Source organism: Vipera ursinii (assembly GCF_947247035.1).
Source record: "Vipera ursinii genome assembly, chromosome: Z".
In the NCBI taxonomy this organism is placed as follows: domain Eukaryota; kingdom Metazoa; phylum Chordata; class Lepidosauria; order Squamata; family Viperidae; genus Vipera; species Vipera ursinii.
The window spans coordinates 14,488,224-14,558,935 of record NC_139517.1 but is presented as its reverse complement, the minus strand read 5'-3'; the positions used below and the strand labels follow the sequence as shown (position 1 = coordinate 14,558,935).

The 70,712-nt window shown below is 43.9% G+C and overlaps 5 protein-coding genes across 8 annotated transcripts in view; 2 read left to right on the top strand and 3 right to left on the bottom strand.

Moving 5' to 3' along the window:
• U2AF2 (U2 small nuclear RNA auxiliary factor 2) overlaps positions 1-537 on the bottom strand; it is a 17,745-nt gene extending 17,208 nt beyond the window's left edge. For both annotated transcript variants that reach the window (XM_083376261.1, XM_083376262.1), the window contains exon 1: positions 316-537. In XM_083376261.1, the coding sequence (XP_083232387.1) occupies positions 316-364 (49 nt within the window). In that variant the 5' untranslated portion in view covers positions 365-537. The remainder of the gene's footprint in view (positions 1-315) is intronic.
• A 2,316-nt stretch (positions 538-2,853) lies between these two features.
• CCDC106 (coiled-coil domain containing 106) lies at positions 2,854-19,764 on the bottom strand. 2 transcript variants are annotated; one of them, XM_083376474.1, is made up of 7 exons: positions 19,718-19,745; positions 18,317-18,522; positions 11,673-11,778; positions 10,346-10,468; positions 8,716-8,892; positions 8,022-8,222; positions 2,854-4,623 (listed from the first exon to the last, which is right to left on the bottom strand). In XM_083376474.1, exons 2-7 carry the CDS (start codon positions 18,323-18,325, stop codon positions 4,211-4,213), a joined length of 1,029 nt encoding a protein of 342 aa, XP_083232600.1. In that variant the 5' UTR covers positions 18,326-18,522; positions 19,718-19,745; the 3' UTR covers positions 2,854-4,210. The 2 variants fall into 2 exon arrangements, with proteins under 2 accessions (XP_083232600.1, XP_083232601.1); XM_083376475.1 differs by lacking the exon at positions 18,317-18,522 and having other exon boundaries at positions 19,718-19,764.
• A 10,819-nt stretch (positions 19,765-30,583) lies between these two features.
• Positions 30,584-36,652, top strand: LOC310649874 (uncharacterized protein). The gene is made up of 2 exons (XM_083378703.1): positions 30,584-30,709; positions 32,754-36,652. The coding sequence occupies exons 1-2, from the start codon at positions 30,687-30,689 to the stop codon at positions 33,556-33,558; spliced, it is 828 nt and encodes a 275-aa protein (XP_083234829.1). The 5' UTR covers positions 30,584-30,686; the 3' UTR covers positions 33,559-36,652.
• Positions 36,653-42,279: 5,627 nt separating this feature from the next.
• On the top strand, positions 42,280-49,546 carry ZNF784 (zinc finger protein 784). Of its 2 annotated transcripts, none has more exons than XM_083378019.1 (2): positions 42,280-42,552; positions 46,062-49,546. In XM_083378019.1, the coding sequence occupies exon 2, from the start codon at positions 46,084-46,086 to the stop codon at positions 48,049-48,051; it is 1,968 nt and encodes a 655-aa protein (XP_083234145.1). In that variant the 5' UTR covers positions 42,280-42,552; positions 46,062-46,083; the 3' UTR covers positions 48,052-49,546. The 2 variants fall into 2 exon arrangements, with proteins under 2 accessions (XP_083234145.1, XP_083234144.1); XM_083378018.1 differs by having other exon boundaries at positions 42,280-42,558.
• A 6,858-nt stretch (positions 49,547-56,404) lies between these two features.
• Positions 56,405-67,815, bottom strand: ZNF865 (zinc finger protein 865). The gene is made up of 3 exons (XM_083376728.1): positions 67,570-67,815; positions 66,930-67,001; positions 56,405-59,709 (listed from the first exon to the last, which is right to left on the bottom strand). The coding sequence occupies exon 3, from the start codon at positions 59,684-59,686 to the stop codon at positions 56,729-56,731; it is 2,958 nt and encodes a 985-aa protein (XP_083232854.1). The 5' UTR covers positions 59,687-59,709; positions 66,930-67,001; positions 67,570-67,815; the 3' UTR covers positions 56,405-56,728.
• Between the last annotated feature and the right edge of the window lie 2,897 nt (positions 67,816-70,712).

Below are 70,712 nucleotides of genomic sequence, written 5' to 3'. Positions count from 1 at the left end.
CCCCCGAACCACTTCAGACTCGCGCCAAATTAGGCGGAGGGAGGGGGGACGGTAAAGAGGAGGAGGAAGAGGAGGAGGTGGCCGGGCGCGCGAGGGTCGCCCCCCCCCGTCTCTTCCACAACGGGGCCTTCCAAGGCAGCCGAATGGGCCGCCTCGAAAACCAGAGGAGGGTGAAGAACGGAAGGGTCAAAGGGAAGCACCCGCCGCCCTCGCCGCCTCGTACTTCACTTTTTTTTTCCCTCCCTCTGGCTCGGACCCGGCCGACTTACTTGCCGCCGCCGCCACCACCCCGCCGCCGCCGCCACGCTTGCTTACCCTGTTTGTTTTCATTTAGTTGCCGCTCGAACTCGTCGAAGTCCGACATGGTTGCGGTGGAGAGAGGAGGACGTCCCCTGGTCCGGCCTAGCTACGGTTGTAATGTGGTGGCGCCTGCTAGCCCCAGGTCCTCCTCACGCAGTAGGCCTCAACAGCGCCTTCTCTGGGAGTTCGGCAACTTCCGCTGACGGCTTCGGCTGTGAACGGAAACTCTCGGCTATCTCCGGAACGCCTTTCGAGACGCGGTTGGCCTTCCCTTTCCGCCCGCCCCTCCCCCCACTCCTACTTTCCCCTCCCCCGAATCGTTCGCAGAAGCTCTCGGGAAAGTCTGCCTCTCTAGGAAAGCTTCGGATTTCTTATGGAGACTCGGATACTCTTTTTGACGTCATTTCCTTCGTCTTAAAACCTTTCGGGAGCCTGACGCGTGCCTTTGTCTTCTTCCCGCTTAAAACACAAAACAAAACCCCCCGAAAAACAAAAACCGTGGCTTCTTAAAAATAAAAGATTCTTGAAGTATTTCCGCCGGATGTTGCTTGAGTGCTTCCTGTGGATGTTTTTTTTTAACAGAGGGCCTGTATGGTGGCTGGGCTTTCAATGTCAATGTACAAAACAGCGGAAGAATGAGAGCAGTCTTATTATTTTTTTTGTCTTAATTGTTTTTGTGAAATATACTAAACTTGAGTAATTTCACATGCTGGACACTGTGGCGCTAAAAAAGATGATGCTTAGCATGTTGCACGGATGTAGCTATATTTGCAGGGCATGTTAAATCACACACGAACACGCATCCTCATTCGATGTGTATCGAGTGTCACGCAAACCTAGAAAATAGGTTCATTTAATAAACCCTGAATAGCCTTCTTTGAACATAGCACAGACAAGCATGGGAAGTTGTTAAAATGTAGGCAATGCATACCTGGTAGACTTTTGTGTTCAGGTGGCCAGTTGGCACTGAATTTTTACTAAAATACTTCGAGGGATGTAATTCACAGACACTATTTTTTCCAGGGCAACTGTTCTAATATAAAGAGCGCTGCTATTTTCCCATTTTCACAAGGATCATGCTAATTAATGCTATAGAAAGATAATTGCTGGTTTTTATATTTTTGAAAGGGAACAGACATATTCCTAAAGCTTGTGCAATCTGTGCTACTTTATGGGGCATTTTCCTGCATATTTTCTTAAGGGGTTATACTTTCATCTTCCATGTTGAATTTTATCAGCATGAAAGTGTCTCCATTTCTTTATGAAAATTCAAAAGTACCTATTTCTTTTTTCTAATGCACCACTTATTTGCAGATTGTCTCTTGAAATTACTGTGCTCTCATTTTAAACACATTTTCTGCCTTTTAGGATACTTTGAAGTGATGTAGGTTCTATATACTATTATACACTTATAAATCCCATCTTTGTACAAATTTAACTGGGAAGCTAACCAGTGCGCCCGTCTTACCAAGGGAAAACCAACTGAACAAGTCCAAATGTAATCCAGGAACTCTCAGAGAATGAAGGTGTTGGAAGTAGCACCCACCCACCTTCCTAAAAAAAGGAAATACTTTGGAGAATATTAAGAAGGCAGAATATCATATTTCCCCAAAAAATCTTAAAAGCAGCCCCTGCCCCCAGCAGAAATTGAGCAGGCCAACTTTTAGAAATGCAGATTTGATAATCCTATTCAGAAAGACTGGGTCACCTATTCATAAGCAAAATGCCTTTAGCCACAGCCCCAGAGAAGGTTTGAGCTGATGGGATTAGAAAACAAAAGATTTCAAGGACAGGAACATGACCTTTAGGACATAATAGGATTAACCTACCACCATTAGAAGGGACATGGTGGCTCAGTGGGTTAGGACGCTGAGCTTGTCGATCAGAAGGTCGGCAGTTTGGCGGGTCGAATCCCGAGTGCCGCGTAACAGAGTGAGCGCCTGTTACTTGTCCCAGCTTCTGCCAACCTAGCAGTTCGAAAGCACGTAAAAATGCAAGTAGAAAAATAGGGACCACTACGGTGGGAAGGTAACAGCATTCCGTGCGCCTTTGGCGTCTAGTCATGCCGGCCACATGACCACGGAGACGTCCTTGGACAAGCGCTGGCTCTTCGGCTTTGAAACGGAGATGAGCACCTCCCCCTAGAGTCGGAAACGACTAGCACACATGTGTGGGGGAACCTTTACCACCATTAGAATACCAAAAGGGCACACTTAAGCTGAGGTCAAAGTATGTGGAACAGGAACAACCTCAAATACAAGGTCCAAAGAAGATATAAAAACACTCCCAATTCCATTTTGTCAGCCATCCCAGAAACATGCTGTGTCATTGAAGTTTCTGGTAACTAAATAAACAAAAACCTTCTTTCCCAAGCAGCCTCCATTTCCTTTCAACAAAGGAAACTGGACTTCTCCACTCTAATAATTCACACATTTGTTTTCCCAGGCTGTATATTTGCCCCATTTTGCAATGTGTTACACAAGGTTATGTAAAAAAAATACATAGTGCAGAATGTTATACCAAAATGTTCTCTTTAATTTAAATTCTGTTTTAATAAAATGTTTGATATTTTCTTTTTAATTTCTTTTTTAACACAGAAAACCGATTGGAGAGAAAAAAATTACAGGCACAGTGGGAAGAGTTTGCTAATTACACTGAATAAAAAGGAAGCCCCCTCAAGGAACACAATATATAATTCAAGTCCTTGCATTCAAACACACTTCCTCACAAACATACTGAGAGGGCGGGGGAGGGGCGGGGGGGGGGGGAAAGCAAAACTGCCAGCAGAAAAATTCAGTTGAGGGCTTGGAGTGGGACAATAGCTAGGGAAAAGTTTTAGGCAATACCTTCCAAATCTATGAGGCAAAAGATGTAGTAGGGGCTCAGGATGTGAGACCATCTTTGGGAGACAATAGGAAAGCAGAGGCAGCTCAATTCTGCAATTCTTCCAATCACAACAAGATTGTAATGAAAATGGAATGGTAACCACAACAGCAGCAAAAAAGAATTGAGAACAGTACCAGTGGCATCTGCTAACAGCTCAGAAAACACGGAAAAGGTTCTCAAGCAAGGAGAGGTAAAACTACAGAAGTGCATCATGCAACTTTATTTTCCCTCTTCCAGTTTAGAAAAGAATAAGCTCTGTTGGTTAAGAGTGATTTGGCTCTCACAGAGGCAACCCCTCTCCCTCAGGCTACTGTTATTTAACCTATTGTTAGATGGTGGCCCTTAAGGTAAGACCAAATCACCCTAACCAACAAAGTTGGGAACATAACTGCGGCTGACAGGGATATTTTTGCAAACTTTTACCATCTTCTTGTTATATCATTTATTTTGACATACCCCAAATGACAGGAGTTTTATTTTTTAAAAAAATGTGTGTATAGCATAATATATACTGTATAGCAAGGCTATAATTACCATCAATCAATAAACTAACATTGTTAGCTGTTTCAAGTTACCTGTGCAACAATTACAATCAATCTATCCATGATGTCATTTATTGTGGGATGGGACATATTAGGTCTGCCAACTCCACCTTCGCCATTATGTCTCCTCTGGCCAAACTCTCAAATGGAAGGAAGGAAAATGAAAGCAATCTGGTAGCTGTGGGGAAGGCTTTAAAGAGGGAAGCATAGATAGGCAGATCTATAGTCAAGTAATAATCCTAGGAAACCACTCCTAGGCCTCTTGTGTAATGATGAGCTGGCCCTTCCTGTGAAACAGCGGCTTCATTCAGTATTTAAACCTAGGCGAAGGTGGAAGGTTATTGTGCATCATGGTAGAAAACTCAACACAAACAGAGTTTGCTGAGTAATGGATGGGGGTTGGGGGGGGATGCAGGAGGTACAAAGAAAGAGAGGTCAAAGGGCTGGCAAAATAGTTTCCAGCAGTAGCTCCAGGAGAGAATTCATCGTGTGTAACATTCAGCGATCGGCAGATGTTGCTTGGGTGGCGTGGCAGGAGAAGGGACAGAGTTGCCAGCAGCGGAGCCAGGAGAGTCCGTTTTCCTCTTAAAGCGATAAGTGATGGGCAGTAGAAGCTTGCTTTTCTTGAGGGCCTGCACTTTCTTGAGCGTCTCATCATCTAGCGCCATGAAACATCGCCGGGAATATTCAAGCAGACGCTCCTTAGATGGGTCAAACTCACCCACTTCAGCCAATTTTTCGGGAGCAACGATAAGGAGCTCTGCTATGGGGGTGGTCAAGGCCACAGTGTTACGGTCCACCCGATGATGTTCAAAGGCCCGACTCATGCTTTGCAGCTTCTGAAAAGTGTACAGGATCTTCTTATACCGGCAGAGAACTCCATCCACATCCTTCACTGAATGGTGAATTTGGGTTCAGGTAGACAATACCATGGAGGATAGAGACAAACAGCAGTGTAATTGAACAGCAAAATGCAAAAAGAGAAGAACAGCACCTCATCAACACCAGATGCCATGAAAGCCAAGATGAAAGGAATGAAAAATTGCCATTTAAGGCAAGAAAGCAACAAGTTGGGATGGAGACGCAGATAAGGACATGATGTGGGAGGGTTATAATATGCCGTATAGGACAGGAAAGGCAAAAGGCAAAAAATAAATCAGGGATCAGGTTAAAAAAAACATACATTTATAGTTGAGAACATCGATAGACATGAAAGGATGAATACAGGGACAGAGAAGATAGGTTGCAAAAAGAAGGAAAGAAAAGTCAAGGAGGAGGCATATGCCATAATTGTCAAGATCAGAAATAGGAAATGATGGTGAGTAGTTTAAGGATGGATCAAAAAAAAAAAGAGGGAAGGGAAGGGCAAGGTGAGGAGGGGAGGGAGAGGAAAGGAGAACAGATCATTTCTTTTTACCAAGACTTGAGGCTTTAAGGTGAGATTGGGATAAACTAAATCAAAATTCCCTGTTTCCATACATCTTAACAAGATATCCCTTACAAACATTTTAATGAAAGCTCTAACCATATCTTACACTGCCCATATGGGTTGAGACTGTGAAGAATGTAAAATGTCTCAGATGCCCTGCTGCCTATCCTTGCAATACTGTAGAGATCTTGATTTTCAAACTCTAGATTCTCCTTCCTACTTCTCCCTTTCTTTCCTCAAAATAAAAAAAAAAGACTTACACTGCAATATCATAACTTCTCTGTTATAATATTGTAAGGGTTCTGTTGGATCAAATCAAAATGGTCTATTTCAGGATTTTGTTCCCATGGTAGCTAATGAGATGCTTCCCAAAAGCCAAAAATAGGAGAATGCTAAGCCTCACACCTAAACATCCACACCGGTATTACCTAGCAACCGATGGTCAAGCGCTGGGTTGCATTTCTCCTGTATGTGTTCTCTTTTCCGGTGTCTCAACGCCTTTGTACTAGAAAAGCATCTTCCAATGTAGGTATTAGCATTCAGAGACGATATTCAAGAGCAGTAAAAGATAAGGGGGCTGTAAGGGGACATTCAAGAACAATTCTATTTCATGTCAATGTGACAAATGTGTTCTTTTGTGGTTTCCAGTCTTTCTTTGCGATCATAAATAGGGATGAATTCAAGGTATAAATTAAAAAAAAAAAGATTAAAACTGTGCCAATTGTTGCGGGGAAAAGAAGAGGAAGGGATATTAGGCATGCTGAGTCATTTCCAGAATAATAAAAGTGGGATATAAATAAATAAGTTTGCAACATATCTAATATACTCGTAATTATTGCCTTTGTTAAACATAAAGGGAGAAGATGGGAATGAATATATGGTCATCTTTTATTTGTCTGCTGTTGGATGTTTGCAATAAAACAGTTTCTAATTCCATTTTTTAATTGTCTTTTCACTTAACTACATGGAGGTTTTAATTTTATATTTATTGTGAAATAAGACACTAGTTTACCCAAGTGAAGAGTTTTATCAGGGATTCATGCTCTGAGCTAAATATTTTTAAAGGTGGAGAAAGATAAAAAGTTTCACTGGAATGGGACACTGCTGCGGGGAAAAAAAGAGTTTGGGAACCCCTGTTTTACTGAAAAATGCCAAGTTTTAAGACTTTGGAAAAGAACATCAAATCTAAAATTTTAGAAAAATATCTACAGCTGTTCATCCATAGACCACAACAACAGATTCTTGTCTACTAGATCTATGGCTAAATGAAATCATGTTTGTTCTTAAATCTAGTAAGAAAAAAATGCTGGAAGAAACTTAAAAACACTTAAATTTAAAGAACTTCACTTTACTGTAGCAAAGAGATGGTAGTAGAAATACTGAGAAATTAGTTCCATTTAGTGTTTTAGAATTTAGAATTTTTAATTCAAACTGATTGCAAATACGGTTGCAGTACATTTAAATCTAATTTCAAATTTGTTTATTTTTCTTCTTTCCTCTTGCGGTCCCTTTTGTGCTAGATTATTTTAGATGATGATGGCAATAACTATTTTATCTTCTGCTGGCCTTATATAAACATCTTTGGATGCTCTGTTGACCATTTATTTCTTACTTAAATAAATAAAGACAATAATGAATGAAGACTATTAAGAAAGTAACTGTCTATTAGGAAAAAGACCCACTTTCGATGGATCTGAAAATGAAACTAATATTACCGTATTTTCCGGTGTATAAGACGACTGGGCGTATAAGATGACCCCCTACATTTCCTGTTAAATTATAGGGTTTGGGCTATACTCGCCGTATAAGACTAGCCCTCTTCCAACGCACACCAAATAAAAATTAGAAAACATCAGATTTGATTTTAATATGGTAATTTTAATTCAAATGCTTATGACATGCAGGTATTTAGTAGGAAAACTGTCACTTATAAACATAAGGCTGTTTGTCATCAAACGTAACCATAAAACAGTGCAAGTGGATTAAACTTTTCCTAATTCACTCTAAAGCTTTCCCTGCACAGACCAAATGGGAGATCCGCTCCAGGTTTTCCAGCCAGCCCTGTCCCTAAAGTTTCAGCACCAGGCGTATAAGACGACCCCTGACTTTTGGGAAGATTTTCATGGGTTAAAAAGTCATCTTATATGCCAGAAAATACGGTAAATATCCTCTTTTAAAAAACAGATTGGAGAGGGAGAATCCTAAGAGGTTATCAGTGGAGAAAATAATCTGTTTTGATCGTAAGATATGCTAAAAAAAAACCATATAAAAAAATCCACCCCAAGAGGACAAATGAAATGGTTGTCTTGCCCTTCTACTTTTAAGTCATTTTTTGAGATCTAATTGGAAATGCTGCATAGCTATGCAAATTATTATTTTATTATACAGGTAATCCTTGAGTTACAGCCACAATTGGGATTGTTAAGTGTGCCCCACCTGATTTTATGACCTTTGTCGCCAGGGTTGCTAAGTGAATCAGTCTGGTTGTTAACTAAATCACACAGTTGTTAAGCGAATCCAACTTCCCCCATTGATTTTGCTTGTCAGAAGCTGGCTGGGAAGGTTGAAAACAGCAGTCACCTGACACCCCCCCCCAGGTCACTGCCACTGGGGTAAATACATGCCAGTTGCCGGGCCTGAATTTTGATCATGTGACAATGCGGATGCTACATGCTATGACAGGTTGTTAAGTATGAGCACCGGTCATAAGTCGTCCCTTCAAACGGTCTCTAAATGAATGGTTGTAAATCGAAGACTATAGTATCTGGCTGAGGGATTCTGGATCTTAAAGGTGGTAAGGTTGAGAGATGCTGCTGTAAACCTTGAACCATGGCTCTCCAAACCTTTGAAGCCTTAGTACTTACCTCTCTGCCTCTCCCGGACTTTAGGCTTGGCAAAGCGTCGCCGGTTCAACCCTGCTTTGGGTTTCTTGTGTTCCACGGAACCACCTTCTTCAGGGCTGGTGGTCATCCAGGAGCCCAGGCTGTCATCGTCTGTCACCTCCCCATTTCGGCTCTCCAATACTTCAGATCTCCGGGGCAGTTGTTTGTTACAACAGTGATCATCTAGGTTGGAAGAGAGAAAGGCTAAGTGAATTGCATTTGGCGAGGGAGATGAGAAGCTTAAGAGCATCCACCTGGGTTACCAATTTCCTCCAAATCACGGCCATTACTGCATACTTTTATTTTAATAAGGATAATCAGCCTATGGTCCTTCATGGGCGGCTAAATTCAACATCTATCAACCTCAATCAGAATGGCTCTTGATTAGACTACAATGCACATTATCCCCATTATGTTTCTCAACTTTGGAGGCTTGAAGATAAGTGGACTTCAATGGCTAGAATTCCCCAGCCTGTCTCAAAATGCTGAATGGGCCCTCAAGCCAAAAGTGTCTACTACCATGGTCTATCCCTATCCTAAATAGTTCCCTCCTTTCTCTTAAGAGCCGAGTGTCTTGGCACCCATTCTCCTCCCTGCCCACCTTTATTTCTTCTTTCCAATAAAGTGCTTTCCACTAATCCAGCAAAACCACTCCCTTAGGCTCCAGAACGTTTACCAGCATCCAGGCGGGCTGAAGAGATGAATTTGTCTAGCTGGCAGCGCAAGAAATCTCGTTCTTCTTCCAGGTCCTCGATTCGCTTCTGCAGCCAAGAGTTCCTTTCCAATGCCATCTGTAACTGGGTCTTCATATTGGTCACCAGGGTCAGTGATGGAGCTGGCATCTCTGGAACCTCTAAGACACAACAAGAGGCACAACACGGGGCTCCATTCATGCACTGTGCTGAACTGAGTTTGTGCAAAGCTCTAGTTTAGGTTGAAACAGTTTGGCAGTTCCTAGTTCAGCGTATTGTGGGGATATCCAATCTTTCTCTTAGAATGCACTATGAATCAGGTCACCAGCTTTAGCCATGATGTGGCTGATTTGTCTGAGTATAGTACGGGCGTGCTTAAAGTTTGTGAACCAGGTTGAATGTTCAATATTTCTCTGATCTAAAATGTGATCTGTTCTCCACACTAGTCCTAAAACTAGATAAAGGGACCCCAATTATACAAATGAGTCAAAAACATGATACTTGTTCATCTATTTATTGAGGAAAATGATTCATAGCTACCTGTCTATGTTAGACTGAAATACAGAATTAACACAGGCATTCTGCAGAGGTCCCCTGACCATTCCTGTTAAGAAACGTCTTTGCAAAATGTCAGGCAAAGGCAGTGTTTGCCTGATACAATAAATCACAAAATAGCCAACCACATCGCAGCTTAGTCTGTTGTGCAAATTTCTGCCTAGAAAACATGTGCTCTGCTAGGAAGCTACAGTCTCTCAAGAGTTGTAAGGATTGTATATAGAACATCTCCCACGTTTATAGAAAAATCTATTAGGACTATTACTAGTCCTTGGTTAACAACCAACTTATCTAGTCTTTGATTAACAACCGTCACTAAGCAATGTGGTCATTAAGCAAAGCATCACATGACCATGACAGATTTACAATTTCACCTCTGCGGTGGACATTAAACAAGACACTGGAGGTTGTTAAGTAAGATATCATGTGACCACCACTTCTGATTTTACAACTGGTTTTTCCATTGACTCTTGCTTGTTGGAAGCTGGCTATGAAACATGCAAATGGCAATCACATGACCGCAGGAGGCTGAAAGGGGCATAAATGCCTGGCAGCTGCAAAGTGCCCAAATCTCAACCACGCGACTTGAAGCATTGCAACAGTCATAAGTGCGAGGACCAGTCCCAAAATTATTTTTCCAGCACTGTCATAACTTTGGACGGCCACTAAATAGAGCAGTTGTTAAAGGAGGACTATCTGTACTTGGGTTCAGTCTCCGAAAAGGACACCACTTTTTTACTGCGTTCTAAATAAGTGCCATCTTTGTGTGCTCTCACCTGCCTCACAGCACTTTCTGGAGACAGAATCCTCAGTGCTACACAGCTGTGGTCCCAAAATACCCCAGAGGTCCCTTTTCTATGGCGGTTTCCGTGATGGTGACTTTTTGGGGTGATTTTTCTTAGCACTTTTCCAGAGTTACCATAATCAAGGAAGAAACAGAAAAGCCCATTCCAATTCCCAGTGGCTGAAATGGATTGCCTTGGGGTCCTCTGCGTGGTCCAGGACACAGTTAAAGGATGTTTAGTTGCTGACACGGGGAAGGTGACAATTGTTTCTCACCATCAAAATTTTGCGGGATGCTCAGACCATAGTGTAACCGTTGACGAGTTTGCGTCTGGGACTCCATTTGGCATGGCTCATCCAAAGGTAAGGCTAGTTTGTAAGTTTCATTATTCTCTTTCACTGTAAACATAAATATGGTGGGGGGGGAGGAGAAGAAATGTAATAAATTTGGAATACACAAAGTTCAACATTATACTAAACCACGGTTTGTTCAATTTCAGTTTACTCCAATGGTTCTCAACTTTTCCTTCACAACAGACCCTCTTTAAATACCTTTTGTGGCCACGGACCACCAAGACGTAACTCAACCTCATGTGATAACATTACACCTCCCCAGAGGTCCGCAGATCACAGACTGAGAACCAGTGATCTACTCAATAAATCACATGGGACTTGGTTTACATATGTTAGGGAATAGTACACAAATCTCAGTAACAGGTTCACATCACCCCCAAGCCAAGCAAACAATATTATGGCTTATCAAAGTGGATGAACTAAAAGACGTAGAGCACAATTTTGTTTGAACACATCAATAGTTCATGAAGTCCTCAGCTGAGGCAAACAAAAATATTCTTGGTTAAAGACTTTCACTAACAGTTAAATAAAAGAGACAATTCCATTGGCAAGAAAATAAACACAACTATGTAATAATAATTCATGTTTATTGGAAATATAGAGTATACCGGTAATATGAGGAAACTGCATGGAAGTGGTAGTACTTTATCACTTCCTCTGTATCACATTTTTAGCTCTACAGTATGACAGTGATCTGACATTTTGGCACAAAAGTAAAGAATTGTCATTATACAGGTGCTATTTCTAAAATCTTTAAATTTAGAGGTTCCCCCGATCAGAAATCTATTCCCCTATGGATACTCATTTCTTAACAAAAACTTTGGGCTGGGTTCCTTCATTACACTAAGTCATAAAGGCTCATTTCCAAGCCAGAGGGGCTGATTCCTACATGTAGCTTGTAAATGATATGTTTGTGAGTTGAGGATGGGAACCCAGCCATCTGTAATTTGCCCTAATGATTATTAAACAAATCATGGCTCATCGTGATGAAGGAGTGCAGTCAATATTCTTACCAGGCGCTCCACGGGTATCTCTAATGAACATACTCAGAAGCCAGAAATGGGCTTATCTGGATTTGATTTAGTGCAGCATATGAACCCACTCAATAGGTTGGATTCAGATTTTCATCTTGATTTCAGTAAAATGCAAAGCTAGCTAACATGCGTCTTCCTGAAGCATTACTCCGTGATTACCAGGACTTTGCCTCAAGCCTGGGACAATCGACCTCATTGCCAGCCCATATACACACCTTGCTTTGTTCCAGCTCCACGGAGACCCCGACCTACATCTGCTTGCTCGTGGTGGTTGCTTTCATTCATCGTCCTCCCTCCCCGAGTGAGATGAATATTTCCAACCTAGAGGACAGGATGGAAGTTATAACTAAGGCTATGGATCACACATGCCTCCTTTCTCCATTCTCAGAAACCTCTGGCCTAGATTTTCCTCCCAAGTCAACTCCAGGTTAAGGAGTCTGAAGGTCTCCCTTCAACAAAATTCCTCAGCCACTAAGGAGCCTCTTTCAGGAAATGCTAAATGGCTACTTTTCACAATTGTTGGTCTAACATTTTTTTTAAGATCAGATACGGGAGGGGAAAAGCCTTGGTGGAGCAGTGGGCTAATGCCTCCTTAAGTAACACCAGCTGCCTGCAATTAGTGCAGGTTCGCATCCCACCAGGCTCAAGGTTGACTCAGCCTTCCATCCTTCCGAGGTAGGTAAAATGAGGACCCAGATTGTTGGGGGCAATTAAGCTGACTTTGTAATAATGCCGCTTGGGGTGTGTGTGAAAGCCCTAATAAGCAGGCATATACATAGAATGAAGGCTACTGCTAAGCTTGTAAGCTGCCCTGAGTCTTCGGAGAAGGGTGGGATATAAATGGAATTAAAATAAAAAATAAAAAATAAAAATCCATACGGTACAACAGGGCTTTTCAACCTTTTCACCCATTGTACCACTTTTAGGATATGGCAACATCCAAGTACCACCAGTCGCCTAGCAAGGTGTCAAAAACTTGACCAAAAAAAAAAGGAAAAAAGCGATGAAGTACAGATAGTCCTTGACTTACAACAGTTGCTTAGTTCACTTCAGATGCCAAGCATCTGAATGTAAATCACAAGACCCTGGAGATGCTGCCACATTCCAGCTGATCGATGCTTCTTCTGGGCTCAGAAGCGCCAGGATCAGCGCCGAGCTCCAGCTGGAGACTGGCGCTGATCCTGGCGCTTCTGCTGAGCCCTGACAGCCCTGCAGCTCCAGCCATCTCTCGCTCAGGCTTGTGCGGTGCTGCCACCGGTTCAGCTCATTTCCCCTCCCCCGCTACCACTTTTCTAGGATGGTCGCGTACCACCTGCCAGGTGCCAATGTACCAGAGGTGGTACCCGTACCACTGGTTGAAAAGCCCTGCGGTAGAAACAGAAATAGCAGCGGTAGAACTTTCATAGGAATAGCACAGAAATAGCAGCAACAGTAGAACTGAATCCAAGAGGCCTACGCTTCCTCCTGAACAGAGAAACTATTGAAATTCCCTAACGGGATGCGCGTTCCCCAATTCCTGCAACTAGTGGGGTTACTAAAATTCGGATTGGAAAATCTGAGGTTTTCCATTTGTCCTTACAGTCCCCATCAATCCTAACCAATTCGCATGCTGCTAAAGCCAACATCCTCTGCAGGGATTGAGTTGTCTGGGTGACCTGGAGACAGTTTGTTCTAGTCCTGCCTTAGCCATGAAAGCCAGCTGAGGAGTGACTTTGGGCCAGTCACTCTCCCTCAGCCGAAACCACCTCACAGGGTTGTTGTTATGGGAAAAATAAGAGCAAAAAAAAGGTGTGCTGGATATGTTTGCCACTTTGAATTATTTATAACTATAATAAAAGTGGGATACAAATAAATAAATAAAAATAAAAATTTGGTAAATAACACATAAACCAGGCCTCTCCCCTCCCCCCCCCAAGCAACCCTCTACAATATTTCTGCTTTGTTTTTTTATACCATTCCATTCATTGATCTCAAAGCAGCGAGCATGGTTCACACATACACAGTTTCCATTTTAATTTTTCCCCCACTGTGTGGGATAGTTTAGAGCAGACAGTGGCCGCCTTTGCACATCATGTTCTCATGGTGTGGCTTCATTCCGCTTTGAAGATGAAAGAGGAATCCAACTGCAAACTGGCTCAAATTATTCAACTTGGGAGTTTTATGCTGAGTGGATATCTCTTTTGGAACTTTCTCATTGTCCATGCACAGCTACTAATTGGCTCACTACACGAATAGAGTATAACAAAATCTCTGCCTGGGCCAGGGTAATAGCTGGGGACCCTTGCTTCCTGGGAACCCTTCAAACACCTGACTGAAGGCAAAAGAGAAATTTAGAAAGCTTGGCGAACAATTCCAGAAACTAGTACAGTCTATGACAGGTGGACGACAGCATCTTCCAAAATAACTATACAGGAGATTATTTTTTTTAGTAGAGTAGAACCCAAAGGTAGTATTTAAAAGATGGTGGTATCTGAATCAGTTCACTATTCTATGAATTATGACACTTTTTCTACAATGGCTTGTTCACATGTGGAATTTGTTTCCTGATTTTAAAGCCTTAAGTGAGGAAAACATATGAATATTTTGAAAACAAAACACAATCAAAGATCAGTTCAATGCCCTGTGAGGAGGGTTGGGCTGAGGCCCAGTGACTGGCCCAAAGTCATCCAGCTGGCTTTCATGGCTAAGGTGGGACTTGAACTCATGGTCTCTTCTGGCCCAGGAACAAAAAGGTCTGCAGAAAAGCAACCAAGCTCAGAGAACTCCAAAACCCCAAAAGAAATATCCATGTTATTTCTTTGGTAACAATGTAGAAATAGATTACTGACCAGGTTTTGTTTTTTGTTTTTTTAAAAAAGAAATGCCTAGAGAAGTTGGCATAAAGTTTTACAGAACAAGGTAATGCCATACAACTACCTACCCATTTCGCTATGTTTATATAGTCCTCTTAGGCCAATTAGGCCAATTTTGCATCGCTCACAGTAAACCTGTATATGTTGCTTAACGTTCTTCAAGACCAAAGTCCCTGGACCGGTGGGACTAGGGCAGGGGTGTCGAACTCAATTTCATTGAGGGCCGCGTCAGCATTGCAGTTGCCCTCAGGGGGCCGGGTGGATATGGCCAGGGTGGGCATGGCCTACTGGGTGGGTGTGGCTAGAGTGCTTATGGCCTACTGGGTGGGCATGGCCAGCTCTACATCGTTCTCATCAAGGGTGCCTATGGGGGTCAGGGCAGGAGTGGGACAGATCTGAAGGTCTCTGGCAGGAGGAGGGTCTCTGGGCCAGGGCCAAGGCAGTGGGGGCCGTTCCCTCACTGTTTCCAGGAGGGCTTCGCGGGCCACATGAAACCACTTCACGGGCCGGATCTGGCCCCCGGGCCTTGTGTTTGACATGTCTGGACTAGGGGGTTTAATTTAAAAGAAATCGGGGGCCCGGTGTACTTCCCCAACCGTTCGTCGAAGACATCCGCGAACTCCCTGCAGATGCCCTGCAGGGAGGTGTGGCTCTGCGTTTGGTGGATTCCGGTGATCCCAATGCCCAACGCCCTGAACCATCCTAGCCCCACAAGGCTGGTCCGTTGCCCTTCAACGACCAGCACGCTCAACTTCCCCTTAAACCCTTTGTAGTGGACCGTCACTGACGCCTCCCCCCTGACTTTAATCGGAGAGTTCTGGAAGTCTGAGAGGGTCAGTTTGGATGGCCTCAGGGGAACCCGCTGGCCGCTCCGCTTGCAGATCTCGCTGAAAGTCCGCGCGGAGATAATGGATATGGCTGACCCAGAGTCAAGTTCCATTACGCAGGGGACCCCTTGAATTTTAACCCTCAGTTTGATTTTTGGAATAAGGGGTGGGTGTCCCCCGGTTTCGCAAACAGCCGACCATCCCGCTGTGTGGCTAACCGTAAACCTCGGCGGCCGCTCCCCTGTACCTGTGGCCAGCTTACTTATCAGGGTTGAGCATCAATTCTTATTTAGCCCTTTAATCCAAACCAATCAATAACTGATCAACCGTCTTTCTTCTCACCAAATAACTTGTCACTCATCAGTATCTTACAACCACACCCATCCTCTTCTTTGCCAAAAATAAATGGAGAGGGGGTTGGGAATTGTGTCTATTGCAGAGATCTCACATATCTGGAACTGGCTCCCGGCCAAGGTCTTTCATGCAGAGAAACTCAAGGAGGGTGAAGCTGAATTTATTTTTAATTATTGCAATGCAGAGGCACCTTTTCTGATTCCATTCCAGGAACCAGAATCATCTCTAGGAAGCCGGTCCATCTGCCCACACCTAACAGCACTTACCACCCCAATACGGTATGTATTTATGAATTACAGTTATTTATATCCGATCTTTCTAGATACAAATTCTTCTCAGGTGACAGAAAATTAAAACACATTTTAGAATCTCCTCTCGAAGGACCAGTATCGACATTCAACAAGGCATCTCAATTATTCCAACAAAACAGCTGATGCCAGATGGACCTAAAGAGGTCAGAATAATCGAAACAGGCACAGGTAATCCCTGACTTAATTTGGCCCAAAATTTCTGTTGTTGAGCAAGGCAGTTGTTAAGTGAGTTGTGGCTTATTTCGCAATGGTTTTTTTTTTGCCACAGTTGTTAAGCAAATCACTGCCATTGTTAGGTGAATCACACAATTGTTAAGCAAAACTGGCTTCTCCCATTGACTTTGCTTGCCAGAAGCCAACTGTGAAGGTCAAAATGATGATTACATGATCCCAGGACGGTGTAATTGTTGTAAATACAGGCCAGTTGCCAAGCCTCTGAATTTTGCTCATGTTACCGTATTTTCTGGCGTATAAGACGACCCGGCGTATAAGACGACCCCCCAACTTTTGAGAAGATTTTCATGGGTTAAAAAGTCGTCTTATACGCCGGAAAATACGGTACCTCAGGAATGCTGTGATGGTTCTAAGTGTGAGAAGCAGTCATAAGGCCCCCTTTGTCCTGTGCCATTGTAACTTTGAGCAGTAACTAAAAGAATAGTTATAAAGTCAAGGGCCACCTATAGTTCTATTTGAGTTCTTGTCAGAGAGTTGTGTTGGTGACAGATGCCTTGTGATGGAATGCAAGAATCCAACCCTTAACGTCTCTTTCGCCCCCTTCTTTCCCTCTTTGCACAGAAAAATCAAACTTTATCATTACTTATTTCCCCACCACTGACAGGGTACCCATACAGTCCTAAACTATGCCATTATTGTTGGGCTCTTGAACAAACCACAATCACCAGACTTATTGAGTATCTTGCAATAAATCAAACCCAGACAGATCATATCACAGTTCAGCACAAGGTGAAACAACCCAGTAATGGATCCTATCAACAAAACTTAAGTATTACTCTGTATATAGCAGGATCAGGAGGTAAAATCCTAAATAACTATTAACCCAAGATCCTAATATTGTGGCAGTTCTATGATGTTTTTCTTTGCATGGTGGTTCTGCCATGTCCTAATCCAACCATCAGATTCTGTAATTGATAGCAGGCTTACAATTATACAAGTAGTCCTCATTTAGCAACCACATTAGGACTGGCAACTTGGTTGTTAAGTGAGGTGCTTACTAAGTGAAATTGCGACTGTTCTTATTGTAATATATTGGGCTTTGTTTTACTGAGTGTATCACGTGGGTTTGATTGCTGGAAGGTTGCTTAAGCAAGGAAGCTGGCTAGCGGCTCCCAGCTCCTCAGACAACCCATCTCCAGCGCCGCTATTGGCTGCCTCTAGGGCGGCAAAAGACTGCTTTAAACTTATTGGCCGCCACCTAGAGGCCAGGGTATAAATAGCTGCACTCGCAAATAAAGAATGTTCCTGACTGAACTCACTCACCTCGTCTCTTCTCTCAAGCAACGAACCAAGTACACAACACTTGTGATCTTACTTCAGCTTTCCTTTCCTTTGTTTCACAGAAGGGTTGGTCATTAAGTTAATTTTTCATCACCACTGTAACGGTGAACAGTAGCTAAATGAATCAGTCACTAAACAAGGAGCACTCATACTTTCATTCTTATATCTTCTTCCTGTCCTTCTCTCACCTCACCTAACCTAATCTAAAACTGGTTTGGATTTATTTTAGTCAGTCTCCGCATTATATTTCAGCCTTCCCCAGTCTGATGCCTTTAAGATGTGCTGGATATGTGCCTATTATGTCTAATCAGGGAGTTGTCTTTGAGATCCAGAGGGCACCAGGTTGGGGAAGGCTGCTGCATCCAGATTTCCCATTATTTAAATCATCTGTAAATTAAATGTGACCCATTCCCACACTTCCTTTAATAACTTGCAACATATTTGGTTAGCTATAGTTGGTAGTTAATAACGGGCTATTTTATTGGGGAGGGTTGTAAAATGGAGTTATACATGTATAAGACTGATCTGAACATAAAGAAAAGTATATTACTATATGCAAACCTTTATAGCACCATAACATCTCAAAAATGTATTTCTGCATGAACCTGCTATTCCCAATCTATTGGCAATCAGCCATTTGCTTGGGATGCATTTCCTCTGATTACAATACTCAAAGCAGCAAAAAGGAACCCAGGTCCTAGTTAGCAGAAGTGGGTCTTTCTTTAAAACTGGATTCTTGATTTGTTATCAACTTTCCACAAGTGAAAGGCTATATTCACACTTTATGCTTGGTCCCAGCTTGATAAGTTTTCACTTAGTAATATGCAATTATTTGCTATGCACTGTGTTGGCAATGTCTTCACAGTTTAAATCACCGTTCACCAATGGATACAGATTTAGTTGCCATTTCAAATAGTCCTTGATTACAACCATTCATTTAGTGACCATTTGAAGTTACAACAGCACAAAAAAATGACATGTAACCAATCCTCACACTTACAACTGTCATAGCGCTCCCACAGTCAAATGATCACAGTTCAGGCACTTGGCAACCAGTATGCATTTGTGATGATTTGCCACGTCCAGGGGTGAATGATCACTACTTGCAATCTTTCCAGCTGGCTTCTGACAAGCAAAGCCAATGAGGGCAGCCAAATTTGCTCACCAACCGCATGATTCATTTAACAACAGGAGCGATCTGCTTAACTGTGGCAAAAAAAATAAGGTCGTAGAATTGGGTGTGAGTCACTTCACAACCACCTTGCTTAGCCATGGAAATTATGGTCCCAAACGTGGTCTTGAGTTAGCTTACTTAGTAACTTTCCAATTAATCAAAATACATCACTCGTTTTTCTATAAGCCTTGTGATATCCCTTTATATACATGAAAATAGGGGGGGAAACCTCTGAATAAACCAAATTAGGGGCTTTTATCTTAACTGACACACACACCCTTTCCCAAGCTACCTCTTCCCCACTGCACATACATGATTAGAGCAGTGTTTCCCAACCTTAGGAACTTGAAGATGCGTGGACTTCAACTCCCAGAATTCCCCAGCCAGCATAGCTGGCTGGGGAATTCTGGGAGTTGAAGTCCACGCATCTTCAAGTTCCTAAGGTTGGGAAACACTGGATTAGAGGACGTCATTCTAAAAGTCCAAAGCCAGCAATGTCAGGAGGGGAGGCAGTTTTACAGGTGCTAAGTGAAACAGACCGGAGTCAGAAAAGTTATTTTTCAGCAGCATCTGAGACCTACCAAGGGGACTTGAAGCACACCGGTGAGGAGTCTCTAAGGTGCACCCCAATGCTTAGGGGCAGGACACGCTTCAACCCACCCTTCCCTACAGCCCCCTCCTCCCACACTCTGCATCCTTCCCAGATGCCACCCCAGATGCCAGCAAACCGCCGGTACGCCACAACGATGCCACACAAACACCCTGGGCGGGCGAATCCATAGCAACCCTCCTCTTCCCCGTCTCCATTAAATCAGGCCTTTGGCAAAGAAAATCCAGAGTCCATTAACCACTACTCCAAAATGGCCTCGGCTGTTGTCCTGCTATGAAGAAAACCCTCCCTTCTTCTTCTTTTTTTTTTCCAACCCTCCCCTCCCCTCCCCTCCCCCAAATTTCCAAATCTTGCGGCTGACGCGCAGATCAGGACTTTGGAGACGCCGAAAGGACCTCCGCGCGCCTCCGCCGGGGCGCTTTAGGGCGCTCGGAGCGCGACAAGTTGGGATGTTTTGGCTAGCTAACTGATCTGGAGGGAAGCCAGCCCAGCGCCGCTTCTTCCGAGACGGAGAGGATGAGGAAAGCGCCGAGGGAAACCGACCTGGCGACCGGGGGTCGACCTGCAAGCCTCGCTCCTGCCAGGACCCCCCCCCCCTTCCCGCCTTAACTTTTTACCTTCCTCGCCCGGGTGGCCCCAACCACCGCGGAGCGTCCCGAGTCGGAGCTTTGGGAAGGCGAGCGGCGCCGGGGAGCTCCTGTAAAGTGCGGCGTGAAGAGGCGGGGCTGAGGAGGAGCAAAACGGCCTTAAGCTGGGAAAGAGGGCTGGAGGGAGGGTGGAGGGGAAAACCTAAGCGAGAAAGCCAGGCATCCCTACGGCGGTGGCCGCATCCCAGCGCCCGCTTCACGCACCTTCCGACCAGTGATTCCTGGCAGACGTGGGAATGAGCCATTAAGAAAGTAGATCAGGGGTCTTCAAACTTGGCCCTTTTATGACTTGTGGACTTCAACTCCCAGAATTCCTCAGCCAGCTTTGCTGGCTGAGGAATTCTGGGAGTTGAAGTCCACAAGTCATAAAAGGGCCAAGTTTGAAGACCCCTGATGTAGATCGTCACACCTCAGCAGTGTATTTTCCACAAAAGCTGCTTAAACATCCAGCTGGCTGCAGCTGCCAAAAAAGCCAACACAGTGCTAGGCTGCATTAACAGAGGGATAGAATCAAGATCACGTGAAGTACTAATACCACTTTACAATGCTTTGGTAAGGCCACACCTGGAATACTGCATCCAGTTTTGGTCACCACGATGTAAAAAAAGATGTCGAGACTCTAGAAAGGGTACAGAGGAGAGCAACCAAGGTGATTAGGGGGCTGGAGGCTAAAACATATAGGGAACGGTTGCTGGAATTGGGTATGTGTAGTTTAATGAAGAGAAGGGTTCTACATTTAGGCAAGAAAAATCAAATGCACAGGTATAGTATAGGAAGTACCTTGCTCAATAGTAGTAACTGTGAGAGGGATCTCGGAGTCCTAGTGGACAATCACTTAAATATGAGCCAGCAGGGTGCTGCAGTTGCCAAAAAAGCCAACACAGTGCTAGGTTGCATTAACAGAGGGAGAGAATCAAGATCATGTGAAGTGTTAATACCACTTTACAATGCCTTGGTAAGGCCACATTTGGAATACTGCATCCAGTTTTGGTCACCACGATGTCAAAAAGATGTCGAGACTCTAGAAAGGGTACAGAGGAGAGCAACCAAGGTGATTAGGGGGCTGGAGGCTAAAACATATAGGGAACGGTTGCTGGAATTGGGTATGTGTAGTTTAACGAAGAGAAGGGTGAGGGGGACATGATAGCAGCGTTCCAATATCTCAGGGGCTGCCACAAAGAAGAGGGAGTCAAGCTATTCTCCAAAGCACCTGAAAGCAGGACAAGAAGCAACGGATGGAAACTAGTCAAGGAGAGAAGCAACCTAGAACTAAGGAGAAACTTCCTGACAGTTAGAACAATTAACCAGTGGAACAACCTGCCTCTAGAGGTGGTGAATGCTCCAACACTGGAGGCTTTTAAGAAGAGACTGGACAGCCATTTGCCTGAAATGGTATAGGGTTTCCTGCCTGAGCAGGGGGTTGGACTAGATGACCTCCAAGGTCCCTTCCAACTTTATATTATTATTATTATTATTATTATTATTATTATTATTATTATTATTATTATTATTATTGTCAGAAATCAAGACCGGCAGGGTAGGCCAGAAGGCTGGTTAAGTATGAAGACTTAACCAGTGTGAAGACGCCTATTTCCTCACCGGATCAAGGAAAGGCAAAACTTCTATTTCTATACAGAAGCAGAAGTCTAAGCTTCTGGATTACCCACCCAAGGAGTCCACCAGAAATCAGCCCTAGTTATTTTTATACAATTTACCACAGAAAACAAGAGAGAATTGCTGATTGGGTTACAAAGTTACATGACAGTCATATGTTAATTTTTTTTAAAAAAAATCCCATTTATATCCCGCCCTTCTCCGAAGACTCAGGGCGGCTTACAATTTTAAGCACAAACCAATGTGCAAATTTAAATTGACAAAGAATTAAAGGGAGACTAGTATAGCTCTTTTGAGCTGTTTTGAGCTATACTTGTCTCCCTTTAATTCTTTGTCGGTAAATTTAAATTTAACACACAAATAGTCTATCACAGAATGCCACTGCCTGTGAAAGCTCCTAGACTGTGACAGTCATATATTCCCACAAAGCAAAGCCATCACATGAAACCCATAATTATTAGTAAATCCTACTTCATCATCATATAAATTGACTACCCTGGTATGATTTTTACTATGCTAATGCTAAACTGTGTTCCCCTTTGGGTGTCCAGATGCCTCTAACCACTGCTTAAACTAACCACATCACCTTCCTTGATTTCAGTAATAGATTCATTTGCAAGATGTCTTACCTAAGTATCAAGGGTCCAATCTGTTTGTCTATACAGTTAGTCCTTAATTTACAACCATTCATTTAGTGACTTCAAAGTTACACCACCACTGAAAGTATCTTATGACCATTTTTCATACTTATAACTGTTGCAGCACCCCATGGTCACATGAACAAAATTGGGATGCTTGGCAACTGGCATGTATTTTTGAAGGTTGCAGTGTCTCGGGGCCTCGTGATCACCGTTTGTGACTTTCTGAAAGCAAAGTCAAGGGGAAGCCAGATTTACTTAACATCTGGGTTATTAACTGCAGTGGTTCTCTTAAGAAGTGTAGGAAAAAAGGTTCCTGCTTAGCCATGAAAGTCAGCTGGGTGACTTTTGGCCAGTAACCCTCTCTCAGCCCAAGCCACCTCACAGGGTTGTTGTTTTGGGCAAAATAGGAAGGTGTGTTAGAAGTTTGCCACCTTGAGTTATTTGTAAAATAAAGGCAGGATACAATAAATGAAAATAAATATGGTGAATAAAAGGACAATGCCTAGTAAGATGGAACTGAACCCAATGGGTGGGATTCAAAGTGAATAGTAAGGATTTTAAAAAGTGCCAGAACTTTTTTTTATGCAAATCATATCACATTTCTTTCTATTGCCTCATTGCCTAACCATGACTATGTGCCATCAGCTTGTTGACTGTTACTGACCACATAGATTTGGTCCAGGATAGTCTATTCCTAATCTGATCTTTCAAGTTTTCCAATGGTGCAACCATCAGCATTATAACCGAGTCCACCCACCTTGTTGCCAATTGTCCTCTTCTTCTCTTTTCTTCCACCTTTCGTAATGTTGGGGCCTTCTCCAGTGTCACAGGTTTTTTTGTCAGCATTCAAAGTCAGCTGGCTCTCAAAACCCAGAGGCCGACACAAGCACCCTTGGTCTTTAGGAAATCTGCACACAAGCACAATACTCACAGCTTCTTCTCACAGATTTACTACCCCTTCTAATACTACAATTTGTGAGCCACGCTGCTAAAGAATAGTATTTCTGTCTCTTGGCCCTAGGACAGGGGTAGGCAAACTCGGCTCTTTTAGGACTCATGGACTTCAATTCCCATTCAGCATAGCTGACTCAGGAATTCTGGGAGTCGAAGTCCATAAGTCCTAAAAGAGCTGAGGTTGCCTACCCCTGCCATATACCATTCTGGACAAATGGCTATCCAACCTCGTCTTTAAAACCTCTGGTGATGGAGCATTTCTGGTGGCAAGCTGTTCCACTGATTAATTGTTCTTACCCTTAGGACATTTCTCCTTAATTCTAGGTTGGATCTCTTTTTGTTAAGTTTCCATCTTTTTATCTTTCCCTCAGGTGCTTTGGAGAATAAGGTGACCCCCTCCTCCCTGTGATAGCCTTTCAAATATTGGAAAGCTGCTATCTGGCATGGGTCTGGACTACCTACGGGAGCACCTGCTGCCGGCATCAACTTCCCTTCGTCCTGTGCGCTCCCACAGAGAGGGCCTCCTCAAGGTTTCCGTCGGTCAGGGATTGCCGGCTGGCGGCCCTTTGGAATCAATTGCCTGTTGAGCTCCGGACGGCTCCCGACCTTCACTCTTTCCGCCGTGACCTGAAGACTTGGTTGTTTGAACAAGCCGGCCTGGACTAAGGGTTTGAGTTTATTTTAACTATTTATTGTTAGGGCTAATTAATTTAATTTTTTTTTTAACTTTTGTATGTTGCATTTTATTGTCCTGTACACCGCCCTGAGTCCTTTGGGAGAAGGGCGGTATAGAAATTTAATAAAATAAATAAATAAATAAATCTCCTCACCCCTGGCCCTTCTCTTGATTAAACCAGACATTTCCAGTTCTTACAACCATTCATTGTAGGGTTTACCCTCCAGTCTCACAACAGTCGGGTTTAGTGGCTAAGGCAGTGTTTCTCAACCTTAGCAACTTCTCTAAGACATGTGGACTTCAGCTCCCAGAATTCCCCCACCAGCATTTTAGAGTTGCTAAGGTTGAGAGACATTAGTTGTGAGTTCTATCTTGCCTTAGGCATGAAGCCAGCTGGGGGATTTGGGGACCATTACTTCTTCTCAGCCCTAGGTACCATTTTCAAAAATCTTGCCAAGAAAGCTACGGTATATAATTATACATTTAAGTGCCCGGAGCCCACTAACTGACTGACTGACTTGTTAGCTTCTTACAGAGAAGAGAAATACACATACTTCTAAAAATGGATACAAACAGTTTAACCTCCCTGCCCATTCAGATTCAGTCATCTATGATAAATTTCCTTTACTTATTTGCTTTAATGGCTTTTGCTTCCACCCAAACTATTTCCAAGCTAAATGGTTTGTTCCACCCTGATTCAGTGGCTTTTCGGGGTGATCTGATGCCTCAGCCTATGTAACGTTCTTCTACCCATGAAGTGATTTCAGAATATGGTGGCTATGACCTTGCTAACCATAAGATAACGTATTTATCTGTGGCTTAGCATATTATGTAAACACTGTGGGAAACTAGCAATTGTGGCTCTGTCAGTAAACCATGGTGAAATAAAATACATTGAGCATGTCTTGACACAGTGCAAACAGAACATGGGGGAAGGGGAGGGGATTTCAGCTTGTTTGGGAACCTCTATTACCCAACTTATCTTTGGAATCAAAGCAGGCTAGAGCTTGATAACTGCTTGGAGCAAAAATGATGGTGATTATATTATCCATTCAGTTTGGTCCAATTCTTGGTGACTCTATGGGTCAGGTCTCTCCACGTTTTCCAATCTTGCACTACTTCTTTGAGTTGTTCTATGGTCGGGCTAGTGTCATTTTGATGGTGGTTTACAGGGCAAAGTTAAAAAACAATATAAGTTAAAATAGAGTTAAAATAAAATTAAATAACAATTAATAGCCCAAAAAGTTAAAAATTTAAAAATTTAAAACCCCTCAGTCCAGTCCAGATAAATCAAATAACCAGGTTTTTAGGTCCCGGCGAAACGAACGAAGGTCGGGGGCGGTCTGGAGATCCACAGGCAGATCATTCCATAGGACAGGCGCACCCACAGAGAACACCCTTCCCCTGGGGATCACCCGCCGGCACTCACTGACCGGCGGCACCCTAAGGAGGCCCTCCCTGTGGGAGCGCACAGGACGATGGGAAATTGATGCTGGCAGCAGGTGCTCCCTAAGATAATCCGGACCCATGCCATTTAGGGCTTTATAGGTCATCACCAGCACCTTGAATCTCACCCAGAGGGCAACCAGTCAGAAGCCAATGCAGCTCGCGGAGGAGAGGTGTTACATGGGAGTATCGGGAGACTCCCATCACAACTCGCGCAGCTGCATTCTGCACCAGCTGAAGCCTCTGAGTGGTCCTCAAGGGCAGCCCCATGTAGAGAGCATTGCAGTAGTCTAACTGGGAGGTCACGAGCGCATGAGTGACTGTGCATAGGGCATCTCAGTCCAGATAGGGCCGCAACTGGTGCACCAGGCAGACCTGGGCAAAAGCCCCCCTGGTCACGGCTCCTATATGATCTTTTACTGCTAACTCTTCCAAACATAACTGCAAAATTCATTAGGAAGCACTAAACTGTATTATATTTGTGTGCAATATCATGATGCAAGAACAGGTAGTCCTCAACTTACAATCATAATTAGGATCAGAACCACTAAGCAAAGCAGTAATTGAGTTATACCTGACTTTATGACCTGTTTTGCTGTGGTCATTAAGCAAATCACCATGGTCGTTAAGTGAATATGGCTTCCCCCAGTGATTTTGCTTGTTGGAAGCTGGCTGGGATGGTCACAAATGGCAACCCTGTGTCCCTTAGGATGCTGCAATGATCATAAATACATGCTGTTGCCAAGCACCGAAATTTTGATCATGTGACCATGAAAAGACTGTAATGGTCATAAATGTGAGAACTGGTCATAAGTCACTTTTTTCAGTGCTGTTGTAATGTTAAACAGTCACTAAATTAATGGTGAAAAGTTGAGGACTAGCTATATGAAAGGATAGAGCAGGGGTGTCAAACTCGCAACATCACGTGACGTGTTGCGACGTATCACAACTTTTTCCCCATTGCCAGCAATGGGGTGGGCGAAGTTTCGGCATGATGCATCCGGCCCATGGGCTGGCAATTTGGTAGAGTTTACATGGGGATAGAGTTTACACTGTGACATAAAATTGCATAGTTAATCCTTCGTTACTACAGTTAGGATTAGAAATCCTGTGTATTTTGTGCCAGGAAAACTGCCTGAATGTATTCTTATAGATAGAGGACAAGCTCATCTTAAATGTGTCTCTTGCTTTTTAACCAGCAATATCTCAACCTGAATCTCAAATTGTATTTCTTTAAAAACTACAATGCCTCTCTTTATTTTTGCTTTTTTAACCCCTAATAGGGAATATACAGAGGTCAGAACCAAGTTTGAAATAGACTTTATTTTCTCCAAACTAGACAAATCAGTGACCAAAGGTGTCCATAGAAAACATCATTGATGCTACTTATAAGTATAGTATTTGTTTTATTTGGCCTATTTTATTTTTATTTTAAGAAATGGTTAGGTGATTGCCACACATTCCAGGTATAACAGTTCATCACGTAAGGAGTTATAAACAGATTTGGAGAAAAGCATCTATGGCAGTCGCTTGTTTCTGCTCATCTCTGATCAATGGAAGAATGAGAGATGATCGGGGTGCAACCTTTCATTTTCATAGAGGTCATAACCTCAACTCACTAGGTTAATAATCAGGTACCCCTGGCTTATTTTTAATTTTAGTTATGGATTTTGGGTGGTAAAATCATGCCTAATTCTGTTTTGGCATTCTTTTGAATTCCTTCACATTCTCCCACAACCGTTTCTTTCCCCAGTTATGACAGGATTCCACTTGGATTTTATTTGCCTCATTCTGCACTGAGGTAAGTCACCTGAGAGTCTCTACTGTAAATGGAAAATAGTTCCAATTAATATGTACTTAACCCTATTAGTCAGCTTTCGGAACCCCCAGACTTGTCACAGATGAAGACAGGATGTTGTATCCTAAATAGTTTCCTCTTTGCAGGACAGAGAATAATTACAGTATAGATACATTCTGTCTTATGTATGTGTTTTCTAAGTTAACATCGTCCCATGCGCTCCCACAGGGAGGGCCTTCTTAGGGTACCGCCGGTCAAGGAATGCCGGTGGGTTATCCCCAGGGGAAGGGCGTTCTCTGTGGGCGCGCCGGCCCTTTGGAACCATCTTCCCACAGAGCTTAGGACTGCCCCCGACCTTCGCTCATATCGCAGGGATTTGAAAACTTGGCTTTTTGAGCTGTCTGGCCCAGACTGAGGGGTTTTAATTATTTATTAATGGGGTTTTAGTTTAAATTCAGGGACTTAATTTAATTTTAGTTTTAATCGATTTTAACTTTGTATGTATGTATTTTTAATTTTTTCCCTGTAAACCGCCCTGAGTCCTACAGTAATAGGGCGGTATACAAGTTTAAATAATAAATAAATAAACATGAAAATATGGCTAACGCTTTCAAATGCTGGTCTTGGAGGAAATTCCTGAGAATACCATAGACCAGGGGTAGGCAACCTCGGCTCTTTTATGACTCATGGACTTCAACTCCCAGAATTCCTGAGTCAGCTTGGCTGGCTCAGGAATTCTGGGAGTTGAAGTCCATGAGTCATAAAAGAGCCAAGGTTGCCTACCCCTGGTATAGGGTCTCCTGATTGAGCAAGGGGGTTGGACCAGAAGACCTCCAAGGTCCCATGCAATTTTTATTCTGTAATTCTGTTCCCTAGTGGGAAATGCTACATTTATACTTATTAATCCTTCTTAAATTCTATACACACATGTACGATACTTTCGTTTTTGATAAGACAGGCCTGGAGATCTTTGCCTATATTTTAGGCAAAAGATATCTGGTAGTGAGGGAAGGTTTAAAACGGACCCCCTGGAAATGGAACTCAAGACTGCAATTGCCTTTTTTTGGAGAGCGCAAAGATTAGGAGAGATTGGAGGGATCTGAGCAGAAGCAAAAGTCGTGAAGGAGAGAGTAAATTACTAAGCAGATAGGTGGGAGGGTTAAGAAACCAAAATGCCTGGGGTTATCTTTTTGCATTTGTTCCTAGAAAAGAAGCGTCCTACGAATAGAAAGAAGGTAGATAGCGGGCCACAAGAATTCATCCCCAGCAGAGATGTCCTGGCTGGATGTTAAAAAGAGCCTTGGTGGAGCAGTGGGCTAATGCCTCCTTAAGTAACACCAGCTGCCTGCAATTAGTGCAGGTTCGCATCCCACCAGGCTCAAGGTTGACTCAGCCTTCCATCCTTCCAAGGTAGGTAAAATGAGGACCCAGATTGTTGGGGGCAATAAACTGACTTTGTAATAATGCCGCTTGTGTGTGTGTGTGTGTGAAAGCCCTAATATTAAGCAGGCATATACATAGAATGAAGGCTACTGCTAAGCTTGTAAGTCTTCGGAGAAGGGCGGGATATAAATGGAATTAAAATAAATAAAAATTAAAAAAAATTAAAAAATTAAAAAAAATCACTCCGGGGGTGGTGGTGATGCAACCCAAATCTTCTGCCAGAATGGGTGACTCTCCCTGCGCTGGAAGGAGCCACAGGCGGGATATCTTTATTCTACGACCTCGCTTCCTCTCTTAGGATTCGCGGACGCTTCGAAAAGATTGCGCATAAACGAAAAGCCCGTTTCTTCTCCCTTCCCCCCCTCAAAAAGAAGATGAAGTAAACGGAGAAAAGGATTTGCGCGGGGAAAATCGAGATGACTGGGATCCAGGATCGCTTGCTTCCCTGGGAGACGTTGAGGACCCTCCATCCCCGCCTGGCTTTTTTTTTTCCCCAATCCTACAGAAGGAATGTTTACTCCGGGAACCGCTTTAGCCTGAGCCGGTGGGAGAAACTGCTGCGTTTCCGTCAGGACGTTTTTCGCTGTGACACTCACTCCTCCTTTTTTTCTCCTCCTCCGCCACCCTCCAGCCTTGCCCACCCAACCTCTGCTCTAGGTAGCTCCTCCGCCCTTTAGGGAGATCTTCCTTTCCTCCTCTGTCGGGGCTTCTTCTCCTCTTTCTTCCGACTTGCTCTTGAGTTGTCCCTTCTTTTCCTGTAGGACTGGCCTCTCTCTTCTCTGAGACACTAAGGGGAGGAGATACCCTGTTCTGTACATGCCCCCGTTGTTGATTTTGGGGAGTGGGGGAAAGGTAGGTGACAGCTGCCATAAACAGAAGGATTCATCACAAAAACCCACATCGCTAGCGCTAAACGGGATCGGGGCCGCTTGCAGCTGGAGGCGGCTGGTTTTAAACGGATACTAGGAGCCCAGTGCTAACCCTACCAAGTCTTTGGGTGAAGGATCAGCTTGGATTCATCTGCCAGGATGTTTTTGGCGTTGCTTGCCACTGGCTGTGCCCGCTGGGTAGATTCTCCCAATTTCGGATTTTTTTCTTAAGAATTACCTTCACTTATAACTCTGCTTTGGATAACTTTGCTGCTGTCTGGATTGTTACTTCAGGACTTATTGCCTGCCCGGTTGAAGATGCCTTTGCTGTCTTATTCTTTTTGAGCCTTTCAGGCAGGGATATCTATGTTCTGCCAGGCACATCCTTACGGAGATCTTGGATTTAAATTTCTCTTGGTTTTGCTTGGATCACTGCCTGCCACTGCCAGTTGATAGGTGGCCCAAAGAGCTCTCTTATCTTCTCCAGGACATTACAGTGGCATCCTTCCACAGGATGATAGCACAAGATGCATGGTGGCACCAATTGCACCTTGCTGTGAAAGTTAGGTGCAGAAATGAGAGTTGAGAACAGAGATATTGGAACATCACCCAAGCAGGGTAAGTTTAGAGCCTGGTTTAATTTCTTCTACATATGGGTACTACTGTTATTTGGGAGAGGAAGGAGGAAGTACATGGACTTCTGCCAAAAGCTTTCTGTGGAATTTAATAAGCCAGTCCTCAGGCTACATATGATAAGGCTAGAAAAGTTGTTGCAAATGCTAATTGGAGGGATAGCAATTGGCATGTAGTACTCAAGCAGGAGGATCATGGGGGTGCAGATTGGCTTGTCCCGAAAATGGGGGGGGGGGGATCTAAGATCCTGCAAGTTCTGCCATATATAGCTCTTCACTTCTTCCAATCTGTTCAATCCTCAACTGCCGCTGGATGCTTCTCCTTTAAGCATTATAAACAAAATACTGAGCTTCCATGTTCAGATGCAGTTTAACTGTGAACAGTAAAGGAACACTGCTGCTTTTGTGATTTCCTCTGCAAACTTCCCAAAGCATCTGGTTGGCTAAGCTGGAAATGAAAAGCTTCAAACTGAGAACAAAATAAAGGTAAAGGTAAAGGTTCCCCCGCACATGTGTGCTAGTCGTTTCCGACTCTAGGGGCCGGTGCTCATCTCCGTTTCAAAGCCGAAGAGCCAGCGCTTGTCCGAGGACGTCTCCGTGGTCATGTGGCCAGCATGACTGGACGCCAAAGGCGCACGGAACGCTGTTACCTTCCCACCGTAGTGGTCCCTATTTTTCTACTTGCATTTTTACGTGCTTTCGAACTGCTAGGTTGGCAGAAGGAGAACAAAATACAAAGCCACAAATTTAAGAAAAAATTCCCAGGAGACATCTGAGCACTCTGACTTTCCAATTGCTGCTGCCATACAAAAAGCCAGGCATCCTTATCAGGAACTCCTTGCTATTTCCTCAAAGGTGGTTTAAAGATGGCTACATGCACCACTTTTCAGTAAGTTATTTTTTGGAATTCGTGTGAAATGTTGATGTGTTAGCCAGTCAATAATCCTTAAAAACCAGCATAACTTTTTTTTCCTGCATTTCTTAGTCTTTCTCATCCTTTTCTTAGTAATAGAGAGTTTTGTTTTGTTTTGACCCTTTGAGTTGATGCTGACTCCTGGCAACTGCTTAGAGAGACAAATTCCTGCATTTTTCTTGGTAAAAATGTCTTGCTATTGCCTGCTTCCTAGGGCTGAGAGAAAGTGACTGGTACAAGGTCACCCAGCTAGCTTTGTGCCTAAAGCAGGATTAAAATTCATAATCTTTCAGTTTCTAGCCTGATGCCTTAACCACTATACCAAACAGTCTTACAGTAATAGGAGTAGGTGAAGTGGTGGTCTGATTAATTAAAATTATAACTTTGTAAGTTGTAGTGTATATAATGTCTCTTGCCTCGTCCTGAAGACCAGATTTCCCCTATCTGAACCTTGCAGATGTGCTGGTTTATAAAGCCTATCATCCCTGACCCAAGATAATCATTGGGTTGGCCACTTTGAGATCAGAAGATTGGAATTACTGGGGCTTTATACTGACCATCATTGGTCTTCTTACACTCTTATACGTTAACCGAGTTGAAGAAGGCTTTTGGAATTGGTTTCTTCTCATCACATTAGCCTGTCCTAGCCTAGTCAAGCTTTATTTAGAGCTCTTGTTTTTGCATTTCTTCTGTTACTGATGACATGAATTTTACATGTGTGTTATATGGGCCAGACTTTAAAGGGCAAAATCTGGCTATCATGGACAGAGATGATAAGGATTATGTTTATTAAAGACAGTAAATACGTAAGTATTATTTATGGGTTTGATCAGGAGTCCTGACATTTGTAGTGTTCATAAATATTTTGTTTGGCTGTTAGGGGGTAATGCCTGCACAGATTTCCCAGAATCCTGCTGAATCACATTGCTAAGGGAAGTGAAACGAGGCAAGGCTGGTTACTTTGCTACCAGCTAAAACAGTTTGCCACTATACAGAATACATGTTTCCAGAGCTAGTGTGGCAATTAAATATGCTTAAGGTTGCAGTCTTGCTTAGCCCTATCGGTTGGGAGTTGGGACTACAAACTTTAGCTACCAAGGAAATAATCAATTGCAGTTTTGCAGCCTAATCCTGTGCTTTTTCATTCAAAGATAACTCATTTAGGTTGGGAAAATCAGATTTTGAAGTGTAGCACCCAAAATATAAATTGAAATAGTCGAGTTGGATTTATTGCCCAATCAAGTGTTCCTTAGATTGTAATCATAATGATATTTAGCTGGAGTAATCTCTACTTCTAACTAGGCGTGCACAATTTTAGGATGTCAATAGCTGAAAAGTTTAATTGACAGGGCATAAAGCACCATCCAGATTGCCCTGCTAAACCCCATTAGCAGAGTGGGTACTTTTAAACAGCCTGGATTTAAATTTTTTAAAAAAGCTAAATAAAAGTGGTTCTGAAAGCCTCTTTGGGGCAAAATGTATCCATTCCGTATTTCATTCCACTCTGCCCCCAAAGAAGAGCAAATGAGCAGAATATTTTAAGCTATCTCTCCTGTGGTGATGACACCACTTGTCATGCCACCATTGATAGCAAGGAGAGAAAATACATCTGCTCTGAGCCATAACTTGATGTAGCTTTGGTTTGATGAATAAAGTACACTTGGTAGAGATCACCACTGTTAGCAAAGTCCAAAGAAATAGTATCATGGTTTATTTTGTGGGAGATGGGAATCCAGTCTGAGAGTCTATCCAATCATAATGTAGCATTTCCCCCCCCCCGCCCATTCCAAAAGACACCTGTATTAAGATGCTAATTTTATTCACTTAAACTGCTTATTCTTGAATATTTGAATGTCAGCCACAACTATTTTAAACGTGGCTAGTTGGCTAAAATTTTAACAGATTTACCCTAAAATGTTTGTGCCTCTTTCTCTATGGCTTTTTTTGGGGTTTTTTTTAAAAAAGCTATTAGCATATCATAGGTTAATTCCTGCAGTTGCTTCTTTTTTATTTTTTACAGACTTGGTACTGTGCCCCAAGGAAATCACTCATACACTCATACAAAACCTATGGAGCTGCAGAGACATTCCAAATCTATAAGGGATCCTCATAAATTATCAGAAACATTGGATTGCCTGCAAGAACCCCAAAGCAATGTGGGACAGCACATCAAGCTGGAGATGGGGGTTGAGGGAGAAGATGTCCCCCCTTCACCTCCTAAGCTCTCTCGGCCACCAGCACCCTCTCCTAGCGGCACCCTTGTTCAGAGTTTGAATGGCTTACCGGGAACGGACAGGCGGGTACACGCTCCGGGTGTGACCTCGACAGGCCTCGACCAAGGAGAAACCTCTCGACTTGGGCGTTACCTGTTGATTGACAGTCAGGGGCTGCCATACACTGTCCTGGTGGAAGAGGGAGTGGGGACACCAGGGGGCCCCGAAGGGGGTGAGAGTGGGGGGACCTTGCGCAAGGTGTACAGCTGCCCTGTGTGCTTGCGAACATTCGAGTACCTGTCTTACCTGCAGCGCCACAGCATCACTCACTCGGAAAGCAAGCCCCACGTCTGCCGGGCATGTGGCAAAGCTTTCAAGCGCACCTCCCACTTGGAGCGCCATAAGTACACCCATTCGGGCCGGAAGCCTCATCAGTGCCCCATCTGCCAGCGCCGTTTCCGTGACTCTGGAGAGCTCTCTCATCACCAGCGGGTGCACACTGGTGAGCGGCCTTACCAATGTGAAGCATGCCACATGCGCTTCGGGGAACGCAACACCCTCCAGAGGCACATCCGCCGGAAGCATCGTCTGCAGCTCCTCCCCACACAGTAAAGACTGGCCTTTGGGGAGGGGGACTTAATTTGGCCCAAAGATCTATTTAGGAAAGCGTCATCCCAGGCTCTGCTAGCTTCCATGCATGCAACGGTAATCTTAGCCTGCTTCAATCTTCCTGGGTTTTATCGATCCAATATTCCCACATCAGTCAACACAACGACAACCTGTTCCATAGGAAAAACGTGAGCGGAGAATTTCCCCCAAGTGTGCTAAAAATTAGCAGGTGTGCTGAAAGCAGCTTGCCAAGATTTGGCATAGACCTCTTCTACTTTGACTTGCCAACGAGGACCAGGTATGATATTTTAATAGATGGTAGTGTGTGTCATGCCTGTATGTTCCTCCCCCCTCAACCTGCCAGGAAGATCCTTTCCCTTCTGCTTTGTTCCCAAGCATCACTGTTACCATTGGCCGTATAGGCAGTGCACACCTAGCATGGATACATGTCTGGACATCATTTCCCCACCACACGCAGCATAGCGTGGTTGCATTTAGCTTGGCTACTGTGTTCTGGCAGGAGCCATTTTCTCATGCCAGGCCTAAATGGCAGGGAGACTCCAACAGGCCCCGAGTAGACTTACACATACTGCATAAACACTGCCTTTATTATCTATGCCCCAAAGGCATGTTTTATCAGGTAGACTGACATTGCATGCCTGTGAATGCATTTGTAGAACTGGTATCGAAATCTACTGCCTGTTAAGCCTGGAGGTAGGCCTCCCTTTTCATGTATCCCTCAACGCAGAAACAGCCTGGTGGAAAACTAGGGCCTTCCTATCCATTCTAGAGTTTGTATCAAGCATCCAACTGGTGTGGGGAGGGATGTTAAACTGGGCAGCTCTGAGGATATCTTTTTCTTCTACATGGCGTTTCAAAGAGAACAGAGGTTTTGTCCAAGTGAATGATAGAAGAGGCTGGGGAAAAGGTCAGCTAAATTCCATAATTCCTGGGAAACAAGGATTTGACTCTCCCTTTATGACAATGCAAACATACAAAGAAGTGAGGGGAGGACTGCTTCTCTTACAGTACTGCTTTTGAAGGTAGCGGAAATGAGGAGGAATTGATGTTTCCTTATTGAGTCTCCCCCTGTTCCTCTCAAAATTCAAGCACTGCTGTAAGACGTCTCTACATTTTTTTTACAAGCATAAAACCCAGTGTGGGAACTGGGGCAGCAAAGGATAAAATATGGTATACAGGTAATCCTCGACTTATGACCGCAATTGAGCTCAAAATGTCTGTAGCTAAGTGAAACATTTGTTAAGTGAACTTTGCCCCATTTTTACGACCTTTCTTGCCACAATAGTTAAGTGAATCACTGCAGTTGTTAAGTTAGTAACATCCTTCCGAGGTTGGTAAAATGAGGACCCAGATTGTTGGGGGCAATTAAGCTGACTTTATAATAATGCCGCTGGGGGTTTGTGTGAAAGCCCTAATAAGCAGGCATATACATAGAATGAAGGCTACTGCTAAGCTTGTAAGCCGCCCTGAGTCTTCGGAGAAGGGAGGGATATAAATGGAATTTTAAAAAAAATGGTTGTTAGGTGAATCTGACTTCCCCATTGACTTTGCTTCTCAAGCTCACAAAAAGGTGATCACATGAGCCTGGGACACTGCAACCGTCATATATGTGAGTCAGTTGTCAAGCATCTGAATTTTTATCACATGACCCTGGGGATGCTGCAATGGTTGTGTGAAAAACGGTCATAAGTCATTTTTTTCACTGCCATTGTAACTGAACAGACACTACGTTAACTGTTGTAAGTTGAGGACTACCTGTATTCCTTCACTATCAGACCTGAGCACTCTCTTATTTTGAAACCCTCAATTGTTTTCCAGTAAAAACTGACATTTCAAAATTCCTTCCAAAAGATTTTCAGTTCAAACTTCAGATAGTTTAGTAAGGCAGTTCTCAACTTTCAACCACAATTGAGCTTAAAATTTCTGTGGTTAAGTGAGACATTTGTTTTGCCCCATTTCTTGCCACAGTTGTTAAGTGAATCACTGCAGTTGGTAAGTTAATAACGCGGTTGTTAAGTGAATCTGGCTTCCCCACTGACTTTGCTTTTCAGAACGTTGCAAAAGGTGATGACGTGACCCTGGGACACAGCAATGGCCATAAATATGAACCAGATGCCAAACATCTGAATTTTGATCACAGGATCATGGGGATGCTGCGAAGATCATAACTGTGAAAAACGGACATAAGTAAAATTTTTCAATGCTGTTGCAACTTTGAACGGTCATTAAGTGAACTGTTGTAAGTCGAGGATTACCTGTACTTCAGCTGTTCCCTTGTCAGGTCTAGTCTAATTTTTTTAAAAAATTTCAAATTAGCTGGTGCCATTTTAACCCAACTTTCCAGATAAGTTTGGGCCAAAACTGGTAAAGTTTGAGTTTACCTGAGAATTAGTGTTTCTAATCTCATTATGCTGGCTGGGAAATCCCATACATTTTCATTTTGCTCAAGTTGAGAAAAACTGCTGTAATTTCAAGTTAATAGCAAAAAAAAAACCCTCTCCCCACTTGACCTCAACCACCATATGTGGGCTGTAGAATCCAGGCGACCACAATACTGCAGCAAAAAATATTTATACTGCCGTCTACTGGTTGACTTGCACTACTGCAGTCCTGGTACGGTAGTTCTAAGATTGGTTTTGGAGAAATATGGGATGCTATGGTTTCCTACAATATTTTCACAGGTTTGGGGATCTGTTTCCTTGGTAGTGTGATGGATGTGAGTGAGGCTGGGGAAATAAGCAGGACAGACTGTTGTGTAGACATGTGTTGCAAGGTGTCAGATGGACTGGTATGTAGTCAGGGAGATGCTGTGGCCACATTTCCTCTCCTTCGGGGGTGTCAAACTGCTGGCCTGCAGGCCGATTGCATCTTGCGGAGGCCACGTCTACCCCAGCTCCGGCAATGTGAAAAAAGTCATGATACGTCGCAACGCGTCATGTGATGCGGTGAGTTTGATACTTAGTGTTGTATATTTGACTTAAGTCTGTTTTTTGCTCTCTCTTTTTTTAATTAAAAACCATTCTCTGGGGTTCTGGTTCATTTTCTTGTGCTGTTCAAATAAAGTCATGCTGTGTTATCTCTGTCTTGTTGACCTGTTGCCTAGAAGGGAGCCTTTTGGGTGTGGATGGGCAAAAAAATATAAAACCATGGAGTTGGAAGGGACCTTGGAGGCCTTCTAGCCGAAACTCCCTGCTCAGGCAGGAGACCTTATGCCATTTCCGTTGTCCAATCTCTTCTTGAAAACATCCAGCAATTGAGCACCCACCACTTCAGAAGAAAAGCTCTTGGCCTGATTAATTGTTCTCACCATCAGGAAATTTCTCCTTAGTTCCACGTTGGATCTCTCTTTAATGAGCTTCACCTGTTACTTTTTTGTTCTGCCCTCAGGGGCTTTGAAGAATAAGTTGTGACAGCCCCTCAAGTACTGCAAGACAGCTATCATGTCACCCTTAGTCCTTCTCTTTGTTAGGCTAGACCAGGGGTAGGCAACCTCGGCTCTTTTATGACTCATGGACTTCAACTCCCAGAATTCCTGAGCCAGCTATGCCGAGGTTGCCTACCCCTGCTCTAGTCAATTATGGACTATGGCAGGGGTAGGCAACCTCGGCTCTTTTATGACTCATGGACTTCAACTCTCAGGAATTCTGGGAATTGAAGTCCATGAGTCATAAAAGAGCCGAGGTTGCCTACCCCTGGGCTAGATCAGGGGTAGGCAACCTTGGCTCTTTTATGACTCGTGGACTTCAACTCTCAGGAATTCTGGGAATTGAAGTCCATGAGTCATAAAAGAGCCGAGGTTGCCTACCCCTGGGCTAGATCAGGGGTAGGCAACCTTGGCTCTTTTATGACTCGTGGACTTCAACTCTCAGGAATTCTGGGAATTGAAGTCCATGAGTCATAAAAGAGCCGAGGTTGCCTACCCCTGGGCTAGACCAGGGGCAGGCAACCTTGGCTCTTTTATGACTCGTGGACTTCAACTCCCAGAATTCCTGAGCCAGCATGGCTCAGCTTGGAAACCTCTCCCTTTTCCCTCAGCATGGCTGGCTCAGGAATTCTGGGAGTTGAAGTCCACGAGTACGTAGTGTTCACAACCCTCCATCATACTGTTTATCCTCATCCTTAGCATCCTTGCAGTTGCTCCAAAGAAAGCGATAAAGCATCTTTGTTGCTCTTCTCTACTCTTTCTAGGTTTTCAGCATCCCTTTTGTATTCTGGTGATTCGAACTGGACACAGAATTCCAAATGTGGCCTCACTTGTGTACTATAAAGTGGTATACTGCTTCACGTGATCTTGCTACTATCCATCTGTTGATGCAGCCCAGAATTACATTAGCTTTTTTTTTTTTTTTGGCAAGTGCAGCACACTGCTGGCCCATACTTAAGTAGGGTCCTCCAGGACTCCTAGATCCCTCTCACAGGCACTACTGTTGAGCCAGGTGCTGCCTGTTCTGTACTTGTTTTTTCTTGCCTAAGTGTAGCACCTTACTTTTTTCACCTCTAAATTCCATTTTGTTGGATAGGGGCCAATGCTCACATCTGTCAAGATCCTCCTGAATCTTGAATCTATCTTCCAAAGTGGTAGCACTTCCCCCAGCTTAGTGTTGTCTGCAAATTTGATGAATTCCCCCTCTCTTCCTTCCATCTAAATCACGGGTGTCAAACTTGCCATGTCATGTGATGTGTCACGACGTATCGCGACTCTTTTTGCATTGCTGGCAATGGGGTGGGCACAGCTTCGGTATGATGAAACCATGGGCCAGCAGTTTGACACCCCTGATCTAAATCATTTATGAAGGTGTTAAAGAGTCCTGGGTCCGTGACAAAACCATAAGGTACTCACTGCATAAGGTAAAGGTAAAAGTTCCCCCGCACATGCGTGCTAGTCGTTTCCGGTGCTCATCTCCGTTTCAAAGCCGAAGAGCCAGCGCTTGTCCGAGGACGTCTCCGTGGTCATGTGGCCGGCATGACTAGACGCCAAAGGCACACGGAACGCTGTTACCTTCCCACCGTAGTGGTCCCTATTTTTCTACTTGCATTTTTATGTGCTTTTGAACTGCTAGGTTGGCAGAAGCTGGGACGAGTAACAGGTGCTCACTCTGTTACACGGCACTCAGGATTCGACCCGCCAAACTGCCGACCTTCTGATCGACAAGCTCAGCGTCCTAACCCACTGAGCCACTGCGTCCCATCACTCACTGCATACTTCCCCCTATATAGATGTAGTTCCACTGAGTGGGGACAGTTGATCAGCCATCTGGTAGTGTATTGTCAGTTGCACATTGTTCTATCTTACCAAGAAGTAAATTGTGGTCTACTTTTTCAAATACCTTACTGAAATCCAAGTAAACAAGGGCTTTCTTAATTATGCTGGATGAACATTGACAAATCAATCAACTAGGGAAAGAAAATGTTTAGCACTCTAAACCAGCAGAGTTGCTTATTTTATGGAAACATTTCAGTTGTATTACTTTGGGGGATGCTGTAAGTGATTACAAAATGATAAAAAAAATCTTTTCATCATTTCATCATCGTCTAATGATACAAGATGGTGTTCCAGGAGGGGATGGTGGATCATAAAAACTGGCATGCCTCGAAGATCAGAGCATTCACACATTAAGAGTCTGGGGGAGGCTATAGTGAACTATCATGACTGCGGCAAAGGCCAAGGAACAGGGGAGTAGATTGGTTCCTTGGAATGTCTTTGGATAAGGAAAAGATGGGAGATGGTCCACATGTGCTCTGCCTGGCTGCTCCACTCAAACAAACTATAGGATGGATTTCTGCAGGTTTGAGTATGGAAGATGATAGGATTAGTCATCCTGATCACAACTGTGGTGAAGACTTTCAGAGGAAACCATGTTTGCAAATGCTGAGTGAGTCTGCCTTTAATCCTGAACCAAGGAAAATTTTAAGCGTAAGAATTTAAAGAGTCTGAAATAGCACGAAATCAACGTAAGAGTTTAATCTTAGAAAGTTATAAGCAGACTAAGGGGGGGAGGCAGACAAAACTGGAATATTGAAACTTTTACAATAAGATTTTAGAATTATTTATATAATACAGAACTGCTTATGGGAAATATATGCTGTTTTGCTTTTTACAAGACACAAAATAAATAATAGGTTTCAAAAACTGGACATTAGAGGAAACTAAAGATTTTAGGTAAAGGAAATATAACAGGCCTGTCAAGTTGGTTATGACAATAAAAATACTGAGGGAGACTTTTGAAGAATGGAATCAGTAGCCATTATAACAACAATGCAGTAATTATGTCTGGTTTTAAGGATAGACTATGTCCAAAAGATGTTACTGAAGAAGTGTCAGATGTAGACCAAATGTTATATTTATTTATTTATTATTTATTAGTTGAATTTATATACCGCCCTATTCCCAAAGGACTCAGGGCAGTTCACAGGGCAATTAAAACAGTACAAAAAGAATAAAATGGAATTAAATTAGTACAGGCCCACAATTCCTAATAACAGTAAAATTAAAATTTTAAAATTAATTTAATATAATTTAATATAATTTAATTAAATACTTTAAAATTTAAAATCCCTCAGTCCAGGCCAGACAATTCGAACAACCAGGTTTTTAAGTCCTGGCGAAATGAGCGAAGGTCGGGGGCAGTCTGAAGCTCCATCGGCAGTTCGTTCCAAAGGGCGGGCGCACTCACAGAGAACGCCCTCCCCCTGGGAATCACCCGCCGGCAATCTCTAACCGGCGGAACCCTAAGGAGGCCCTCCCTGTGGGCGCGCACAGGACGATGGGAAACTGATGCTGGTAGCAGGTGCTCCCTAAGGAAATCTGGACCCATGCCATATGACAAAATAGATATGGTATTGAAAGTAATTATTTAGAAAAGGGAGTTTCACTGGATCCACAAAAATACAAATACAACAGATTGGTTTTTAAAATTTAAAATGCAAATAATAAACCCAAGAGAATGACTTGGACAATTTTTCCTACTGTATGTACAGAAGAGGCTTGCTAAAGCCTTGAAGAACTCTGTACGAAGAAGCAAAGAAGAAATGAAATCCAACCCTGCAACAGTATTTGAGTGATAACGACTGATAGAAGTAAAAGGAAGGAATATAAAGTTGGTTTATTTGAGCAAGGTTAAAATATGTTGTTACTTATAGCTACCCTTCTTGGATTTTCCACTGACACCAGGACTGAAAAAAATGATATTTTATGGATATGTTTATAGATAAGTGATGGGATATGGGATAAAAAGAAAAATATCTGTAACATTCCATTCTTTGATCAGCAACCATATCGAAAGACATCAGATTAACATCAAGTTTTGGCTTGAGAGTAAAGAAGCAACGCTATGAAATTGGGATAACTAAGAACAACTTTAAACTCCCTTCATGTGTCATGAAGACATGGGCAAACATAGCCTCATAGCATGTTTACGCTGGAGCTATAAGAAGTCAGATTTGTCAGGTTTATTTTAGATATGGTTACCCTACCCTGCATAATTAAGTTTGCTGGAGGTGCAGGAAAACAGGTGCCCTCTTAACTTTCACTGTATTTATTGCACTATGAAGGTCGCTGTTGAGCTATCAGAGGTGAGCTCTGAAAATTCAGACCACCATTAGATGATGGAAGGGAACTACATTTGTAGGCCTCTTTTTGTGACCAAGTGGTGACCCTCCTGCTTGCTGCAACGTAACCCTCACACACAAATTTTAATCCTAGGAGAATTTTCGGATTCAACTGTAATTCCCCTTGCTTTATTGCTCCACTGAAAAAATACTGTATTTAAACCAGGGATGTATTTAAACCTTGGGAACTTTTAAGACTTGTGGACTTCCAACTCCAGTTGAAGTCCATAATTTTAAAAACTGCCAAGGTTGGACACCTGTGATTTAACCTAAGTAACACCAGCTGCCTGCAATTAGTGCAGGTTCGCATCCCACCAGGCTCAAGGTTGACTCAGCCTTCCATCCTTCCCAGGTAGGTAAAATGAGGACCCAGATTGTTGGGGGCAATGAAGCTGACTTTGTAATAATGCCGCTTGGGGTGTGTGTGTGAAAGCCCTAATAAGCAGGCATATACATAGGCTACTGCTATGCTTGTAAGCCGCCCTGAGTCTTCGGAGAAGGGTGGGATATAAATGGAATTAAAATAAATAAATAAATAAATAAGCCAGGGCTAGGCAACCTTGGCTCTTTTATGACTCGTGGACTTCAACTCCCAGAATCCCAGCTAGGCTTCCTTAAGCCAGCTGGTCTCACCACTACAATTCCTATCATTCTCAGCCAGGAAGCTACAGTCCTGATTCAGAGCTGACCTATGGGTCTTCCTTGTGCCCCAATTCTTAGAGGTTGAAGCAGGCTGAGCTTACAAAGCCTCCCTCTCTGCCAAAACAAGAAAAACGGACCATCAGGAGAACTTCTGAAAGCCCTATGCCAGGGGTAGTCAACCTTGGCTCTTTAATGCCTCGTGGACTTCAACTCCCAGAATTCCTCAGCCAGCCATACTGAGGGGAGAGAGTGTTTCCAAGCTGAGCCATGCTGGCTCAGGAATTCTGGGAGTTGAAGTCCACGAGTCATAAAAGAGCCAAGGTTGCCTAGCCCTGACCTAAACGTAATAAGCGCGCCACTATATGTATGACCGAGTCTCGCCATTTTACACGAGCGTCTTGTGCCTTTAAACTGGGGCCGGAGGGTAAGGTGGGGTGAACCGGGAACGAGCGTTTGCGTTTTTGACGGGCGGCAAAAAATAAGGCGACCGACTCTGCCGTTCCCTTTAATTTTCTTTTTTCCCCCCTCCCTTCGGTTTCATTTAAAGGGGATGCGCGCGCATTGGAAAAGAGAACGGCAGCCTGAAGAGCGGCGGGGAGGGGAGCGCTTTCCCCCAACCGCTTGTTCGAAGGCAGCGAAAGGCAGCCGAAAGTTGCAAAGGACCCGAAGACAAAAAAACCAACCAACCAACCAACACACCTTCGTGTTAAAGTAAATGGAGAACAGGTACAGGTGAGAATCCATCCATCCTAGAAGCGGGCGGGCAGGTAGGTAGGTAGGTAGGTACCGGACAGCCTCCGGTGTTCTGCCCAGGAAGGGATGAGTAGGAACTTCCACGCCTCTGGGGACAAAAGAATCCAAGCGAATCGGGTGTGAGTGAGTGTGTGAGTGTGTGCGTGTGCAGTGAATTGGAGGGTTTGTTGTCACTGTGTGTTGGGGGGGGAGAGAGAGCACAGGGGGAGGCTCAGCTAATCTTAACGTACACATGTTGTACTTTTGACAATAAAGGTTTATTTATTTATTTAAATTGAGCTTGTTGTAAAAGGGTGGTGGTGGTGGTCGGTGGAGAACTCCCTCGCTTCTGGCACCGGGCAGGCAGGCAGCCGGCCAGCCGATCATCGCGCAAGCTTCGCCAGCTCCGGACTACTATTGTTCTCTTGTCTTGCACCCTCCGATTTCACAGCCGAAGATAAGCGGATCCCGGGGGTGGGAGGACGGCGCTGCTTTATATGTCCCTGGCAGCCCGGCCGGCCCGAGCACCTGGTGTCTGTGCACGTAAAGACGAGGCGGGGTGGATTGGGGGCGACACGGGTTCTTCAGGAAGGTTGGAGGATACAGCTCGAGTTTCTCGACCCCCAAGGAGAGATTATTCCGGCATCCTTACACCCCCTCCTGCGTGAGCTGCAGTGGCTACCGGTTGTCTTCCGGGCGAGATTTAAGGTGCTGGTACTTACCTTTAAAGCAGAGGTCTTCAAACTCGGCCCTTTTATGACTCATGGACTTCAACTCCCAGAATTCCTCAGCCAGGCACGCTGGCTGAGGAATTCTGGGAGTTGAAGTCCATGAGTCATAAAAAGGCCGAGTTTGAAGACCCCCTGCTTTGAAGCCCTACATGGCTTAGGCCCGGGATACCTGCAGGACCGTCTGCTGCCGGGAACGACTTCCCATCGCCCAGTGCGCTCACACAGAGAGGGCCTCCTCAGGGTACCATCGGCTAGCCCAGGGGTGTCCAATCTTGTCAACTGTAAGACTTGTGGACTTCAGCTCCCAGAATTCCCCAGCCAGCTGGGGAATTCTGGGAGTTGAAGTCCACAAGTCTTACAGTTGACAAGATTGGACACCCCTGGGCTAGACAATGTCGGCTGGCGACCCCCAGGAGGAGGGCCTTCTCCGTGGGAGCGCCAGCCCTATGGAACCAACTCCCCCTTGAGCTTCGGATGGCCCCGGACCTCCGGTTCTTTCGCCGAGACCTCAAAACGTTCCTTTTCCATCAGGCTGACCTGGATTGATGATGGGTTTTTAAAAGTTTTAATTTTTAACTGTGTAATTAATATTTGGGGCTGTTATTTAATTTTTTTTCCCTTAACTTTTGTACTGTTTTTTTTTATTGCTGTTAGCCGCCCTGAGTCCTTCGGGAGATAGGGCGGCATATAAGTCCCATAACAAATAAATAAATAAATAAAAATAAAATCCTTCGGAAGTAGGTTAAGGACACGGTCTGCTAAGAAAGCGGGGGTGAGGCGCTGTAATGATAGGTTTAGGGAACTGCCTGGGAGGTGATAGGAGTTGTAGTCTTAACTAACCCCGTTGGGAAGAGGCGATTGGGATTTCGAATGGCCTTCCTGAGTAAGGGAGGAAATCTCGGCCAGTTTAAGTAGCAACTGAGGCGGCGGGGTGGGGGGTGGTGGTAACCTGGACGTTCAAAAGCTGGTCTAGTTAAAAACAGAATCTGCTCTCCGATATTTATTTAGCGTACGGGGACTCTATCATGCACGGACTAGCAATATACATTAATATTTATGTTATCCAGTACAGCATAGGGCACGGGTAGTCAACCTTGGCTCTTTTATGACTCGTGGACTTCAACTCCCAGAATTCCTGAGCCAGCATGGCTCAGCTTGGAAACACTCTTTCCCCTCAGTATGGCTGGCTGAGGAATTCTGGGAGTTGAAGTCCACGAGGCATTAAAGAGCCAAGGTTGACTACCCCTGGCATAGGGCTTTTAGAGGTTCTCCTGATGGTCCGTTTTTCTTGTTTTGGCAGAGAGGGAGGCTTTGTAAGCTCAGCCTGCTTCAGCCTCTAAGAATTGGGGCACAAGGAAAGACCCATAGGTCAGCTCCGAGTCAGGACTGTAGCTTCCTGGCTGAGAATGATAGGAATTGTAGTGGTGAGACCAGCTGGCTTGAGGGAAGCCTAGCTGGGATTCTTAACAGGTTTCTTGGTTGATGTGTGAGACACTTTTTACATCCCTACCTCATTGTGCTTAGAGCGGCGGGGTTCACACATCGCATAAGCTTTAACTTGATTTTATTTGGTTTTGGTTCTAACCTAAATGTAGCAACCAAGCCAGCGGTGGAGCAGTTTATGACTGTGCTGAAGTGTAAAAAGGATTTTACTTCCTGGCAACATATAGAACACCATGTCCCACATTTGTCTGGTGCTTTTGCTCATTATTGCTGCCTTTCATTGAAAACACATATTCTAGTAGCTGTTGATTTCTCCACAAAGGTCTGTTTTCTGTAAAAAGATTAGGGGGAAAATGCCCTTGGGTTACGTTTGACAATCATGCAGGTTTTTTGGGCAAGTGTAGACATGACTTGCCATTGTCTTCTTCCAATGTGCTAACCTGCATCTCTGGGGTTCCCTGATACTCCTTGTTTAGGAGTATGATTAGGTCATGATTAGGTCAGCTTAACATCTGAACCTGGACAAAAGCGGTGGGATGCTCTCATTGCTTGAGCAAGAGCATTGAGCATTGCTTGAGCTCCGGATGGCCCCAGACCTTCGGTCCTTTCGCACTGACCTTAAGACATATCTTTTCCAACAGGCCAACCTGGACTGATGATAATGGGGTTTTTAATTATGATTTTAAATGTTTTTATTGGTTTTAGTGGGACTTTGACACAATTTCTTTTTTAATATTTCTATTTATTTGTATTTTATTGTTGTTAGCCACCCTGAGTCCTTCGGGAGATAGGGCGGCATACAAGTCTCATTATAAAATAAATAAATAAAAATAAATAAGATAATTTTTAGCTGAGATCCATTACTTTGTTACCTTGATATGTGGATCATCAGACATTAGGCACCATCAAGTTATTTTGGGCTCCTAGCAACCACAAGGATATATAGATATCCTCTCTGACCTAAGTGAAATGAGTGCAGCAGCATGCATTTGAATGAGTGGGGAAATCAAATTTGGATGCCCCATTTCTTATCAGATCAGACGGTGTGCTTTTCTCACTTCAAGCCTTAGTTTTTTTAAAAAATCAGGAAATGAGCCATAGACCCAGGGCTTTGTCATAGAACGCTCAGAACGGAGTTCCAGCACCTTTTTTGGATGGAACCTTGTAGGGTAGGCAAGATGGGTTGTATGACATGTGTGAGTTCCGGCACCTTTTTCTTTTACAAAAAAAGCACTGCATAGACCCCTATTCTCCCCGTGAGTGCTGGCTTCCATTCCATTTGTTCTGTTCTGTTTTGTAGTTTACATGACTCCTTTCTGTCACTTTCAGGACAGATGCTGGCGATTAGCCAATGGAGATCCAGCTAGTAACAGTGAAGGAAGAGATTGGATCAGTTCTGCCCACTGTATGCCCCCTGTGCCAGGAAGACCTGCCAAGCTTTGCTGGGCCCCACAAGCGAATACCCCAATGCCAGGGTTGCAGAAACCTCCTTTTAGAGCCTCAGAGCTGGTTGTCCAGCAGTATTGAGGCTTTGGTCCTCCCCGCTGAGAGGCCTTACAGCTGCTCTTTCTGCCCCAAACGCTTCAAGAGGGCTTCAGACCGACGTGATCACGAACGGGTGCATACCGGCGAAAGGCCGTATGAATGTGGCATCTGTGGCAAGCGCTTCACTCAGAGCTCAGTGCTGTCTGGCCACATGCGCATCCACACTGGCGAACGGCCTTTCCACTGTGGTGTCTGCTTTAAATCTTTCAACAATGGCTCCAACTTCCGCAAGCACCAACGGATTCATGGCCCGCCATTTGGGTACAGTGAAGGGAGAGTTGGTGGGAAGGACTGGGATTCTCTGTCTGGAAAGAAACTGGAGCAAGTGAAAGAAGGGGAGGGGGGCAGAAGTCTCAGTCCTACCTTTCTGTCGAAGCAAAACGGCTGTCAGACCGTCAAAGAGTTAAGAGAAGGCAAGAACAAGGCTGGTCAAAACCTTCAAGGGAGGCAAAGTTGCTTTTATAACACTAGGCCTAGCCAAGGGGACTACTGCACTAGCAGCCAAAGACAACCAAGTGGTAGCATGGATCCCTTCAACAGGATGGGACTGCAACAGGATGATGTCAGTCTTGGTTTAAATCTTGCTATAAGGCAGGGCAACCAAGACGATCTCAAGGCCGATGCTTCGAAGGAAGCAAATGAGAGCAATGGGCATGCTGGGGAATTAGGGGGAAACACCAATTGCAGCTACCGCCAAGCATCCGTTCCCAACGGCCACAGCTTCAAGCAACAACCGCCAGAGGCAAGCGCCGAAGATCCCACAGATCCCTTCTCAAGGCAGAACAGAGCAGGGGGAAGCCACATTCAGGAAGAGCAGAAGCAACTGGTTGACAGCTGCCCTGGTAAGTTACAGCTAGAGAGCGGCAGCAGCTGTGGGAAAGGCTTCTTGCTAGTCGGGGACAACGGGGGCTCTGCTCACAAGCTGAATCCAGAGAGCTCTGAGAGGAGTTTTGGAGTAAGGAGGCCAAATGGCCCAAGAGGGTTCAAACAGAGCAGAGGGGCAAGTGGAAGGCCAGAGATGAGGCAGAATGGTAGAGGGGAAGGTGATGGGGGATTCAACGAAAGCGAAACTTTAGTTTCCGAGCCAGGGGAAAACAGTAGCCAGGGAGCTTCTTTCGGTGGCCTTAGAGAAAGAGAGCTGACCCAGAAGAGTAACACCCATAGAGACTTTCAAACATGTGTCCCCGAAAAGTTGAACGTTCTCAAAGTGGAACCATCTACGTGGCTCAAAGATGGCCTAGCCTGGGACAATCCTGCCTCAGAAACGGACGACTCTGGAGGCTCTTCTCCCAGTCCGAAGGCTACAAGATCACCGTGGCAACTGGAGAATCCTGAGCCCTGTTCTGTATCTTGCAATGCTTGTGAGTCTTTGCAGGATCAGCTTGGAAGTACTGCTCAGCATAGGGAAGATGAGAAGCCCACCTCTTGCTTTCTTTTCCCAGCTCGTGAGCTCTCCAATGGACACACTCCCTCTACCCTTGAATCCAAGCCCTTTCTCTGCTTTGCCTGCCCCAAACAGTTCCGTCGGGCCACAGACCTGAAGGAGCATTTACGAGTGCACACAGGTGAAAGGCCCTTTGGCTGCAGTGTCTGTGGCAAGCGGTTCACACAGAGCTCAGCCTTAACCACTCACCGGAGACTGCACACCGGAGAGAAGCCCTTTGAATGTGCGGTCTGTTGCCGCCGTTTCAATAACTCCTCTAATTTTGCCAAGCATCGTCGAATACATGGGCCAGACAGCATGGGGCATAGGAATAAAGCAGTAGAAAGGTAAAACCACGTTGATTTTGTTTTTCAGCAGGAATTCCCACACTGAAAGGCAGAATGAACAACCAAGGATGAAATGCGCTATTACAATACTGAGTGCTGATTTTTAGTAAACAATTTTCCAGACAATTCAGTGCCTCCAGATGTTTTGAAACTCAATGCCTATGAACACCAGTCAGCATGTTCCTGGTGGGCAATTGTGCCCCAAATCATTGGAAAGCACCAGGTTGTTAGGTGGGACCTGGCATTTCATAGGCAGGTCATAGCACTCTTGATTTACTGATTGATAACAGCAAACCAGACGCTGGAGACTGCAATCAAGTTACAATTTCTAATTCCAGACTGTGAATAACCATAAAAACGTAAAATGCAAAGGCAGGAAGGAGTATGCAAATCTGTAATGCATTTAGGCAACCCCATCCTGGGTTTCACACCCTGCTTGAATTGACTGTTTGGCATCATCTAGAAATCAATCAAAATCAGCGTTTTGGATTGGCGTTGCAGGTAGTTCCCAACTTACAACCACAATTGGGGCCATAATTTCTGTTACATGAGTCGTGCCCAACTTTTGCCACAGTTGTTAAGCAAATCTCTGCAGTTGTTCAAGGAATTGTGTGATTTTAGACAAATCTGACTTCTGCCATCGACTTGTTGGAAGCCATCTGGGAAGGCCGCAAATGGTGATCACATGGTCCACTGCGACCATCATGAATACATGCCAGTTTCCAAGTGCCTGAATTTTGATCATGCGAACACAGGGTTGTTGCTTTGGTCATAAATGTTATTGTTTGAAAATCACTTTCTGTGCTGTTGTAACTTTGAATGGTTGCTAAACAAAGGGTTGTAAGTGGAGGACTACCTGTTTATTAAACCGAAGCCAATGAAAATTAAGCCTTAAAGTGTGTATTAATGCCTGTTGCAGTTTCTAAAGTGGGGCACAGAATGGAGACCAGACCTGGTTAGATTTGGGAATTGCCTCTGCCCACTTTGCTAGCTCAATGGACTGTGTGCCCATCCACTGCGGGTAACGCAAGATGCTGTGCAAACTCACCCAGCCTAGTGAGATTAGTAAGTCATGGTTCTGTTATTTTCCTGTTACAAGAAAAAAAAATGTTATCTACAAATTTAAAGTATCTGGGAAATGAATAGTTTATGTTGAATTTCTAAACTTACTAGCCTGGGCACAAGTCCCATGGAATTAAACTGGCCTTACTTCTGATTTTATATTTCATATTGGTATGGAATATAATTTTTCAGTATGTGTTGCTGTTATAATCCACTCATTTTAATCATGAGTGTATTTTCAACTAGGTATAAAATTATTTTAAAAATATACGCCGCAAAAGATTTAAGTAAATAAAAGTTTCTTACATTATACCAATGAAGTAAACTCTGTGTGTCTGCGCACACAAGGGGGAGTCTCTATTAGCAAATACCAAAGCCAGAATATTTGTTGACATTCTACTTTGTAAATCCAAGCATGTTAGAAAAAATAGTTTATATCAACACAATTTACATATAAATCTGACTAAAAGTTCTATATAAAAAGAACTGAATGACCTTTAAAAAAATTAAATGGCTCTGTAGCTACCTGTGTGTTGCTACCCAACTTATTTCCAACTGAAATCCTTTTCTCAATTTAGATATTTTTTTTGTTAATTGAAGTAAAACAGCCGTTTTCCATTTTTAAAGGAACTTTATGAAGCTCAATAAACTTAAGGTAATTTTTCGCCCTCAATTCTGCATTTTCTCCCTGTTCTTATTTAATATAAACATTTTAAAATGTCCATGGTGAATTCTCAACTATATTCCTCATGAATTGCAAAATGACATTGGATGATATCGGTACTACTCTACCAGTCTCATGATGCGAAATATATCCACAGCTCCCATTTCAATCTGTACCCTCCCAATCTTTCCGCAACACATCCTTCTCATCTCATTATTAATTTACAAGAATAGATGAGCATGCATAAATGTTTCTAAACATTCTTTGCAATAAGAATCTGATTTGTCTAAGAATAAGGTGATGTAAAAGAAATTTATTCTGTGTGGTGCCAGGTAGAATTTCCTACGCTGTCCATGTCCTCTAAAGCTCTTCCCTCCTGCAAAAGAGGTTTTGAGTAAATAAAGGATGCTCTGATTTGCTGGAGAAAATAGGCCAAATCTTGGAAGAACAAAAGCCCTTTCTCTCTGCAATAGAGAACAAGAGTTATTTGTGCCATGATCACCTTGATCTTTTGTCTTTTACACAGGACAGCATGATGCAAAAGCATCTGCCACGGCTTGCTTCACTTTTTTTCTTCGTTCCTTTCATTAGTTTGAGAATTACAAACCAGGTTATTCTGCGCTGATTCTAACAACACGCTCACATTGTTTGAAGGGAAGTCCCCTCACACCAGCTTGTAACACAACGTGGGTTAGCACAAACAATATCCAAATTCTTTTTTTTTTAATGTTTGTTTAGTCTGTACATTGTAAATCAGACACTTTTAAAATGATTGCTTGGCTTAAAACACACAACACGCTCCCATTCCCCCACCCCTGACTGAGAAATACACGCTGTACAGTTCCCAAGGGGTACAACGAGGGAAGAAGGGACAGGTTATCATTTTAGGTCCATCAGCTGCGTGGACAAGGATGGCGAGGGGAGGGGGTGTCCTATACATATTTTAGTACACATTATCATAGGGACATAAACCTTGGCATCAAAAGAACTGCACTTCCTGCACTCTGGCCAATGGGAAAAGGAGGGGGGGAGGTTATTAAAAAGAAGTATTTATATAGAAATGTATGTATTTATATATCTGTATTAATATAAAAAGTCGTTAGCTAACATGATTGCAATGGGTCGGGTCCTATCAATGGTATACTCTTTATTCTGGGTTTGCAATTGTCACTACTTTGGGGATGTTCAAGTCCTGTCTTAAAGACATCCATCTCCCAGTGTGAGATGAGAAAGGAGAGTACAGGACAGCAGTACCAGTCAGAGAGCTATAGAGTCCATGCTCCTCAAAGAACAGGAGGGTCGAAGAAGTTCTGAGAAGATGGCCGTGTTATCAGGTGACATCTCAAAAAAGCATAATCAAGTCTGATGCCAGCAAAAAGGTGGAATATCTTCCCTGCCCTCCACTTCATAGTTCCAGGATGAAGCAAACAAAGCCAAGTGGACGTGGGCATCTGAAGGATATCCAGCATCCTAGTGATGTACATTCAGGATTAACAATCCATCATCCAAGAACACACGCAAGGCAGAAGAGTACAGTGGAAAAGATGGTTGATCAGTCTTGATTACACACTCCAAAACAACTGGTTCTTCAAAAGAACTCCCAACCACAATTAAAAACTAGGCTACTTCATCTCAACAACCCACCACTCCCTTAAAAACTCTTCCCACACAACTCTGTCCAGGGAATACTGCTTTCTAGCCCCTTACTCTCAACTTGACTAGAGTCCTGATACCTTCTGGCTCTTAACCTTTTCTTCACCATGGACCCCCTTTTAAATACCTTTTGTGGCCACGGACCACCAAGACTTAACTCAAGATTTAAATCATACATTTCTTCAAGCCTTCACGGACCCCCTGTGATGACATCTTGGCCCCATAGGGGTCCATAGACCACAGGTTGAGAACTACTGTTCTAGATAAACTGGAAATTCTAGGTGTTTTGTCACTAATACGTTTTGGGGGGACATGACCTGCACCCGCTAACAAATTCAACCACAACAGAGAAAAAGAGATTTGGACAAATCAAATGGTTCCTAGGATGAGGAATGGATACAAAGAATCCTGATAGTAACAGTGATCAGATATGTCCCTAATAACAAACACTCTACCCATCCATCTTTTAGGTATTTAGTTTGCTAGAGCTAGAAAAATAGAAAAGAGCTATTTTGCACTCTCAGCTTCTTCTCTTTGTCAACTATACACTGAAAGAGTAAATGTATTTCCACTTTTGCCACTTTCCAAATGTTCAGATTCTAAGTACACGAATTACAAGAATTAGTTAAAGCCAACTAATTCCTTTTAAGTGGGATTATATAAACAAATGTACTTGGATGACTGCATTGTCTTCTGACTAGGAAACAGGCCACCATTCTGACTTAAGAAACAAGACCTAGCCAAATGTGTTTGCATCAATTCTGTGACTGAAGCAAGCATTCCATAATTGTAAAATTTGTGTCCTATATTCTAGGCCTGCAATTTTTAAGAAATTCTTTAGAAATCCTGCATCCTTGAGAAACAGACATAAATTTAGTGATTTTGGGAACACAGTATGTTCTTTGATCAACTTGTTTCTCCATTTCACATTCCATTGCCCATTTGGGAAGCTATTATGAAGCCAGTTAACAGGAATATCACCTATTGATTAGTCATGGTGAACTCATTTTTCCATAAAGATGAAGAAATTGTTACTATTAACCAATAAGAGCCTTCCCTGTAAGAACAAGTTCCCAGTTTGGGGAGCTGTCAAGGAGGGCATCTAAATTATATACAATTTAGAAATACCTAGTCCTGCAAAGCACGGAAAGTACATATAAGAAGAAAAACTAATACAGGTAGTCCTTGACTTACAACAATTCATTTAGTGATCGTTCGAAGTTACAATAGCACTGGAAAAAAAATGACTTATGACCATTTTTCACACTTACAATCATTGCAGCATCCCCACGGTCACATGATCAAAATTCGGACGCTTGGCAACTGACTCATATTTATGACAGTTGCAGTGCCCTAGGATCATGCGATCACCTTTTGTGACCTGACACGCAAAGTCAATGGGGAAGCCAGATTCACTTAACAACCATGTTACTAACACCTGCAGTGACTCGCTTAGCAACTGTTTCAAGAAAGGCTGTAAAATGGGACAAAACTCACTTAACCAATGTCTCACTTAGCAACAGAAATTTTGGGCTCAATTGTGGTCATGAGTCAAGGACTACCTGTATTACAACTCACTCCCGTTTGCCAATTGTGAAGGCAGGGAAGAAAAAAAAAATTCTAAATGGGGAAAATGATTTCTGTAAAAGACAGACTGAGGTATAGCTACAATTCACTGAATTTCAGTGACAAATCCAGACCTTTTAACAATTGAGTACAAAGATAAAACAAGGAACATCCTGTTGCAATCACTTCTGGAGACAGAAGAAGCAATACGTTTCAGACGCTAATCTAACTGGGCCGATTCAAATTGAACACGATCTCTCCTCCCCCCTCCCCCCCCCCGGTGTGCTTAGCCAATAAGGAAATTGTCTGGAAGGCTGGAAAACATTTTTTAGTCTTCTTCCCGTCTCTTTTCATATTTTCTGTATTTGGCCACCGAATTCTGTGGCAATTTCTTCAAGGAAGCACTGATAATAGTAACTTTCACAAATACTGCCATTATCCACCCCTTCCCCCCTCAACGTGCTCACTGAGCCATGGAGAGTGGTTAGCTATTGTAGGCCAGGACTTCTGGGGGGGGGGGGTTGGGGAAGGCTGCCTTAAGAAATACCTCTGCTCAATAAACTCCCAATTCTATTCTCTACTGCTCAAAAAAGCCTTTGGCAATATTTCCCCTTCTAGGCACTGGACAACCAAATTTGAACATTGCATCTTTGGATTCTCATAATCACAGATTGCCACTCACCAATCTGGGAACTATGGATGTGAGCAAGTGTGGGTAGTAGACCAAAAGCAACACCAAGGAGCTCTGGTGCAGCCATCTGGTAGAAGAGATGCTCTCACTTTGCTAGAGTGGAAATGCTGAAATTACTTCCTATGGCAGGGCTTTTCAACCAGTGGTACGGGTACCACCTGTGGTACATTGGCACCTGGCAGGTGGTACGTGACCATCCTAGAAATTTGGTAGTGGGGGAGGGGAATGAGCTGAACCGGTGGCAGCAACACACAAGCCTGAGTGAGAGATGGCTGGAGCTGCAGGGCTGTCAGGGCTCAGTGGAAGCGCCAGGATCAGCGCCAGGCTCCAGCTGGAGCTTGGCGCTGATCCCGGCACGTCTGCTGAGACCAGAAGAAGCGCCAATCAGCTGGAATGTTGCAGCATCTCCAGGGTCTTGTGATTTACATTCAGATGCTTGGCAACTGGTTCATATTTATGATGGTCACAGTGTCCCAGGGTCATGTGAAAAACCTGCTGCAACCACCCAGGAGATGGGGGGGGGGAATAAAAACCAACCTGCCCACCCCATCCCCGCTGCCAGTCCTCAACAGAAATGCTCACAACAATGAAAACCTCAGAGGAGGAGGAAGAGCGCCACCAGGCGGGCAGGCAGATGTCTTGCTCGGCTGTGGCTTGGGGGGCACTTTTTTCAGTGCCATTGTAACTTCGAACAGTCACTAAGTGAACTGTTGTAAGTCGAGGACTACCTGTACTTCATCACCTTTTTTTTTTTAATCAAGTTTTTGACACCCTGCTAGGTGACTGGTGGTGCTCAGATGTTGCCATATCCTAAAAGTGGTACAATGGGTGAAAAGGTTGAAAAGCCCTGGCCTATTGTACTGTCAGCTTGGGTTACAAGGGCAGGTGGGGAGGATCTGTACTGTACCTGTCCCCCGTACTCAAGGGAGCCTGGTTTTAGAACTCTTTGGTTACATCTAGCAAATTAGTTTTCCCTCCTGTCTACTTAAAGGTGTGCTGCAATGTCTACAATTTGCTGAAGGAGGATTGAGGAGGAAAGGAGAGAGATTATTGGGGGAAGTCGAGAGAATTTGCAAAGATCTTTTTATTCGTGCCTGGCCAGTATTCTCCAAGCAGTATTCACCAGGCAGACTGGCGTTGAGTATGTATAAAAGGGGGCTTTGCATTTCTTCAGATTTGATAAGGTGCTTCGGAGTGCTTGGGGCAATGAACACAACACCTGTTGGAATGACTTTTAGACATCTCCGGCAGTCACACAATCCCTGATGCTGTGTTTGTGCTTTGAAGAACCTTTTTGGAGTCAAACCTGAAGCACGAAACGAGTCTAATAACCATGGAGTTTACAAGGCCCGGGCAGCTAGCTGGATGAACTACCGTATTTGGATACACCATGTCTTACTACGAAAGGCTTATGGATCAACCCAAGGAATGCAGGAGAGCCAGCCGAGCAGCCAAAGCTTTGTGCAATCCTGGTAGACCCACCAATTAAGTTTATTTATCTCTCACACACAGTGTCATAACCAACTTTCAGTGGTGGGCAGAAGGAAGGGTAACATTAGGGAAGGCTAACAATGTACACAGACACAACTCTCTCCAAACCCACATTCCATTTTAGGGCTCAAAGTAAGGTGTTATTCACACACGAGTTCATCTATATCGAGTCCAATAGATTAGGGAGGATGTTGAGCACAAAGAGCGGGAACCCAAGGGGGAAGGAGCCTAGCCTACTTTTGCATTTCCTGTCTACTCCTCATGGGCCAACTTGAACACACAATAGAATTATCCTGGGATTTTGCTGCTTCAGAAGTGCATAATGGCAATAACAATTTCAAACGCCTTTTCATTAACATTCAGCGCTCCCTATATGTGGCAAGTGGCATGCCAGAGAAGCTTGGCTAGAAACCTTCTGGGCTCAATTTTTTTTTTGTAGCGCAGTTTTGTGAACATCCAGTTGCATCATGAACTGGCACTGTTCTGGAGGCAGGAATATAACAGAAATGTGACGGCACAACAGCATTTAGTCAACAGGTGCCGCACACTAGACAATTCAGGCAGACTCCCTTTAACTTTCCACTGTCCACAGCCATGTCTCACTACCTCCTAGGTCTTAAAAAAAAAGAGAGAGAACTAGCCTATTTTCTTTATACATACGAAGGGCACTAATTAAAAAGTCTTTCTCTCAGAATGCAAGCAAGGCTTACCTAATACAGATTACATAGTTGAGTTTACACAAAAGATTGGTGGACATTCGCCTAGGGCTGTATCATGGTCCTTCCTGTCTCATTCCCACATGAATGAATTGGGTCTAACGTGTCTCTCTAAGGTAAAGGGGATTACAGGAAGCGTCATCTCTTCTTGTGAACTGGAATGCCATACGGTTTCCATTCCAGAATGGAGGCTTCACCTGGAAAAAAAAGTCGTTCCACCATATAACCTTGTTCCCATTTGCTCAGGAACAGGAAGAAACTTTCATTCCCCGACACCGTGGCCATGCTTGACAGGCAAAGGTCACTTCTATGACTGCTACCTCCATCTCCGTTACCCTAGGCCAGGGGTAGGCAACCTCGGCTCTTTTATGACTCGTGGACGTCAACTCCCAGAATTCCTGAGTCAGCTATTCCTGCTGACTCAGGAATTCTGGGAGTTGAAGTCCACAAGTCATAAAAGAGCCGAGGTTGCCTACCCCTGCCCTAGGCAATTAGTTTAAAAAAAAATCCAGAGCGGTCAAGATACTCTGTCAAGAGAGCAGAAATCTAGCAGGCAACTGGCGACTACCTCTTGTTAAATTACATACCCTATCTTTACAATTCATTCTTGCCTCTACCTGGCTTGTCCTCTCGTGACTTTGATTTGATGACTCTTCCAAATTACTGCCCAACTGGAGCATCTCCCTGCTAACAAGCACATCTTATATTCTATACATGGAAATGCCTGGCCATTGTGGCTCAACAGACACCTGGAAGTAGCTTCACGCCCCACCCTACAGTACCAAGATACGGACCACCCATTTATTTATTTTTCCCCCCTGCTGCTACTATTCCAACGTTAGGGCTGCTCCTTATGAGCCCCCATGGCAGCAAAGCGCTCCATCTTGTGAATGTGGCGGTGCTTTTTGAGGCCGTAGGTATTGGAGAAGGCTTCTCCGCAGGTGCTGCATTTGAAGGGCCGTCCTCCCTGATGAGCCTGGAGATGTTTGCTAAAATACTTGGGGTCTTTGAAGAGCTTGAGGCAGGCCCCACATCTCAATTCGCGCTTCGCGTCGTGGGAGCGTTGGTGACGCAGAATGGAGGACAGGTAGAAGAAGCTCTTGGAGCAGCGGTCACAACGGTAGACTTTCTCGCCCAAGTGGACTCGCTGGTGTTCCAAAAGGTTGCTACGGTAGCGGAAGGTCTTGCCACAAGTCGGGCAACGCTGAGGCCGGGCAACTACGTGGAGACGCTGGTGTTCTGCCAGACTGGATGACTGGGCAAAGCGCTTGTTGCAGAGGGCACACTTGTAAGCACGCTCGCCCGTGTGAACCACTTTGTGTTGACGCAGGTACCAGGAGCGCAGGAAGCCACGCCCGCAGACAGCACAGCGGTACGGGCGCTCCTCGGTGTGGCAGCGTTGGTGACGCATGAGGAGGGCAGCCTCCCAGAAGCGCTTGCCGCAGACTGGGCAAGAGAAGTGCCGCTTTTGCAAGTGTGTGCGACGATGCAACAGCAAGTCGTAAGCTCCAGCAAAACTCTGTCCACAGACCGAGCAGGCCAACGTGCGACGCACCAGATGCACGTACTTGTGGGTCACCAGTCCCAGGAAATGCTTGAAGGTCTGGCCGCAGATGGAGCAGGAGAAACGTTCTCCACTTGGCAAGGTTGGATGATCCTCATAAGACGACAGGTTCTCACCGCTAGCTAGCCCGTTCTCTAGCGGAGCGACAGCGGCTGCCGTTTCATCTGGTGGCATAAGTCGCTCAGGAGCAGCTTGGTGGACAAGTTTGTGCCACATGAGGTTCTCGATGAAACCAAAACATTTGCCGCAGACATCACAAGGGTAGGGCTTCTCAGCCACATGGACCTCCTTGTGGCTCATGACATGAAAAAGATCAGGAAAGCGCTCTCCACAGTCAGAACAGCCATAGGTTAGTCCCTCAGGGGGTGGAGGGAGAGAAGGGCCCATGGGGGTCAGGGAGGGCCCCATGGGTGGTAAAGAGCAAGGTAGCTGTAACCGATGAATCTGTTTATGCCGAGTTAAGCTTTGGGGATAACCAAACACTTTCCCACATATTTCACATTTGTACGGCCTCTCCCGCGTATGCACAACATGGTGTTTGCTGAGGTGAAAAGATTCGCGGAAACGCTTCCCACAGACCGCGCACTGGTGAGGCTTCTCACCTGTATGGATCCGCTCGTGACGCTTTAGTGTCTCCCGTCGTCCAAAGCCGCGGCCACAGATACCACAGCAGAAATTCTTGCCTGCCGCTGTCCCTACCAGCAAGGGGTGGGCACCCAAGAGGCCATAGGAGGTCGGCTTGGTGTCTCCCTCAGAGCCCGTGCCTTGTGGGTCTTGTGGAAGGAGGTAGGCCCCTGGCGGCAGATAAGGCAAGGTGTTGGTGCCATCCTTGGACAGCTGGACACCCTCGTGTTGGAGCTGCCGATGACGTAGTAGATTCTGGGGAGCCACGTAGCCCTTGCCACAGATGTCACACTTGTACTCGGGGCGTGGAGGTAAAGTTCCAGGGGGAGCGTGAGTGGCCTGGTGCTTGAGCAGGTAGGAGGCATCCCGGAACTCTTTGCCACAAACCCCACACTGGACTCGTAACAAGTCTGAGTGTGTCCGCACGTGTCGCTTTAAGCTCTCACGGCGATTAAAACTCTTCTGGCAGACGGAGCAGGAGAATGGCTTCTCACCAGTGTGGATAATCTGATGCTGGTGAAGGTGGCTTGGCTTTTTAAACACTTTCCAGCACAGAGAGCAGGTAAAAGGACCTTCGGCTTGAGCGATGGCAGCACTGAGGACAGATGTGGCTGTTCCGCCAGAGGGTGCAGCTACTGATTGGGGGTTACCGCTTTGGGTAGGAGGCTGGGCTGCTCCTTCAGCACCAGGTGTTGTTATGCTGGCGGCAGCAGCGGCCGCAGCAGCGGCTGCAGCCACTACATTGGCGGCTGCTACATTGGCGGCCGCTGCGTTGGCAGCCGCCGCATTGGCAGCCGCCGCGTTGGCAGCAGCAGTAGCATCTTCAGTGTCCTTGTGACAGCGGCGATGCCGGATGAGACTGGAGATGTGGTTATAGGTACGGCCGCAGGTGGTGCATTCGTACGGCCGTTCGCCTGTGTGCACCAGCATGTGTTGAACAAGGTGGGATGACTGCTTGAATGACTTCTGGCACACGCCACATGGGAATCGCCGATCAATGAAATATTTCAGTCGACGGAAATAGTTCTTATCGTCTTTGCCTGCCTGACTGTCAGGAGTCACCGTGGCTGCAGTTGGTGGGGGAGCCTGCCCACGTTTCAGGCTGCTGAAAAGATGCTGGTGGCCGGAAAGGTCTACTATGCCCCACTGAGGAGTGTTGTAAGCTGCCGCAGCAGCAGCTGCAGCTGCTGTACTGTCAAAGAGAGGCTGGCCTGCTGTTTGCACCACGGCCGGAGTACTGTATGGCGGTTGCTGCTGCTGCTGCTGAGGTGTGTGTGGAGGTGGTGCAGGGCCCCCTGGTTCAGCTTTCTTGACCTGAACGGTCCCAGATGAGGTGGCTGAGGAAGAGGAGGAGGACGGGCCCTCAGCTTTGGGTTTAGGTGTGCCAATGGTGGCAGGGACGCGGTCAAAATGAGCAGGTGGAGCAGCTGTCGGTGGCTGGGCATATTCGTACTGTGGCTGTGGGCAAGGGAGGGCAGCAACAGCTTTGGCGTGTTCGTGATTGTAGGCCTCCATAGGTTCAAAGCGCTGGTGGTTCAGGAACTCCAAGAAGTCAAAAGGGTAGCTCTGGAAATGCACACCCTCATCGCTTGCTGCATTGGCTTCCATCTCCACCCGGGAGGGGGCACGGCCTAGAGAAAGGGGAGAAAGACTATAGCAATGTGTATACCGGGTTACAGATTATCCATATCAGCAGCCGCATAGTGGCATGCGGTGTTTTCTTGTAATGTCAGAGAAGCAATGAAAGAAAATGTAATAGCCCTAATTTATTGTCCATCAGAAGATCATTTGGCTGACCTCATGACAAAGCCATTGGGTATATACAGAAACACAAGGATCTTGTGAAACAATTTGGCTTAAATGCTGTCCAGCTATAAATTGGAAGGGTGTTGAAGATATTTAAAAATTTAATAGCTGGAGCAATGAAGGGTTGTACGATAAGAACACAGAGTTATAGTTAATTGATTAAAGAAAGCTGTCCACTGCGTGAGAGAATCCAAGCTATAATTGGTGTAATTGGAATAAAGGGGGACTTTCCTTGTTTCCTGCCTTTTTCCTCTTTTTTTTTATACAAATATTTTATACAAATATGTCCCATACAAATATTTGGGAATCCAAAATTACAAATGTGTGCATCTATTTAAAAAGTTACCATCGTAGTATAGTGCTGATACCCACTTATACAGCGTTGCGATTTTTATCTTTTGTGGTATAGTTTAAGAGCATAAATAAAAATTCAAAAAAAAATTAAAATACTAAAAGGGGAAAATATAGAACTTGTTCTGTACCAGTTAGAAAAATATTAGCTGAAAAAAAATGTTCCAATAGAAATCCCTGTGGGAGTTAAAAACTAAAACAAGTATCACACAATTTTCATAGATCAAATTTGTGAAGCTAATTTTACCATAAGTTTTATATCTCACAAGATACTTCATAAATATCTTTCACAATTACATCTCTTTCTCCTTTTTTCCAAGTTCATGTAAAATATTAGAAAAATGAACTAGAACAGCATGAAGAATTACATTTTGATTTAATATTTTGCTGTCTTGAAAGAAAGGTATTAATCCATCTGATTTCAATACGAAACTACAGTTTTGATGTGGCCTCAGCTTTTCCCCCCAAAGGTCTTGCTTAGTTACCAAGAATGAGGAGAATGGCAGTCCAAAAACATCTGGAACTCTCTGCCCACTCATGAAGCAGAGGTTTAGTAATGCACTGAGCAAATGGTTCAACAGCAGCCCAGGAAAACTGTATGTTTTTGCAAAACAGTATCTTTGTATCTTCCTGTAGTAAGAGGAATAAATAGAACTGCTACATATAGAGTGCCACAAATGTTGCCCTTCCATTTTAAAAAGCTGGGATATATTGATTTTAACTGAATTTGTTTCAGGACATACTTCAAGTGACATTCCTAAGAGATCTACCATCCCCGTAGGTTTATTACCAATATATGCCTTTAAACCGAGGCCTCTTTAAAAAGCCTTAAATGATTTCTATGACAGCTAACAATGATCACAAATGAATACAGTCAAGTATACAAAACAGTATATTTGCCTATGGATGGGACAGAAAAGACTTGCCTTTTCAAGAGTCATTCCTATTAAAGCAGCTTTGCTGAATATGGTATCGTGAAATGTGCTAGGTTAGGAAATCAAAATCCAGCCCAGTTTAAGTAGGCATCACCGAGAAAATAGAGGACTGTGGCAACAATCCAAGACAAAGAGATTCCATAATGATCCTACACTCTAGATATGCACCGAAAACTTTAACCCACTACAAGAAACACAAACTAGAGTTTGGTCAAATGGGCTGTACAGTATTTTGCATTTGGTTTCAAAATAGCGCTTCACACTATCTATCTGCAGCTCTTTTAAAAGCAGTCAACCCTTTTCCAGGAATTGCATGAAAGCTACAGAGAGGCAGCTACAAAAGTCAGGAAAGGTGCAGATATGTTCTATGATCATGCTTCTAAGCATTTTCTCCAAATCATTTCCAAAATTATGAGCCGTGGTGGTGCAGTGGTTAGAAGAGCCTTGGTGGAGCAGTGGGCTAATGCCTCCTTAAGTAACACCAGCTGCCTGCAATTAGTGCAGGTTCGAGTCCCACCAGGCTCAAGGTTGACTCAGCCTTCCATCCTTCCGAGGTAGGTAAAATGAGGACCCAGATTGTTGGGGGCAATAAGCTGACTTTGTAATAATGCCGCTTAGGGTGCGTGTGAAAGCCCTAATAAGCAGGCATATACATAGAATGAAGGCTACTGCTAAGCTTGTAAGCCGCCCTGAGTCTTCAGAGAAGGGCGGGATATAAATGGAATTAAAATAAAAAAATAAAATAAAATAAGAATGCAGTACTGCAGACTAATTCTGCTGACTGCCGGCTGCCTGCAGTTTGGCAGTTTGAGTCTCAAGGCTGACTCAGCTTTCCATCCTTCTGAGGTTGGTAACTGAGAATCCATATTGTTGGGGGGCAATATGCTGAGTCTGTAAACTGCTTACAGAGGGTTGTAAAGCACTGTGAAGCGGTACATACTGTATTTCTAAGTGCTAGTGCTAAAATCGCCAAAGAATTGAGGCCTTTGAACTCTGGTGCTGGAGAAGACTCCTGCGAGTCCCTTGGACTGCAAGGCGATGAAACCGGTCAGTCCTAGAGGAGATCAACCCTGACTGCTCTTTAGAAGGCCAGATCCTGAAGCTAAAACTCAAATACTTTGGCCACCTAATGAGAAGGAAGGACTCACTGGAGAAGAGCCTAATGCTGGGAAAGATTGAGGGCAAGAGAAGAAGGGGACGACAGAGAATGAGGTGACTGGATGGAGTCACTGAAGCAGGAGGCGTGAGCTTAAATGGACTCCAGCAGATGGTAGGAAGGCCTGGAGGAACGTTGTCCATGGGGTCACGATGGGTCAGACACGACTTCACAGCTAACAACAAACAACAGTGCTAAAATGTTCCTCAGTCTTAAGTGAACTTTTTCAACTGTTGTATTCCTCTATGAACTGAATGGCATGTGATAATTTCTTACATTTCTGAGCTAGTGTACAAATGATTCCCTTGCTTCACGGAGGGAATATATTATGTTTAATATTGTAAATTATAATTTGGTAAGCCATTGCCATCTTCACTCATGTTTGTTAGCCTTAGGATATAAAAGAAGCAGTCTTTTTCTTTGGGGAAAAGGTTTAGGAGATGTAAATAAATATGAAACACAAGAAAGTAATTACAAACAAATGGCTCATGTGTCATTTATATGGAGTAAGCACACAAAAAAAGCCATGGCCTACAAAAGCATCACACATATCTGTGTTCTCCCCATTTACACATACCGGTATGCTGCGTTTCTTCATATATGTAGAAAACATACTTTATGTGTGTGCATGCAACAAGTGGCATGGATGTATGTTGTCACATGCAGTGATTTACATGTGGCTTTCATACTTTCTTGCATACACTAATAGCTTAATCTGTGAGCTAGATGGAGATCTCTGCTGAAAGAGAGAGAGCCAGGCAAAGCAATACAAAGCCCAATGAAACGTTAGAGTAAAAAAGTAGAAGCTCTGTCAAAGTTATCTACTTTGTCTCGCTCAATGATTCACCTAAAATGTTTTTTTTCCAGTTAATTTCCAGTTAATTATACTTAATTTAAACTTTATTGTAAACTATGTCCAGGGCTTATGCAAATAAAAAGGGCCATAAATTTTAATTTACCTTAACTTTTATTTATGAAGTCTCAGGAAATAAGACTCCCAAATTATCACTTTCTTTACCCATTTCTGTACTTCGTGAAAAATAAAAGAGGTTGGAAAATGTTGTCATTCAGTTCCATCCCACTATCAACATGGATGAATTAATCACATTTTTTTCCCTATTTTAGCAAGTGCACTGAGGTATAATGCAACTGATGAAAGTTTGGGAATCAGTCCCTAGGATTCTCAAGATAGAAGAATACGTCACAGCAAGGAGTGAGCAAAGGCCAGTTTTCTGAAAAGGACTCTTCTATGCAAACGCCTATGTTTAATGTCAAAAAGAAACTGCAGTAAAGACAAAACAGCAAAGTACCTAATGTTGTACTATACACCGATATTAATATGAGTAAAGGTGTGGTGCAGTGATTAAGGAATTGGACTGACATCGAGTTCAAGCTCAGGCTAAGCCAAATCTACTTGATCAGCGGTCCGAGGAGGGAATGCCACGTATAATTTTTTATTTTTATTTTAATCCCATTTATATCCCGCCCTTCTCCAAAGACTCAGGGCGGCTTACAATTTAAGCACAAACCAATGTGCTTAGCAGTAGCCTTCATTCTATGTATATGCCTGCTTATTAGGGCTTTCATACACCCCCCAAGCGGCATTATTACAAAGTCAGCTTAATTGCCCCCAACAATCTGGGTCCTCATTTTACCTACCTCGGAAGGATGGAAGGCTGAGTCAACCTTGAGCCTGGTGGGATGCGAACCTGCACTAATTGCAGGCAGCTGGTGTTACTTAAGGAGGCATTAGCCCACTGCTCCACCAAGGCTCCTTGGTATAACTAGTTTTCAGATCAAAATGTGAGGTATAAATCAAATAAATTATATGATGCCTCATTAGGAAGAATTTAGGTTTGTATTACATAGATCCAGTGGAGCTAGTTTGGAAACAACCAAATATAGGAAGCTCTTGACGTACGACCACAATTAAGCCCAAAATTTCCATTGCTGAATGAGACAGTTGTAAAGTGAATATTGTCCTATTTTATGACTTTTCTTGCCACAGCTGTTAGGTGAATCGCTGCAGTTATTAAGTTAGTAATGGCTTCCCCGTTGACTTTGCTTGTTGAAGCTCACAAAAGGTGATCGCATTTAACCCTGGACACTGCAACCATTATCGTTATGAGTCAGTTGCCAAGTGTCTGAATTTTTATGATGTGTCCATGGAAGATGCTGCTTAAGTCACTTGCTTCAGTGCCTTTGTAATCTCAGGTGGTCACTAAGTGAATTGTTGTAAGTCAAGGACTACCCGCAGTTAAGAAAGAGATGCCAGGGAGGACAAAATAAGTGCTAATCAAGTTTACATTAGGATCCTCTGAAAATAGCTGGAGAGTCTTGCTCAATTTAAGCAGGAGATGAAGAGAGATCGGGGCTCTTAAAAACAATAGATTCTGCAGAAGTAGAACATAGAGGTCAACTTAAACAAAGTGAAGGATGGGAACTCCTCAATATTTGAAATGTAGTCTGGATAAAAACCAAGAATTATTAGTTCTATTTTTCCTTTTCCACTGATTGTTGGCAGTTAAGTAATATATACAGATAGGCTTCGACTTACAACCATTTGTTTAGTGATCATTCAAACTTACAATGGCACTGGAAAAAGTGACTTGACTATTTTTCACACTTACAACCATGGCAGCATACCTGTGGTCACATGGTCAAAATGCAGATGCTTGGCAACTGACTCATACTTATGACGGTTGCAGTATCCCGGGGTCATGAGATCACCTTTTGCAACCTTCTGACAAGAAAAATTAATTGGAAAGCCAGATTCATTTAACAACTATGTTACTAATTTTATTACTGTAGCGATTCACTTAACAACTGTGACAAGAAAGGTCATAAAATGGGACAAAACCCACTTAACAACTGTCTTGCTTAGCAATGGAAATTTTGAGCTCAATTTTGGTCATACGTCAAGGACTACCTATACTTCATTGTAAGCTTCTCTTTGAATAATTTTTAAAAAATCATTTCACAACACTGGCTGGACTTAGCTAATAAAATTCACCCTTCAAAAAGTATTGTGAAGGGAGACTTTTTTTTCTTATGGTAAAATATATATTTAAAATAAGTATTTAAATTCTTCAGTATTGATCAATTCAAACTAAGTCAAAATTATCTCTCAAAACAAATCTCTTTGAAGATATGAAGGTATAATGTAGCTAAGAAGTAAATGAAGAGTAATTTAACTAACAATCCATTTAGGTGCATACTGCATCCTGCAACAGAAAGCATACACATTGATAAGGAAATTAATGGTGTATAGTGGCCAAGAAGCTCAATCAAACTTCCAGTGACGAATGCTGTACTCCTTATTGCTCCTGTTCAGTTCTATAAGTTAAAAAAAATCTGTATTGATATATTTCTTATAAACAAACCAACCAATAGGTAGTTTGGAGGTTTTCAAAGCAAAATTGCACCACCTTTTGTTAAGGAACTCCTGAGGTAAAACAACATAATCTCTTCCTAAAATGTTGCAGAACTATTCCCTGTAACAGGCACATCAAAGTTTAGGAAAGTTGGCTTTAAAAATACATGTAGCCTACACAACACCATGCAGAAAGTGAGTAAGAGGAATGTAATGAATATTTGGGATATTTTAGCTTAACAGTAAATGAGAACATCTTGCATACAGCAATGTAAGACAGAGCCAATATAGTTAGTAAAAACAAAAAAAAATGCAATGTACTTATGCACTTTCCTGACACTAATAAGATATGTAAGAAGGGTTTAAGTCTAAAATCTGTTATAAAGCAGGCAGAAAGAATATGAAATACCCTTTTCAATAACAGGAAAATTAAGGGTAATAAATTAAGGGTAATAGCAGAATATTTGAAGATTCTTGTGGGCTGATTTGAGAGGTATATCCTCCTGCAACCTATTAATTGAAATAAGGACACCCATCTGAATCTCTGAAGAGCCAATGCCATTGGAGAAACAGGAAACCATAGCTTTGTTGCCTTTCATTATATTTTAAGTGCAAATATACTCATTCCTAGGAACCATGATCTTTATGGGAGTTGCAGCCCAACACATCTAAGCATTAGGATGGAGATAGCTGTTAACAGCCAAAAGTTAATTTTACTTTTAGACAAAAGATCCGATTTAGATGCCAAGCACCGTCCTCTACCTTCCTAGAAATTTTCAAGAGAATTAATAAAAAAAAAGGTGGGGTGGAGACATTTGCGGCAAGTAGCCAAATTAAGAGCCTTGGTGGAGCAGTGGGCTAATGCCTCCTTAAGTAACACCAGCTGCCTGCAATTAGTGCAGGTTCACATCCCACCAGGCTCAAGGTTGACTCAGCCTTCCATCCTTCCGAGGTAGGTAAAATGAGGACCCAGATTGTTGGGGGCAATGAAGCTGACTTTGTAATAATGCCGCTTGGGGTGTGTGTGTGTGTGAAAGCCCTAATAAGCAGGCATATACATAGAATGAAGGCTACGGCTAAGCACATTGATTTGTGCTTCTTAGATTGTAAGCCGCCCTGAGTCTTCAGAGAAGGGCGGGATATAAATGGGATTAAAATAAATAAATTAAATAAATAAATAAATTGCAACTTTCTGTGTAAAAACCAAAAAAAAAAAGCGGCTTACTGTACATTTTACAGGCTGGATGGATTTAGGGATCGAGACTACGGTAGAGAATAGGGCTGCAGGCTGGATGAAGAAGCCTTACGGGGAAAAAAAATATATATATTCATTTTACGGAAAAGAATACGGTCCCCCCAGCTCTCTTTTTTTCGACCTCTGCCGCGGACCGCCCTTACGTGACTCAGGGTGGCTGAAGGATGAGAGGGGAGGACGGCAGTTCGTTGAGCGCTGGGGCCGGGGGGGGGGGGGGGAAGGGCTCGACCTAGGGGCACAAGCCAAGATAAAAGGATTAGAAAACACAACTTTCGCCAGAGAGAGAGAGAGAGCACGACAAAGCGCGGGCTTCGGTTCGGGGCCAGCTCTTTTTAAAAAAAAAAAAAAAAACCGCCAGAGGGACAAGACGGGGGAAAAGGGCGCCAGGCTCAACGGCAGCGCGTGCCGGAGGGGGGAGGCGAGTCCGGATGGCGGAATAGCCGGGGTGGGGCTGTCCAAGGGAGCGGAAGTTAGCCAAAGCCGCGCGCTGCGGTGTGTATCTGGTGCGGGGGGGGGGGAGGGGGTTATCTCGCCCTCGGGATCGGCTATGACGGGGGGGGGGAGAAGAGGAGGGGGGAAATCTAGGGGCCAGAGCGGCTCCAGGGTGGCACTCACCGGTGTGTGGCGCTGCCCCAGCCTCCTCCGCGCCCCAGGCAGGGGCTGGTCCTTGGAGAGCGAGATTGGAGTAGGGGGGGATGCCCCCTGGCCCTTCCCTTACCCCAGGGATACGCGGGGTGGGGGGCCGTCTCTGCTCCCTCGCGGGTGGGGGCAGGGGGGGCCCACTGCCAGGCTGCAATTCCCAGGCCCAGCCGGAACCGGAAGCTTCCCTCCCCAAGCAAGAATACCGTTTCCTGTTTTCCCCCCTCCCCACCACCACCACCCCACCTCTCACCCACAGGCCTCTGCGATTTTTTTTTTATTCCTCCCTCCCTCCCCGCTTGCTTCGTTTCCCAGAGCCCAACGCGCCGGCTCACTTACCCTCCCCTCCTCCGGGTTTTTGAGTTGTCGCGAGAGCTGGATGGTCTTCCCGCTCGCCTTCCTCCTTTTTTAATTAATCTTTTTTTTGGGGGGGGGGAAAGAGGAGAGTGTGAGCCCCCCTCCCGCCCCCGCTTAGCGTTGCCAGCTTCCTTCTGGGTCTTAAAAGTAGATTGACAGGGAGAAGCTCAATAGGTGCACTTTTTGTTGTGGTTGTTCGTGGCGTGGAAATAAAGGAATAAGTAAATGCTAGTTCAGGGGTCGGCAACCTTGGCTCTTTTATGACTCGCGGACTTCAACTCCCAGAATTCCTGAGCCAGCTATGCTGGCTCAGGAATTCTGGGAGTTGAAGTCAGCGAGTCATAAAAGAGCCAAGGTTGCCTACCCCTGTGCTAGTTCTTTAAATCTATCCCGAGTATAGCTGTCCCTAAAATTACGGAGCTCTGCTAGGAAGCGTTAAATTGCTTCGGCTTGCGTCTGAGCCACTGGGTGATGTGTTATCTTAATACCATCACCACGTTATTACACTGTAATTATTTCCTAATAAATAACCGTTGGAACAAGTTTACTGCCAAAATAGGCTGGACTAATTACATTCTCCCCGTTGGCGCCGCTAAAAGGTATGGGGAAAGTGATGAGAAATGAATCAAAATGTTTAGAAAGATTACACAGTAAACACAATGGGTTGTGTAGCGCACAACACAGTAGCACAGTGCTTCTTAAAGTGTGATCCTAGGGTTCCTGGAGGTCACCAAGGCCCTCTTGGGAGTCGGGCAATAAAAATTGTTTGTTGGCCTATGGTGAAAAATAATAGCAAAGGTAGGGCAGCAAATGCATCGTTTTAACAAAAAATTTTACATAGTAAATATCAATAAATATAACCCATACAAGGAAAAACTCTTTTGGGCTCCCTCATAATTTTTAAAAGTGGGAAGGGGTCCTGAGAAAAAAAAATGATTCAGAAACATTGCTGCAGAGTATAGAATATATTGCAAAGTGATAAGATATATAAAATGTATTTATCCTCAAGCGTAGCACCTACTCTTTGGTATCCACATGCAAACTCTGGAGCCAATTCTTTATTTAGTAAGTAGGACAGAAGTTATTCCAAAATATCAACTCCCACCTACTGGGTCAGCATCGGTATTACAAACATATGTGATGGGGCTATGTGCTGTAAGTACAGATTATCCTTGACTTAAAACCATTCATTTAGTGACTGTTTGAAGTTATGGCACTGAAAGAAGTGACTTGTGACTTGTCCCTTGCACTTACAGTCATAGCAGCATCCCCATTGCCATATGATCAAAATTTGGGCACTTGGCAACCAGCATGTATTTACAATGGTTGCAGCATCCCAGGGTCACGTAATTATGATTTGCATCCTTCTCAGACTGCTTCCAATGAGCCAAATCAGTGAGAGAAACTGGATTCCCTTTAACAACCATGTGATTCTCTTAACTGCAGTGATTTGCTTAACAACTGTGGCAAGAAAGGATAAAAAATCGGGTGCCACTCATTTAACTACCTTATTTAGCAATGGAAATTCTGATCCCAGTTTTGGTCATAAGCTAAGGGCTACCTGTATCCCCAAAAACAGACTTGGACCCAGGAGGAGCAAATGGCTTGGATGTGGACACAAATTTCAGCCATGTCTAACTACAGAGTGAATCTGATACATTTCTTTCAATACTTATCACAATAGAAAATGAAATAGAAGGGTTTTATATCAGGGCACACACTTTACTATATATTTTAATATAATAACCTTGCTTTGAAAATGATTAATTGTAAACACAGGAATTAATTGTAAATTCAGGAGTTGCTTGGTATGTCCTTATGTATTACCTTGTTGAATTAAACAGTACATTGTATATAAGTATACCTATCTTGTTTGTTAGTCTCAGGGTGAGAAATCACTATGCTTCATCTACTGCCAGTGCCTAAGGTAAAATAGAATAGAAACCATGCTTAAAAATTATGACAACATTGTCACATGGTTTGAGCACATGGAAATTGACACAGCACCTTTAAAAAAAGTCAATGCAGGAAAGAACATTTTTTTCTCAGACAGAACCCAAATAAAGGCCGAGAAATAAAATACTGAATACAGTTGTGGATAAAATCTACCATCTTCTAGTAGTTACTAATGAAGATGCAGCTTCATTAGCCCACTGAAATTCTAGCTAGCTGTAAAACAACAAGAGGAAACTCATCAATCAAATAGGTGGAAAATAAGGGGGAAATAGTATGAGAAATACATGTATCCTTTATTATACCAAAAGACCCAATGCACTGAAGGAATCTCTATTAATAACAATAACAATAATAATGTTGGAAGCAACCTTGGAGGTCATCTTGTCCAACCCCCTGCTCAGGCAGGAAAGCCTATACCACTTTAGACAAATGGCTGTCCAGTCTCTTCTTAAAAACTTCCAGTGTTAGAGCATTCACAGCTTCTGGAAGCAGATAGTTCCACTGATTAATTGTTCTAACTGTCAGGAAGTTTCTCCTTAGTTCTAGGTTGCTTCTCTCTTTGGTTACATTGCTTCTTGTCCTGCCTTCAGGTGCTTTGGAGAATAGCTTGTCTCTCTCTTCTTTGTGGCAATCCCTGAGATATTGGAATACCACTATCATGCCACCCCTCATCCTTCTCTTCATTAAACTAGACATACCCAATTCCAGCAACCATTCCTTGTATATTTTAGCCTCCAGTCCCCTAATCATCTTTGTTGCTCTTCTGTGTAGTCTTTCTAGAGTCTCAACATCTTTTTTACATCGTG

Coding starts and splice junctions, on each gene's coding strand:
- ZNF784 (XM_083378019.1), top strand. CDS start 46,084: ATGGAGATCCAGCTAGTAACAGTGAAGGAAGAGATTGGATCAGTTCTG.
- CCDC106 (XM_083376474.1), bottom strand. Junction 10,469..11,672: donor TGGAGCTGGAACAAAGCAAG/GTGTGTATATGG, acceptor TTATGTTTACAG/TGAAAGAGAATAATGAAACT. Junction 4,624..8,021: donor AGTCCGGGAGAGGCAGAGAG/GTAAGTACTAAG, acceptor TTCACCATTCAG/TGAAGGATGTGGATGGAGTT.
- LOC310649874 (XM_083378703.1), top strand. CDS start 30,687: ATGGCTACATGCACCACTTTTCA. Junction 30,710..32,753: donor GCTACATGCACCACTTTTCA/GTAAGTTATTTT, acceptor TATTTTTTACAG/ACTTGGTACTGTGCCCCAAG.
- ZNF865 (XM_083376728.1), bottom strand. CDS start 59,686: ATGGAAGCCAATGCAGCAAGCGATGAGGGTGTGCATTTCCAGAGCTAC.